Source organism: Tamandua tetradactyla, chromosome 17 (genome assembly GCF_023851605.1).
Source record: "Tamandua tetradactyla isolate mTamTet1 chromosome 17, mTamTet1.pri, whole genome shotgun sequence".
Lineage (NCBI taxonomy): Eukaryota > Metazoa > Chordata > Mammalia > Pilosa > Myrmecophagidae > Tamandua > Tamandua tetradactyla.
This window is the reverse complement of record NC_135343.1, coordinates 37,976,495-38,048,039: the sequence shown is the minus strand read 5'-3', so window position 1 is coordinate 38,048,039 and position 71,545 is coordinate 37,976,495. Positions and strand designations below refer to the sequence as shown.

At 45.9% G+C, this 71,545-nt stretch overlaps 3 long non-coding RNA genes, 1 other non-coding gene and 1 pseudogene across 4 annotated transcripts; 2 read left to right on the top strand and 3 right to left on the bottom strand.

The window, feature by feature from the left end:
* The first annotated feature begins 10,871 nt into the window (after nt 1-10,871).
* On the top strand, nt 10,872-11,714 carry LOC143661133 (small ribosomal subunit protein uS5 pseudogene; annotated as a pseudogene).
* A 17,327-nt stretch (nt 11,715-29,041) lies between these two features.
* LOC143661576 (uncharacterized) lies at nt 29,042-29,578 on the top strand. The gene is made up of 2 exons (XR_013164700.1): nt 29,042-29,131; nt 29,253-29,578. It is a non-coding gene; the product is annotated as an uncharacterized LOC143661576 (long non-coding RNA).
* A 1,466-nt stretch (nt 29,579-31,044) lies between these two features.
* On the bottom strand, nt 31,045-35,566 carry LOC143661575 (uncharacterized). Its single transcript, XR_013164699.1, has 3 exons — nt 35,326-35,566; nt 34,886-35,047; nt 31,045-31,545 (listed from the first exon to the last, which is right to left on the bottom strand). It is a non-coding gene; the product is annotated as an uncharacterized LOC143661575 (long non-coding RNA).
* A 16,055-nt stretch (nt 35,567-51,621) lies between these two features.
* LOC143661574 (uncharacterized) lies at nt 51,622-65,736 on the bottom strand. Its single transcript, XR_013164698.1, has 3 exons — nt 65,555-65,736; nt 61,968-62,103; nt 51,622-51,818 (listed from the first exon to the last, which is right to left on the bottom strand). It is a non-coding gene; the product is annotated as an uncharacterized LOC143661574 (long non-coding RNA).
* On the bottom strand, nt 58,287-58,417 carry LOC143661818 (small nucleolar RNA SNORA25). The gene has a single exon (XR_013164863.1). It is a non-coding gene; the product is annotated as a small nucleolar RNA SNORA25 (small nucleolar RNA).
* Nucleotides 65,737-71,545: the final 5,809 nt, after the last annotated feature.

The window sequence follows — 71,545 nt, the reverse complement described above, 5'->3', positions numbered from 1 at the left end:
CACCACCCATTACCAGAACTTTCCCTTCACCCAAACAGAAATCTTAAACTCATTTTGCATCCACTCCCCATTGCCCCATCCCCCAACCCCCGGTAGCCTGTACCCTAATTTCTGTCTCTGTGAGTTTCCATATTCTGATATTTTCTTTGCAGTTACCATGGGGCTTAAATTTAACATCCTAAATCTGTAACAAGCTCATCTGCTCTCTCTCTCTCTCACACACACACTCACACACTCACACACACATACTCACACTCTTGGCCAGCAAAGGGCAGTGGCTTGAATCAGTGGGATGAGAAGCCCAAGTGATTCCAAAACTGATTCACAAAATCACGAGGCTTCCCTCCCCCGCAGCTTTCCAACAGGAGCCCTTGCCCACGCGGCGCTCACACAGCCCTTATTCAACCCTCTGTGAGACCCTTACTTTTGCATTCCAACCGAGTACAAAGCTCAGGGTTGTTTTCCCATTCTCCGTCGGATGAATGCTTGGACTGGAGTCGGAGCCGACCGGCAGTGGTTGGTAATCCGGAATCGAGACGCTGGAAATCTCAGGGCAGCTTCTGGGTTCCCGGGAGGAAGCCAGCTGGAAACTGCGTGGAGAGGAGAGAACGCTGGTGGCAGGGCGCCACCCTGTGGCACCGAGAGGAAGAGAAACTCTTGCCTGGCTGGGGCTTTGAATCTCAGAATTTGGGATTGGCAAGGACCTCATCAAAACCAAAAATGACAAAACTACCATGAAAAGAACGTTTCCTGTGCGTTATACACTATCATCGTTGCTGTATAGTATTTTAGCCTCGGGTATTCCTATGAGGTGGATACAAGGTTGACGATAAGGAAACTGAAGCCCAGAGACGTTAATGAACTTTCCCAAGGTCACTCAGCTAATAAGAGACAGAGCTAGGCTATGAGTCCACTGAGTCTGATAACAAGAGACCAAACAATTAACCACCACTCTGTCCTTCCAGCCACCCACAAAGTGAGAACGTGCCTTAGAACTGTGCTTCCCAAACTCACATCTACAGAAAGCACCTGGGATCTTGTTAAAATGCAGAATCGGGTTCAGCAAATCTTGGGTGGGGCCCAAGATTCTGCATTTCTAAGGACCCCAGAGGATGCCAGATCTGCTGTCCACAGATCACACTTTGAGAGGCATGTGTCCCACGGAACTCCACACTGTCCAATAGGTTAGCCCTTCACTCCATGCAGCTATTGAGCACACTTGAAACATAGCTTATGCAACTAAGAAACTCAATTTTTTATTTTATTTTATTTTGATTAGTTTAAATTTAAATAGTCACATGCATACTAGTGTCCCCTTACTGGACAGCCTGGTGACCCTGATGAGAGGAGCTCATGAGATAGCTGGTCATTGAAAATTCAAAATTCCACAGCAGGTTAAAGCAGGGCTATGGGCTCACAGACTTTTAGAGTCATTAGAAATAAGAACTCCAACCCTGCCATTTTACACATGGGACCAGGGAGGTGAGGTCACTTGCCCAGGTCACCGGAGCTGTTACTACTGGAGATCAGAAGGCTTCAGGCTCTCGGGGACAGTGCACTTTCCAAGCTTCTACTTTTCCTTCTAAGGCTGATCTGCCTGCTTTTGTTCAACTTTAGAAACTTCTCTATAAATATACCGTGGAGCTAATATATTGGAATAAAATATTAATAAATAGTAATATAGTAATAACTTTTGAAGCAATTGACCAAACTTACAAGCTATCCAGATTCCCGCAGAAATTAACTGAGTTTTAGCTATATTTGCAAGACCTCGATCATAAGAAACAAATCATTCCCTTCTATGGGACCAAAATTAAGGACGGTCTTGTTCAGACCCCCTGGCATAATTGCTACCTTCTCACAGGTGTGGTAGCCTTACGCTGGGAGAGGTGTGCCAGGCCTTGGCAGTAACGAGGTAACCCAACAGCTTCTCCCGTACCACTGGAAGGACATCTTTATTTGTTCGATCATTAAAAATTGGGGGGGGGCGGGGGGGGGTAATGGGTGTTATAAAGCAACACATGTACATTATGCAGAATTTGAAAACTGCAGGAAAAAAATATTTTATTCATGCTCCATAGCAGATTAGTCCCAAAACCTAACGGTTTGAAACAACAAACATCTGTAATCTCACGGTTACTGTGGGTCAGGAATCCGAGAGCAGCCTGGCTGGGTGGTTCTGATTCAGGGGCTCTGGCCAGGATTTGGCCAGGCTGAACGATCACTTCCAGGCTTACTCAGGTGGCTGCTGGCAGGAGGTCTGGGGGACCTCTCCACAAGACAGCTTCCCCCTGGAGTGAATGGCCCAAAGGGGAGAGAGAACATGCAAAGGGGGCAGTCCTTCGGCAGGTGGACTCACTGTTCTCCCCGCCCCCCCATATGGGACATGAGACCCAAGGGTGCAACACTCCCTGGCAACATGGGACAGAACTCCTGGGGATGACCTGGGACCCAGCATCATGGGATTGAGAAAGCTGTCTCGACCAAAAGGGGGATGAGAGAAATGAGACAAAATAGTCTCAGTGGCTGAGAGATTTCAGAGTCGAGAGGTTATCCTGGAGGTTATTCTTACACATTAGATAGATATTCCTTTTTAGTTTATGGTGTATTGGAGTGGCTAGACGGAAGCACTTCAAACTGTTGAGCTGTGTTCCAGTAGCTTGATTCTTGAAGAAGATTGTATAATGATATAGCTTTTACAATGTGACTGCGTGATTGTGAAAACCTTGTGTCTGATGCTCCTTTTATCCAGGGTATGGACAGATGGGTAAAAAAAATAAAGGACAATAAATAAATAATAAGGTGGGGTTAAGGGGTAAAAAAGTTGAGTAAATTGAAATACTAGTGGTCAGTGAGAGGGATGGGCAAGGGATATAGGATGTATGAGTTTTTACTTCTTTTTTTGAAGTGATGCAAATGTTCTAAAAATGATCATGGTGATTAATTTTTAAAAAGTCACAATCAAACCAAAAAAAGGGGGGAGGGCAGCCTTTTATAACCTCATTTCAGAGCAACATACTGTGGGGCCCCGAAAGGAGAGACCCAAGTCCTAACCCCAGTACCTGTGAAGGTGACCTTATTTGAACCTAGGGTTTTGCAGATCTGATTAAGTAAAGGCTCTCTAGATGAAACCATCCTCGGTTTAGGGTGGACCCTAAATCCAAGGATGAATGTCCTTTTAAGAAACGGAAAAAGAGAAGACATAGAGACACCGAGAAGAAGTCGAGTTGATAGAAGCAGAGGCTGGAGTGAGGTGTCTGCAAGCTAAGGAGCTCCCAGATTGCCAGCAAGCACCAGAATCCAGGAGAGAAGCATGGAATGGCCTGTCCCTCAGAGCTTTCAGAGGGAGCCGACTCTGCCGACACCTTGATTTCAGATGTCCAGCCTCCTGGACAGTGAAGGAATATGTTTGTGTTATTTAAGCATTTTTAAGTTGGTGGTAATTTGTTACAACAGTCCTAGAAAACAAATACACATATCATCACTTCTGTATTTTCTGGGTCACACTGATGAACCCTAAGAAATAAAAATCACCAGGAACTCGACAACTTACTTTTCAAAAATAGGAAAACCAATAAACAAATTTATCTGGAAGGGCAGGGTGCCCCGAACAGCTAAAAGTATCCTGAGAAAAAAAAATGAAGTCGGAGGTCTCACACTGCCTGACTTTAAGGCATATTATGAAGCTACAGTGGTCAAAACAGCATGGTACTGGCATAAAGATAGATATACTGACCAATGGAATTGAATAGAATGTTCAGATATAGACCCTCTCATCTATGGACAACTGATCTTTGATAAGGCAGTCAAGACAACTCACCTGGGTCAGAACAGTCTCTTCAGTAAATGGTGCCTAGAGAACTGGATATCCACATGCAAAAGAATGAAAGAGGACCCATATCTCACACCCTATACAAAAGTTAACTCAAAATGGATCAAAAATCTAAACATTAGATGTAAGACCATAAAACTGTTAGAAGAAAACGTAGAGAAATATCTTATAAATCTTATACTTGAAGGCAGTTTTATATACCTTACACCCAAAGCAAGAGCACTGAAGAAAGAAAGAAAGAAATGGGAACGCCTCAAAATTAAACACTTTTGGGCATCAAACAACTTCACCAATAAAGTGAAAAGACAGCCTACATGATGGGAGACAATATTTGGAAACGACATATCAGATAAAGGTCTAGTATCCAGAATTTATAAAGAGATTGTTCAACTCAACAAGAGAAAGACAGCCAACCCAATTACAAAATGGGAAAAAGACTTGAAAAGACACTTCTCAGAAGAGGAAATACAAATGGCCAAAAGGCACATGAAGAGATGCTCAACTTCCCTGGCCATTAGAGAAATGCAAATCAAAACCACAATGAGATATCATCTCACACCCACCAGAATGGCCATTATCAATAAAACAGAAAATGACAAGTGCTGGAGAGGATGTGGAGAAAGAGGCACACTTACCCACTGTTGGTGGGAATGTCAAATGATACAACCACTGTGGAAGGCTGCTTGGCAGTTCCTCAAAAAGCTAAATATAGAATTACCATATGACCCGGCAATACCATTGCTAGGTATCTACTCAAAGGACATGAGGGCAAGGACACAAATGGACATTTGCACACCAATGTTTATAGCAGCATTATTTACAATTGCGAAGAGATGGAAACAGCCAAAATGTCCATCAACAGACGAGTAGCTAAACAACTGTGGTATATACATACGATGGAATATTAGGCAGCTGTAAGACAGAATAAAGTTATGAAGTATGTAACAACATGGATGGACCTTAAAGACATTATGCTGAGTGAAATTAGCCAGAAACAAAAGGACAAATACTGCATGGTCTCACTGGTATGAACTGACATTAGTGAATAAACTTGGAATATTTCGTTGGAAACAGAAACCATCAGGAGATAGAAATAGGGTAAGATATTGGGTAATTGGAGCTGAAGGGATACAGACTGTGCAACAGGACTGAATATAAAAACTCAAAAATGGACAGCACAATACTACCTAACTGTAATACAATTATGTTAAAACACTGAATGAAGCTGAATGTGAGAATGACAGAGGGAGGAGGGCTGGGGGCACAAATGAAATCAGAACGAAAGATAGACGATAAAGATTGAGATGGTATAATCTAGGAATGCCTAGAGTGTATAATGATAGTGACTAAGTGTACAAATTTTAAAAATGTTTTTCCATGAAGAAGAACAAAGGAATGTCATTACTGCAGGGTGCCGAAAATAGATGGTAATTAATATTTTAAAATGTCACCTTATGTGTGAGACTAAAGCAAAAAATGTTTATTTGGTACAAAATTTATATTTGACTAGTGCATTTCCTAGTATAACTTATGTAGATGGCTTAATTGAACACCATAAGTACATAGAACCTTGAGTAGGATGTGAGATTTTGTTGGTTTGTCCAGAGTGATGCCCCGATGAATCCCAGAATGATTTGATCAGTGAATAAAAAAGTATTTGCAAAGTACCCGTCGGGGAATGATGAGAATGGGGGAAAATTCAAGCTCTCCAAGTTGAATTCTTGATATTCTCACAGGCAGTGGGGACAACCAAAGCTATAGGCTGAGCTCCCAGTCTTGGGGTTTGTTCATATGAAACTTAACCCCACAAAGGATAGGTCAAGTCTACTTAAAATTTAGGCCTAAGAGTCACCCCCAAGAGAGCCTCTTTTGTTGCTCAGATGTGGCCTCTCTCTCTCCAGACAACACAAGAAGCAAACTCACTGCCCTCCCCCTGTCTACACGGGACATGACTCCCAGGGGTGTGGACCTTCCTGGCAACGTGGGACAGAAATCCTAGAATGAGCTGAGACTCAGCATCAAGGGATTGAGAAAAAACCTAGAATGAGCTGAGACTCAGCATCAGGGAATTGAGAAAACCTTCTCAACCAAAAGGGGAAGAGTGAAATGAGACAAAATAACGTGTCAATGGCTGAGAGATTCCAAATGGAGTCGAGAGGTTATCCTGGAGGTTATTCCTACGCATTAAGTAGATATCACCTTGTTAGTCAAGATGTAATGGAGAGGCTGAAGGGAACGGCCTGAAAATGTAGAGCTGTGTTCCAGTAGCCATGTTTCTTGAAGATGATTGTATAATGATATAGCTCTCACAATGTGACTGCGTGATTGTGAAAACCTTGTGTCTGATGCTCCTTTTATCTACCTTGTCAACAGACGAGTAGAACATACGGAATAAAGATAAATAATAGGGGGAACAAATGTTAAAATAAATTTAGTTTGAAATGCTAGTGATCAATGAAAGGGAGGGGTAAGGGGTATGGTATGTATAATTTTTTTTGTCTGTTTTCGTTTTATTTCTTTTTCTGTTGTCTTTTTATTCTGTTTTCTGAATTGATGCAAATGTTCTAAGAAATGAGCATGATGATGAATATGCAACTATGTGATGCTGTTGTGAATTCCTGATTATATATGTAGATCGGAATGATCATATGTTAAGAATGCTTGTGTTTCTTTCTTGTCATATTTATTTAATTTAAAAATTAATAAAAAATGATCACCTGGCACATCATTAGCCATAAATATTGTGACATTGGCAGGTAGCGCTTTTATGTCTTTTCTCTATATATGTGTGGCATTGTTTTGTTCCAGCTCTTGTAATTCATGTGCTGTTCTCTGTATTTTTCCTTTGTCTTGTTTTTTCAGCTGGAAAACCAGACTTTAGGTTCCTTCCCCTGTGGAAAGATGTTACTTGATTTCTATTATTTTTAAGGAATCCCCTAAATTTTGAACATGTATTTTATGGCACCAAACATAAAGTTAGTCAGTATCTTTATTTCCCCTCCTAAATAATTCAGGGACAATAAACATTAAATAAACCATCACTCTCCCATGTTATATCTTATTGTTCTCTAGTACTAATGTTCCATCTCATTTTTATGTTAATTTTATAAATAAATTTTGTTTTTTGAGATTTACCCACTGGTTTACTATTTTTTTTGCTCACCATTGCCTCTCGCATCCCAAAGCAAGATGCAGTCTTGCCTCCAGGCTTGATATCTGGCAGTTTCTTTTTCTTTTTTTTTTTTTTTCTTGAAAAGTTCAGCATTTCTAGGAATTTGTAAGAGACGAATTTTCACATCATCTAGTTTCCATCTTGACGGCAGTCCCTTTATGCAAGTATTTTAGCAGGCTTTTTAAAACTTAAATCTATTGAAGAGATTATGTGTGCTAAAGAGGCAGGAGGGTGGAGAGGTCTCAAGGAGGCAGAGAGAGAGAGAGTTAGGGATAAAGGGAGAAAGGAGAGGCAAGTATAAGTGTTGAGGTTTGCTAAAGCTGATGGAATGCAATATACCAGAAATGGATCGGCTTTTACAAGGGAATTTATTAGGGTACAAATTGACAGTTGTAAGGCATCAACAAGGGGATACCTTCACTGAAGAAAGGCCAATCACATCCGGGGTTTCTCTGTCAGCTGGGAAGGCATGTTACTAGCACCTCCTCCCCCTTTGCTCCTGGGTTGCATTGCTTTCAGCTACTGATCCCAGTGGCTTTCCATGTCGGCTCTCCAAGCCTCTCCAAATGTCCGTGTCTAGGCATCTGCTCTCTGTAACAGCTCTCTTAAGGACTCCAGTAAACTAACCGACCCACCTTGAATGGGTGGGGTCGCATTTCCTTGGAAACAACCTAATCAAAAGATTCCACCCACAATAGGTCTGTCCCCACAAGATTGAACTAGCAGTAAATGAACACGGCTTTTCTGGGGTACACGACAGTCTCAGACAGGCACACAGAGAAAAGCAAGTATAAGGGAAAGTATCGGAATTGATGGCTTCAGAGGGTGCCTGTAAGTGAGGCTTTAGCCTCACCCAGTTTCCTATGCCCCAACCAGGCCCTAAAGCTCGCAGGGACTGTGTGGACAGAGAAGGCTGTAGCGATTGAACCTGCGTTTATATATGATCGAAAATCCCAGGAGCGCCCCGATGCATTGCAGCTGTGAAAGACCAGGGCTTTTGGCACACCTGTGGTGGTGGGGCGTCCTAAGAATGACTGAGAGTGAGTCTCCCACCAGAGAGGGCTGGGACAGAATCAAATCAATTAAAAGGAAATAAATGAACTGAATATTTCTTGCTTATCTAGTCTGCAGAATAAGACTCCTAACCGCTCTACACATACATGCACATTCTTTTAAAAAAGGTGATCATGCTTTTTTTCTATCTTGCTTGCTTATTCACTTAGCTGATATTATAAATATGCTGCTATATCATTATTTATATTCAAAGCCAGGTCAGTAGAATAAAGTTATGAAGTATGTAACAACATGGATGGACCTCAAGGACATTATGCTGAGTGAGATTAGCCAGAAACAAAAGGACAAATACTGTATGGTCTCACTGATATGAACTGACATTAGTGAATGAACTTGGAGAATTTCAGCTGGAAACAGAGACCATCAGGAAATAGAAATAGGTAAGATATTGGGTAATTGGAACTGAAGGTATGCAGATTGTGCAACAGGACTGATTGTAAAAATTCAGAAACAGATGGCACAATACTACCTAACTGTAATACAATTATGTTAGAACACTGAATGAAGCTGAATGTGAGAATGATAGAGGGAGGAGGGCTGACGGCACAAGTGAAATCAGAAAGAAAGACAAATGATAAAGATTGAGATGGTATAATCTAGGAATGCCTAGAGTGTATAATGATAGTGACTAAATGTACAAATTTTAAAAAGTTTTTGCATGAAGAAGAACAAAGAAATGTCATTACTGCAGGGTGTTGAAAATAGATGGTACTATTTTAAAATTTTAACTTACGTATGCAACTAAAGCAAAAAATGTGTGTTTGGTACAAAATTTATATTTTTACTAGTGCAGTTCCTAATATAACTTATGTGGACAGCTTAATTGAACACCATAAGTGCATGGAACCTTGAGTAGGGCATAAAATTTTGTACGTTTGTCCAGAGTAATGCCCCCAATAAATCCCAGAGTGATTTGAACAGTGAGTTAAAAAGTATTTGCAAAATCCCCTTGGGGGAATGGTGAGAAAGGGGGAAAATTCAACTTCCCCAAGTTGAATTCTTGATATTCTCACAAGCAGTGGGGACAGCCAAAGCAATAGGCTTAGTCCCCAATCTTGGGGTTTGTTCATATGAAACTTAACCCCACGAAGGATAGGTCAAGCCTACTTAAAATTAGGCCTAAGAGTCACCCCCAAGAGAACCTCTTCTGTTGCTCAGATGTGGCCTCTCTCTCCAGCCTACACAACAAGAAAACTCACTGCCCTTCCCCTGTCTACATGAGACATGACTCCCAGGGGTGTGGCCCTTCCTGGCAATGTGGGACAGAAATCTTACAATGAGCTGGGACTCAGCATCAAGGAATTGAGAAAACCTTCTTGACCAAAAGGAGAAAGAGTGAAATGAGACAAAATAAAATGTCAATGGCTGAGAGATTCCAAACAGAGTTGAGAGGTTATCCTGGAGGTTATTCTTATGCATTAAGTAGATATCACCTTGTTAGTCAAGACGTAATGGAGAGGCTGGAGGGAACTGCCTGAAAATGTAGAGCTGTGTTCCAGTAGCCATGTTTCTTGATGATGATTGTATAATGATATAGCTTTCACAATGTGACTGTGTGATTGTGAAAACCTTGTGTCTGATCTCCTTTTATCTACCTTATCAACAGACAAGTAAAACATACTGCATAAAAATAATTAATAGGGGGAACAAATGTTAAAATAAATTTAGTAGATTGAAATGCTAGTGACCACTGAAAGGGAAGGAAAAGGGGTATGGTGTATATGAATTTTTTTGTTGTCTTTTTATTTCTTTTTCTGAATTGATGCAAATGTTCTAAGAAATGATCATGATGATGAAAATGCAACTATGTGATGATATTGTGAATTACTGATTATATATGCAGAATGGAATATGTTAAGAATGTTTGTTTGCTGTTACTTTTTTTTTAATTTAAAAATTAATTAAAAAAAAAAGCCAGGTCAACATAGGATTCCATCATATAGGTTTTCACACATTACTGAAACGTCCTGCTTCACTGGCTGGGAATATAAAGTGAGGACACCTCCCTTTATAGCTCAGAGACCGCAAGCCATCTGGGGGCAGCCTCTTAGAGTCAGCTCAACCTCCAGCCGGTTCTGGGAGCTCCCACCTGGAACAGCGACACCTGTACCTCCCCCAGGAACCTGGGACTTCTTGGCTGCCACCAGCTGCCACCAGCTGCCACCCACAATTTAGCAGGTGGGTGCCTGTCATGGGCTCTGTGATGGCAGGGACCCAGGCTGTTTCTTCAGCCCAAAAATAGAATTGTTAGTTTTCACGTACAGTTTTTGTAAGAATTAAATGAAGAAAAATAAAGGTTGTTTTTTTAAAATTTGTTATGGTAATTGTTAAGGATGTTCACCTAAACTGTCAAGAAGGGACCTCGGTAGGAATGCTCTTCCTAGGTGCTCACTGAAGCTGTGGGACCAGAGAAATGTGCGTGGCAGTGCCAGGGTCACTTCCAGGCAGAAGCAAAGAGCCGGTTCACAATTGTCATGTTTCCCCTCTTCCTGCCGCAGCCACCGTCACAGTGCCAGGTGGCGGCGACGCCCTGCTTGGGTCCTGGGTGAGGACAGAGTGAAGGAAAGCCCCGGGCACCTCATGGTGGAAATGAATGAATGGAAAATAAACCTTTGTCTTAAGTGCTGAAATTTGGGCTTCATTTGTTACCACGACTTACCCCTACTTACCCGGACTAAACTTTTGGTAGAAAGGATGAACGTATTGATGGTTATAGGGGCTTAATATTAAAACAGAACAGCGATTTCCTTTTCCATTATGAAAAAACGGGCTTCCTCTTGAAGAACACCCCAAATGGCGGACGACGCCGGTGCTGCGGAGGCTCCCGGGGACGCGAGCCCGCGGTGGCTTCCGCGGAGGCTTTGGCCGTGGGGCTCGCGGAGGCGAGGCCGAGGACGAGGAGTGGCTCCCGGTGACCCAGCCGCGCCGCTTGGTCAAGGACATGGAGGTCAGGTCCCTGGAGGAGATCTATTTGTTCTCGCGGCCCATTAAGGAGCCAGAGATCATCGACTTTTTCCTGGAGACATCCCTCAAGGATGAGGTTTCGAAAATTATGCCTGTGCAAAAGCAGACCGTGCTGGCCCGCGGACCAGATTCAGGGCTTCCGTTGCCAGCCGACACCACAACGGGCACGTGGGTCTGGGCGTGAAGTGCTCCAAGGAGGGAGCCACTGCCCCCTGCGGGGCATCATCCCGGCCAGGCTCTGCGTCGTCCCTGTGCACCAAGCCTACTGGGGGAACGAGATCCGCAAGCCCCACACTGTCCCTTGCAAGGTGACAGAACGCGGTGCTCTGCGCTGATCCGCCTCATCCCCGCTCCCAGGGGCACTGGCATTGTCTCATCAGCCCCTGTGCCCAAGAAGCTGTTGATGATAGCCGGTATCGATGACTGCTACACTTCGGCGAGGGGCTGTACTGCCACCCTGGGCAACTTTGCCAAGGCCACCCTCGATGCCATTTCTAAGACCTACAGCTGTCTCACTCCTGACCTCTGGGAAGAGACTGTGTTCGTCAAGTCTCCTTATCAGGAGTTCACCGACCATCTCGGGAAGAACCACACTAGGATCTCTCTGCAGAGGACCCAGGCCCTGCTGTGGCCACCACAGAGGCTGTCATAAGAATAAATATTGGACTTTGATTTAAAAAAAAAAAAAAGGAAAAGAAGTTCTGGGAAAGAGGCAGAGAAATGGGCCCATCCTTCATTGTTAGTAAAATGGTGCAGCTGCTGTGGAAAACAGTCTGGTGGCACCTCAGAAAATCAACATATGACCCAGCAATCCCCTTTCTATTATATAGGCAAAGGAACTGAAAACAGGGACTCAATATTTGCACACTAATGTTTATAGCAGTATTCGTCACAATAGCCAAAAGGTGGAAGTAACCCAAAGTGTCCATCAGGAGATGAGTGGGTAGACAAAATGTGGTGTATCTCCACAATGGAATATTGTGCCATAGAAAGAAATGAAGTTCTGATACCTGCTACAACAGGGATGGACCTTAAATACATCATGTTGAGTGAATGAAGGCAGACACAAAAGGACAGAGAGTATATGATTTCACTTACATGAAATAACTAGAATATGCAAATTCATAGAGAGCAAAGTAAATTGCAGAATAGCAGGAGGGGGTTGGGGTGGAGTACATGGGGAGTTAATGCTCAGTGGCGTCTGCTTGGAGTGATGGAAGAGTTTGGTCATGGACGATGGTGCTAGTGATACAACATTATGAAAGTAATGAATGGCACTGAACTGTATGCCTGACAGGTGGCTAAAATGGGAAACTTTATGTTATACATATGTTAACAGAATTTAGGGAACCAAGCCAGCTTTTAGGGGTGTGTGCAAACAATGAGGACCCTTTCCACACTCCTGCCCGCTCCTCATTCAATGACAGGTTTACGATTGTCTTAGGATAGAACAGCTCCCGTGCCTGGGCACAGCACAGAACATTTTCCTTTGTTCCTTTGGTGAGCTGGGCTAATTATTTTAGAACATGTTTGCCAGGTCTCAATATCCATCTTGCTTGTGACGTCTTATGACCCTGATTCCCATACTGCCATGAAACATCGGATAACTCGGGGATTTCCAAAACAAGATGGCAGTCGTGGTTCCAGAAAGGCTAAGATGATCAGAAAATACCATGAGCAGCCCAAAGAAGATAAAACATGAATATCAAAACCTTTTTTCCTGCTGTACAGTGGGGAGAAAGACAGGGCCAACTTATCTACCAGGCACAATAGGTGCAGGGCCCAAGGACCCTGATACTTTTAGGCACCCATAGAAATATTTTAATTTCCTCTTTAAATTAGAAGGAAAAAAATGAACTTTTAAGTTGAAGAATATATTTTAATGTATAATATCAACACAGCGAACTTTACACCAACTCAGTAAAGATATATATAATTTTAAATATATATATATATTTTTTTGTTTTGTTTTGTTTTTGCACAGGCAGGCACCAGGAATTGAACTCAGGTCTCTGGCATGGCAGGAGAGAACTCTGCCTGCTGAGCAAAGTATATATTTTTATGGAGGAAAGGGCCTGGAAGGCAAAAGCACCTAGCACCTACGAAAGTTACCATGTGGCCCTACAGAAAGCTCTGTACAACCAGCACAAATCTGGGTTACAATGTAATTCTTTGAGATGAGTGTAGACACAGCATTGTTCTCTCCTGTGATGTCTTCTTCCTTTAGAGTATGTTAAAAATTTTCCCAATTATTAAAAGCTGGCTGTCTTTGCCTTTAGAAGGTAATCTCAGGACACCCAGAAGGCCATAACTGCCTATGGGGAAAGGTCCTAGATGAGAACAAAACAGACATGTAACGGACTCCTCTAGCTTGCTTCCCGTTCCTGAACTTTTGCTTCTTTCAATCCAATATGGAGTCACACTGCCTGGGATCAAATCTTGGTTCCTCTGCTAATCAGTTCTGTGGTTTTAAACAAGTGGCCTAACCCCTCTGTTTCTAATCTGTGAAGAGAGGATGGTAATAGTACATTTAGTATCAGTGGGGTGGATTGAAAGTAGTAAAAAATCCACCCCAAACTGGTATAAAGAAGAGTGATTCGATCAGTGAGTGGAAAAGTATTTGCAAAGTCCCCTTCAGGGAATGGTGAGAATGGGGAGAAATTCAACTTCCCCAGGTTGAATTCCTGATATTCTCACAAGCAGTGTGGACAACCAAAGCTATAGGCTGAGCCCCCGGTCTTGGGGTTTGTTCATATGAAACTTAACCCCACAAAGGATAGATCAAGTCTACTTAAAATTAGGCCTAAGGGTCACCCCCAAGAGAGCCTCTTTTGTGGCTCAGATGTGGCTTCTCTCTCCAGCCAACACAGCAAGCAAACTCACCACCCTCCCCCTGTCTACGTGGGACATGACTCCCAGGGGTGTGGACCCTCCTGGCAACGTGGGACAGAGATCGTGGAATGAGCTGAGACTCAGCATCAAGGGACTGAGAAAAACCCTCGAATGAGCTGAGAATTAACATCAAGGGATTGAGAGAACCTTCTCGACCAAAAGGGGAAAGAGTGAAATGAGACAAAGTGTCAATGGCTGAGAGATTCCAAACAGAGTGGAGAGGTTATCCTGGAGGTTATTCTTACGCATTAAGTAGATATCACCTTGTTAGTCAAGATGTGATGGGGAGGCTGGGGGGATCTGCCTGAAAATGTAGAGCTGTGTTACAGTAGCCTTGTTTCTTGAAGATGATTGTATGAGGATATAGCTTTCGCAATGTGACTGTGTGATTGTGAAAACCTTGTGTCTGATGCGCCTTTTGTCTACCTTGTCAACAGACAAGTAGAATATATGGAATAAAAATAAATAATAGGGGGAACAAATGTTTAAAAAAATTTAGTTTGAAATGCTAGTGATCAATGAAAGCGAGGGGTAAGGGGTATGGTATGTATAATCTTTTTTTTTCTGTTTTCATTTTAATTCTTTTTCTGTTGTCCTTTTATTCCTTTTTCTGAATTGATGCAAATGTTCTAAGAAATGATGAATATGCAACTATGTGATGATATTGTGACCTACTGATTATATATGTAGAACGGAATGATCGTGTGCTAATGGTTTAGTTCATTTGTTGTTAAATTTTTTAAATTAATAAATAAAAATTTTTTAAAACTGGTGTAAAGAATAAAAGGAAATTATAGGCTTACATAACATGCAAGTAAATCTAGTTGTGGGCTCAGGTATGGTTTGATCAAGGCTTTGGCTCAGGTTCTCCATGATTTCCTTTGGCTTTGATCATGGAGGCAAATTAGGCAGGAATTCAGATTCTGCACCCCACATCTCCCAGAGTCAGACTCATGGAGGCTGGCCTGGAGTGGGCTCTTCCTCCAGACCGTCACTGCGCCCAGGGCTGGTCGACTCCACTTTGGTCCTGGGTTCCACCCCCGGAGTCAGATAACAAATGAGCTCCCCTGGAGCCTCCTGGATTCTTCAGAAATCAGAGGCTGCTAGGGAGAGGGGGAGGAATGTGCTGGAAGGCCCACTATCTGCTGGGATGAGGTGACCTCCAGCAGCCGCATTCACCATCCTGTCCTGGGTACCAGGGTGACACGTCTGCTCTCAAGGACAGGGCCGGGCCATCCCCTACCACACAACCCTCTCTCAAAGATGTAGAAAATGCTAGAGACATGATGGGTGATCGAGATAGATCAGACAGATAGATAGAGACAAAGATACAGATAGATAGATTATATAGATGATAAATAGATACATGGACAGAAACAGAGGATAAATTAGATTAGATAAACAGAATAATACAATGAATGTGGCAACATGTTAAAATTTGGTAAATCCAAGTATCTGCATGAAGACATATCGGAGCTCTCTGTATTGGTATTTTCTTTTTGCATGGGCAGGCACCCGGAACCGGGTCTTTGGCATGGCAGGCGAGAACTCTGCTACTGAGCCGCCGTGGCCCACCTGGTTTTGTATTTTTTACAACTGTCCTGTAAACTTGAAATTATTTTAAAATAAGAACCCTCTATTTCCAAATGCAGAAAGTATCAGCAGACCAGGAATTTGAAAGGCCCATACTTACTACTTCCTGTCTGGCTCCCAGAACCCTTCTCTCGCCCACTTTTGTGGTAAATATGTATATATATATATATGCACACACATACATATATAACAGAAATCATTATAACTCCGTCTTAGTGGAGAATTCTGTGGCATTAAACACTTCACCAATTTTGTGTAATGTCACTACAATTTCCAGAACATTTTCATCATTCCAAACCAAAACTCAGGCCCATGAACCAATCATTACCCATTACTCCCCCTCTCAAATTTTGTATGATTTCACATACATGAAATAACTAGAATATGCAAATTCACAGAGACAAAGTATATTACAAGTTACCAGGGATGAGGGTGGGGCGGGAATGGAGTGTCAAGGCTTAATGGTGCCAAGTCTCTGTGCGGGCTGATGAAAAGGTTTTGGTAATGGATGGTGGTGATGGTAGCAGAGCATTGTGACTGTAGTAAATATCACTGAATTGTACACTTGAAGGTAAAGTGGGAAAATTTATATTGCATATATGTTACCACAATAAAAAAAGATTTTTTTCAAAAAAACACATTTACTCCTCCAGTTGCACTCCTGTGGGAAAATGTAACTGGTTCCCCGTCACCTGGAAAACACCAATGTGGCCTGAACCTGCCAGCCCGGGAAGAAACAGAGGCTGAGCTTTTAAAATTCACATTCCGTGTAATCTACGATGACCTCATGAAAGTGGTGTTTGTTTCCATTTCTTTTCCCCCAGTCACTTGCCATATTTTGAAAATGCTCCTAAATTACAGGACCCAGAACTGGTCTTTAATTACAGCATGAATTAATAGGGCTTGCCGGCAAATACCGTAGAATTAAGGGAGCCACTAATGAAATGCAGCACTGTCTTACCTGTTCTCAGGTGGCAGCTTTTGAAACGCAGCTAATATCATGCAAGATATTTATTTAGGATTTTATCTCCTTTATTCGTTCCATCTCCAAACGAGTGTTGTAGTTTCAGCTACTGTTGATGCCTCCGGTTTTACTTCTCATTTTCTATCCACTATTTTCTTCCCCTAAGACTCCAGGTTGCCAGGTTGTCAGAGGCCTGGGGGGCTGGCTAAGGGAGGTAAACATAGGAAAGATTTTCATCCCCCCCCCCACCTGGGGGGGCAGAGGGAGAAACTGGCACGAGGCATCACGTCACCCCCAAGCTAAAACCCTTGCTGAGTGCCCAGCTATTACCTGCAGGAAAAGAGCCCCGACTCCTCGACAGAGCACAACAAGCCCTCCACGGTCTGCTCCTGCCCTCCCATCCCCAGCTCCGAGCTGGCTTTCCGTGCCAGCCACTCCCGCTCCTGGCCAGGGGCAGACACTTCCACACTTTCCCTCCACTTTAACCTCAAAAGTGCATTTGAGTGTTATGTGCTCTGAGAAGCTCTTCCTTAACCTCTTCATTACCCAACCAGCCTTCCTACCCCATAGGCCTTCTAGGGTCAGCGATGCCCCCCAGATCTGTCGCCTGGGCATCTGCAGTACCAGTGTCTTCCCCTCCACTGTGGGATCCTGGAGGAAACAGTGATGATTTCGTCTTTGTACCAGCACTGCACCCAGCACGCGGCACACAGTGCATGCTCAACAGATATTTGTTTAATGATATCATCTCAAAGTAATTTTAAGTCTTTCCTATGCAAAAGATGCATCCATGAATCAGTACCTCTAAGCCTCTCCTTCTGCCTGAGGACACTTTGGAATTCTCTGACTCCTGATGTGGCTGTTTCTGAACAAGCCAGGGTTTCATAGTTGAATGAGGTGCCCACGTGTGGCAAGCACTGCATGAGGCACAGGGGGGCCTTATGGAGAACGAAATCACACAGTCCCTGCCGAGGCGGGGTTCATTATGGAGTGGCGGGAGATAGGACAAGTGTTGACATACCCAGCACAAGATAGTAAGGGGGGACAGCTGGCCCTTACAACCCACCTGACTCCTAGGAAGAGGAGACGGTCCCTATGGAGGTCCCTGGTTCTTCTGAACTCCTCCATGGAACCAGATGCGCAGGTTTGGGGAAGGAATTGGGAAAGCTGAATTTTTCTCCACCATGAAAGGAAAAAGATGTGGGACTCCTCAGGTAGTCCGGAAGGGAAGGCAACAAGTTCAGAGTTGAAAACAGAAGGGGAAGCAAAAAGACACGGTGGCAGAAGCCTCTGCCGCATGGCCCTGCCCCTTGAAACCAATGAAAACTGAGTTCATATCTGGCATGACTTAGCAGAAAAAGCAAAATGACTCTTAAAAGTTGTGGGCAAAGAGGCAGAACGGGCCAGGAGAAATGAAAACCACTTCCCTGTCCCCAGCAATTAGTAGAAATAGGGTGGTGTGGGGGAGGGCTCCTGGGTTTCCATGGATTGGGGAATTAATGTGTGTGTGTGTGTGTGTGTGTGTGTGTGTGTGCAGGGGGGATACGAAGGCGATTTCTTTGAGATTGCAAGGGAGAAGCCCCATCCTAGTAACAATATAAAACAGAGCCAGGTAAGCGTGCATCACCTTGCTTGGTTTACTCAGTAAATCAAAATGCGACGATGATGGCAATGAGAAAGTAGGTGGTGGTGGTTCTAGTTCGCTAGCTGCTGGAATGCAATATACCAGAAATGGAATGGTCTTTAAAAGGGGGAATTTAATAAGTTGCTAGTTTATAGTTCTAAGGCCAAGAAAATGTCCAATTAAAACAAGTCTATAGAAATGTCCAATCAAAAGCATCCAGGGAAAGATACCTTGGTTCAAGAAGGCTGATGAAGAAAGGGTTTCTCTCTCCAGTGAGAAGGCACATGGTGAACACAGTCAGGGCTTCTCTCTCAGCTGGAAGGGCACGTGGTGAACACGGCGTCATCTGCTAGCTTTCTCTCCTGGCTTCCAATTTCATGAAGCTCCCCAGGAGGCATTTTCCTTCTTCATCTCCAAAGGTCGCTGGCTCGTGGACTCTCTGCTTTGTGGTGCTGCAGAGTTCTCTGCTCTCTCCAAATCTCCCGTTCTCCAAAATGTTTCCTCTTTTATAGGACTCCAGTAAGCCAATCAAGACCCACCCAAATGGGTGGAGACATGTCGTTACCTAATCCAGTTTAACAACCACTCTTGACTAAATCACATCATCCAGGGAGATGATCTGATTACAGTTTCAAACATACAGTATTGAATAGGGATTATTCTACCTTTATGAAATGGGATTTTGATTAAAACCTGGCTTTTCTAGGGGGAATACTTCCTTTCAAACCAGTACAGTGGTGGTGATGATGATAAAGATACACAGAGTGATCTGGGTCCCTGTTTTTCCTCCTCCTTCCACCCTATAGCCTAGTGCTGACTCGACCCTTGCGGAGGAAGGCTGTAGGATAGTGCTCTGGGGAAGTCCTCTTTGGATCTACTGGAAGGATGTTGCTGAGGGTAATGGTCAGCGTCATCTGTCAATGGGCAGAGTCACCACAAAGAATCAAATTCCTGGATGTGACCATGAGAACTGACCTGGCTCTAGGTCACAGACTGGATCACATTTTCCAGCAGTGACGTTTTCCAAGAAGGCAGAACATATAAAGCGGGTGCTCTCATCTCTCTCCTCTTTCCACAGCACAAGCTGACCATCTGAACAGACTCATCCATTCCTTCCTGCCTGGGTGAATGTCCTCTCTTCCTTCATCCTGGCAGCAGGCTGGATCTGCAGTCCCTGCTGAGGCCTAGGCCAGAGAGGTCCACAGCACTGGAGAAGACACACAGCCTCTGCCCGTGGCCCTGCTGGGATCCACTAGATCAGGTTTTCCTGATCATAGCAGGAAAATCAGAGTCAAGTTGAAGTGGCGGGGCTGCAAAATCAAGCACAGTTCACAGGCTGCTTAGAGAAGAAACTGGGACTGAACTGACTTAGGAAAGGGGGGCTGTGCCAGGAATCAAAAACCAGCTTCCTAGAGTTCTCTGCATTAGAGTTTAGGCCCCAAACCCCGAATGACTGCTACATTCTCTCTCATTTGCTCGTAAGAGCCTTCTTGGCACATTTATTCTTTGGGAACCTCGTGGGGACAAACTGCTTGGGCTCAAATCCCATTTATTAGCTGGTTATGTGGGCTTGGGTAAATTACTTCACCTCTCAGTGCCTCAGTTTCCTCATCTGTAAAATGGGAATAATGTCACTGTACTAAAGAGTTAATACAGGTAAAGCACTTTAAAGCACACTTGGTTCATGGCTGGTGCTCAGTGAACATTAACCGATGTTTCTCCCACCCAAGGCCAGTCCCTCCAGGACCTCTTCCCCTCACCAGCTGCCCTATACTGGAGGGCAACACCCTTTTCCATTCAGCCGAGCAGGCCAAACCTGGAGGTCATCCTTGATACCTCCCTTTCCCTCCATCAAACAAACAAGCTTGTTACCCTTACCTCTTCAGCATCTCTCAGCCTTGCTCCCCTCTCCTTCTCCAGAACCTCTCTCCAGAACTAGCGAAGTATCCCCCTCACTGCAGCCACCAGCACGCCCCGCCTCCCCCCCCCACACACATCCCACTAACTCATTCTCCACTTTGCAGGCCAAGTGATGCTTTGAAATGCAAATCTGATCTTGTCACCCTGTTCCTCGACTCTCCCTGCTGAAACCTTAATTACATCCCACACCAGGCCTGGTTGAATCCATTGGGATGCTTTGGGACAAGAGGATCAGAAAAATCCTACCAAAATGGACTTAAAATATAAAGCAATTTCTCTTTAACAGGTGGAATGGAGTTGGGCAGGCTTCAGGCAGTGCAAGATCAGGATGCTAGCATCATTTTCTGCTATTCCCTCAACTCTTCCTGCCTTCCTAAGCATCAGCTTTATCCACAGTTCAGCTTTCTTTTTTTTATTTTAAGCTTTTTACTTTGAAGTAATTTCCAACTTACAGGACAGTTGCAAAAATAATTCAAAATCAAAATGGAAAACTCCAATATACCCACAACCCAGATATTCATTTCCATCAGCATTAAATCGAACACTTTCAGAGAGAAGAAAAAACAGCACTATGAAATAAAATGCCTTCCCTTCAACCTGAATGGGCCAACTGAGAATATATTTTGGCTCATTTCTGACCAAAACAACTCTTAATAACATACCGTTCACTGAGTCCTTCCATTCCCTGCCCCTGGTGAGAAATGGGTCCCTTACTACAACACAATGGAATTATGCAAAAAACAAACAACAAACAAAAAACCAGAAACCCACTATAGAATCATGCAAAAAATAATGCAATTCATATTAAAACCAGAAAGTTTTGCCTTAGAGATGCTCAAAACTGAAGAATACGAAAGAACTAAACTTTAACCTTAAAACTCCCCACTGTTGGGTGGTGCAACGGCGGCCCAGTGGCAGAATTCTCGCCTGTCATATAGGAGACCCAGTTTGATTCCTGGTGCCCGCCCATGCCAAAAAACAAAGAACAAAAAAACCCAGCACTAACTCCCCACTGTCTTTGAGGATGGATCTAGGACCCGAGGTCAGGGGCTGCTGTTGCATCTGCAACCCTGCAACCCTGGATGAGTTCTCAGTTTGTTAATTAATTGCTGCCTTTCTGAAAAAAGGGCTTAACCAGCTCACCCTTCCAGGCACCGAGGGCACCACAGAGGGGCGACAGGAGATTCTCAAAGAATGAGTGTTGATTGCTTGGGCTCTTGGAATTAGACACCCATTTTAGCGCTATGCTAAAGCTGGTCCCACGAGGAGAAGATCTCGGCGCTGGTGATGAGAAGCAGGAGGCTCGCTCCAGCCTCCCGTGGGGGAGCACAGAGAGCGCGAGAGGGAGCACCTCTCTGCCCATGCACTGACTAATCCCCAGTGACCCCCCTCCCTCTGCTTCTCAGCCAGGCTCTTTGTGAGCTGGGCTCCTTTCCTACTTCTGTTCTCCGCTGGGAGGAGGCGAGAGAGTGACGGGAGGGAAGAGAGCTGGAGCCGGGACTCTGCTCGGGCCAGGCAGGAGGAGAGTGGGAGGGAACCGAGCGGTCCCTGCCCTTGGAATGGAAAACGTCTCCTGGTTTTTTGAAAGTTGTCCACTCCCTACCTCGTGTCACCGGAGGGACGATGGAACAGCTGTCACCAGTTGGGTCTGACTCACTCGTTTATCATCTCTCCCCACCCCTATCCGCAATGCCCTCCCTCCAAACCCACCCACCCCCGAAAATGCCTGAGCACAGGCTACTATTTTAAGAAATAAATTCCCTGTCGGCATGGCAACTTCCACAGTACCTCGTGTCAGTTGCCGCCTGTATGGATGAAAAGCCAACTTTCACCAGTCACTCCAGCCAGCTTCATGGAAAGGCGGGTCGCGGATGAGTCCACCTCGAGTCACGGACATGCCCACGTCTGTCATATATTCTTTTGTGTGTGTCTGCTTGTTTTACAATCCTTAAAAAATGTAAACGCCTTTCTTAGCTTGTTGGCCATTCAGAAACAGGTCACAGGGCTGGAGGGGGGACGAGGAGATGTCCAGATTTGGCCCAAGGGCCACAATCCATGCAGCCCCTGCTGGAAGGCAGAGCAGCAGGTTCCCCTGGTTGGAAGTTTGCAAGAAGGTTGGGGAGTCGGAGGACGCTGTTAGGGGAAAAGATGGGAAGGGAATTGTGGAGAGAGGCCACTGTGATTGCTGGTCTTATTTTTTATATTCTCCCAAATACATGCATTTATTAGACTTAAGAGGTTTGTGTATATTCTTCATGGATTTCAAAATTAAAGTCTGAGGATATGCCATCCCCAGCAGCCCCCACATAAGGATCGAGACTTACAGTCTATGACTTCCATTTATAGAAAATGGTATTGATTTGATAACCTCTCATCATTCTGGGCAGAGATCCGATTTTCTTCAGAAATATTGAAAGAAGACTATGCTTCGAATGTTTCTTTTACATTTTTCTTTTGACTTTTTTTAACACGGAAAATTTTATGCATACACCAAAGTAAAAGAATAATAAGATGAACCCCCTGTGTACGTGTACCTGTTATAATTGACTTATTTTTAAAGGGCATTTCTGTGTAAACTGAAGAAAAGATTTGTGTTTTCTTAAACATGAATTAAGGGGGGGAGGACAGTACATTTGCAAATGATATTTGTACAAAATCAAGTTCTAGGTCATACCTGAGGGTGGGGGGAGGGAATATGGGTGAACATGGGTAGGAAAGAAAGGGGACCCCTCTTGGCTGGTTGCCATGGAAACCACCAGGTTAAAATGGTTGGGTTGGCTTATAAGGGCAACCAGGTTCCTGCTAATGGATTCTGGGTCAGAACGGCAGGAGATTCCCGCAGGCTGGCCCCCACAGAGACGCTTCTCCTTGCTGTCTCTGAAATTCCCTCCCCTCTCCCACACACTTTTCACTTGGAGGAGATGCTCATTCTGGATTTCTAGTGTTCCATTAAAAGAGAGGCACGCTGGCGTTATGTTCCTCCGTTTTAGGACTGACTTCATTGGTAGGCCAGCGTCAAAGTGCTCATCTACATATTCACTTTAGGAATTCTGGGAGTTTATCGTAGATCACTGCAGTCCTGTTGATAACTTGAGGACCCCTAACTCCCTGATAGGAAGCCCTAGGAGGGCTTGTTGAGGTCTTGGGGTGCTGGTGCCTGCATTAGAATGCTGAAAGTAGTTACGGTATAACCAGTGACCTGCACTTCAGAAGACAAGTGGGTCTGGCCTAAATCAAGGACTCAGGCTCCCTCCTCCCCGCCCCCGCCCGCCCCCCACGAAGGAATTGGAGCCCGACACAGAACATCCATCAATCCCCAGTGTCCAAGGCTTGCAGAATGCATCCGATTATTCGCTCCAGCGCAAATTGGGAAGAAGCAGACCTTCGGCACGGCGCTCCCTGGATTTAGGTCCAATCCTCATTGCATCCTGTTTCTACTCTGCGAACTTTCTGTATCACCTACCAATTGGGCTGGGCGGTGGAAAGAACAACCAAAAGGCCCAGCACCTACAGAGGGCAGGCACAGGGGCGGGGGCGGAGCTGGCCTTAGTCCCCCGAGGCTAAGCGTGCGCAGAGGAGCGGGCACAAGGCAGCGGAGGACAGAGCCAGGGCTTCCCGGTGATGGGCCCCCCATCCCGCGCCGGGGGCGTGGAGGTGGGGGGTGTGTGTCTTCCCTTGGCGCGTCCTGCAGCTCCGGAGGAAGACGACTGCGCAGGCAGGATCGGCCAGCAGGGGGCGCGAGCGGCCGGACTCGGGGGAAATCTGCGGCGGTGGGAGCGAGAGGCAGGAGGACAGGCTAAATGCCTGCAGGACGTAGCTCCAGCCCTTCAACCAGCAGCTTTAGGTGTCTCGTGAGCAGCTGCTTAAGTGTCCGTATCTCTTACGTCTCTTGGAGGACTCTGACTACGTTTTAGTCCCCTCTACTTCCCTGATGCACTAGGCAGCTTTGCCTCTTAGCTTAGCTTTGTTGAACTGAGTCAAATGAACCCGTTCTCACTCTGAAAGGCAGGAAGAGACAACCGGGAGGAGGGATGTTAGGGGAGCCTGAGGCAGCGGCCCTGGGAAGGGGTGGGAGACTCAGATCCTCACCAGGTTGGGACCCAAGTGTTATTTGGAGGGGGGCAGGGGTGTGGGGTGCTATGCGACAGGCACTTAAAGACTTCAGCTTGGAGCCTAAGGGACAAGGTATGATTTGAAGAAATAAGGCAGCAGTTCTCAGACTTCTTGGTTTGATATCAGACTGAGTTTCCCCAAGGCGTGTAGCTTTGCACACTCCTGAGAGAATGAGAGTGAAAAGGGCAAATGACGTTGCAGTTTTATTATGAAAGGAGTTTTAACTTTGCAGACCCCCTGCCTATCGTGATAATGAGTAGAGTATAAGTTGTATAGAGTGTTAGTTTTGGATAAGAATTGGGATACTTTTTGTAAAAGGAAGGCTGCTCTTGGATGCTGGGTGAGGGCTGGAGGCCAGGCTGCCGGTGGTGCCAGGAAGCAGGGCTCAACGGGTGTAGACGCGGGCATCTACACCCGTTGAGACGTGGGAGTTAGACCTGTATTCAGCTGATTTCTCACTGTTTGCCGTCCTAGCGTCTCTCTCTCTCTCTCGGGGCCAGAAGCATATGAGAAGGTTGATTTTCCCTTTTCTGAGCGTCTTGTTTTTCTGATTCAGACACTCTGTTGAGTTTAAACCCATTTCAGTGGGCTTTTATCAATCTAAAAAATAGTTCTAAAGAAAGTCCCCATCACCCCCCCCCCCAGTCCTCCCCTCCTCCCCCCGCATGGAGACTGCAGGAGGCAACTGGGGAATCCCAGAGTTAAGAGTCCCAGGACAGGGGAGTTTCTTCCCAATTAATTCCCTCTGAGAGCACCAAACCTGGGTGATGATGAGTGATTATCACAATCATCTCAGGCGCTGCCCAAGGATGCTGATTCCTGGGCCAATCTCAGAGGAGCAGGAGCACAGCTCCTGAGCGGTTCCATTCCCCCAGGTCTGGGAGCAGCTGGCTCCTCCATCTCCCCTCTAGCAGGTCTACACAGGCCCCCCATCCTTGGACACTAGAACCACCTGGTCGTCTGTTTTAAAATGCTAATTCCCCAGGGTAGGTCTGGACCCAGGAATGTGTTTTTAACAGCCCAGGTGATTCTGATAGAAATGATGAGGCACATCTTTTGCAAGGGAGGTTGCCTTAGCTTGGGTTATTGCAATCTCTGTGTTACTACTTAGGCCACAAAGGGACTTTATGACCTTGTGCTTAATCGGGACAGCCTTAGCCTTACCTGCCTTATCCTTTGAACAACCCAACCCCAGAACCATGCCCTCCAAAAAGATCCCCTGCCTCTCAGGCTCCAGTGTGTGTGTGTGGACTGCCTGAGCCCTTCTGAGGCCCACATTTGCCCCCTTGCCTTCTCCTCATTTTCCTATCTTCCTTCTGATATAGGCATAGGCCAGAATGACTGTGGATGGATTCACAACCATCTTTCAAAAGAGCTAGGCTTTTCTTCATGGTGGCAGTGGAAAAAAGCAGACATGTGAGCCTGGCTTTCTTCACACCAGGAGCCCCACACCCACCTTTACCTCCTCATTTTGTGCGAGTTCAGTGGCATCATCACAAGAGAAGGTGCTCCACCCACAGTTCACTGTTCTCAATAGCCTCCCCTGATGGCGCCCAGATTTTTCTAACAGGATCCTGGAGCCATGGGTCCTAAGGGAACAGTCCAGTGGGGAGCCCCGAAAGTCTGCTCTGCAGGCTGCCAACTGCTGGCCCTGCTTCTCCCTCTGGCTTCCCATTTACTCTGCGTGGCATACTTGTTAGTGCCTATTAACTCATCTCATGAATCTCTTAAAGTATCAAGTGGTGTTGAGTGGTGCTTTGCAACTGTGTTCAGGCACACACAAACATACTACCACACACACTCTACCCAGCGACTCTGGGTTTGTGAGTCCTTTCCAATCCCTACCCAGCCCCATTCATTTTCAGCTTGTGGTCTGAACCCCATGGGAGCCATCAGGAGAACCTGGGTTCTTCATGGCCAGCTTTGGCAGACTCGATTTGGAGAGAGATGCAATGGAGATGATTGAACACGCACAAATCATGGATATCTCTCAGTTCTGGGCACCTGGGCTGCTCCCCAGACCAATTCCATCAGAATTTCTGGGGGTGACTGCAGTTGGAGTTGGCAGCAAGGTCAGTGCGCAGGTCCTGTTCCCAGCTCTCAGGAAAAACTTCCCTTCAGTCCTAGTGGGTTGACTTGACCTGGAAGTACCAGAAGAAGTGGGTCTCACCCAAGGAAAAGAAACACTACTGGCACCAAGTATTCATCCATTTATTGGTTCACTCATCAAGCATTTATTGGAGCACCTTCCATGCCAGGTCCTCTGGTATTAGAGTAGACTGAAAATAAAACACAGGTACAGGCCTCAGGAAGTGTAGTGGAGGACAGTCATGTAAACTCATAACTGCAGGGAGAGTTCAGCTTGATCTCCAGGGCTCAGGCCCATCATGGTGGAGGGGGAGGGAGGGAAGGCTTTAGAAGTGACTGGGGACATTTTGGGGGAAAAGGATTCATCCAAAGCAATTTCTCAGTAACTATAGGAGGAACAATTTCATGTACAGGATGCGTTGTCTTGTGCATGTTTTATAAGAACAAGCTCTTGGGTGCTTCCCTTTGTGCTTTATATATTCAGTGTGAGGCACTCCTTGTTATTCCTTCCAGGTTACAGATTAGGATATGGGCATGGAGAGATTATTTAACTTGTTTCCCTTAGAAGAAGAGCTGGAAGCAAACTTCTGGCCTTTCTGACTTCAGAGCTCTTTTTCTAAGGGCTACCCTGTCCCAGTACTAGCGTTGGGCTTTGATGAAGATATTGGTAAAAACAGAAGGCACCAATATCACTGGCATCTCAGTGGTACAAATGCTAGGGGCCACCAGCAGAGTGGGCAGCTTGGGGCTGGGAGTGGCAGCAGTGGTGGGTGGTGGCTTTGGCACTTGTAGCATGTGGTGCTGGTGGTCCCAGCAGCCATGGTGGGCCGCCAGGCATCACCTCATGGGCATGACAGCTAGTGTTAATTGGGCACTTACTATGTGCCAGACTCTGTCTCAGCACCTGATATGGACGAGCTTATTTCATATTCACAACCACTCTCCTATTTGTAGATTAGGAAACTGAGGCACAGGTGGGTAAGAGAACTTTTCTCTGGACACCTACCTGGCATACGTGGAGCCAGCATTTCAACCCCAGGCACTTTGATGATTGAGCTTGTGGGCTTAAGCACTGTTCTATACTGCCCATCTTTGGTGGCTTTAGGAGGTGTCTTATTTTTAAATGTGTTTTTACTTTATTGGGATTGTTGCCCAGAAAAGAAGAGAACAAGTGTGGTCGATTGCCGAAACAATGGCCACAATGCTTAGCTACTCCTTCCATCTTGAAGTGGAGTCCCCTCCCTTTGAGTCTGGCCTTGTCTTGTGACTTGCTACACCCAATCGCAGGCAGAGGAAATGAGGCGTGCCAGTTCCAAACCCAGGCTTTGGGAGGCCTTGTAGACTCTGCTCTCCCGTCCTTGGAAGCCTGCTACTACCATGGGAAGGAGCCCAGCTGGGCTAAGCCTCCTAGATGAGAGACACATGGCCCATCAGCCCTTCACCCCAGCTGACAGCCTGCCAACCACCTGATGTGAATAAGGCCATCCTAGACCACCTGCCAACCCACTACAGACACATAAGCCAGCCCAGAAAGGATCAGCGAAGATGGGCCAGGCCAGAAAAACCTCCCAGCTGACCCACAGAGTCATGAACAAATAAACGTTTATTGTTTTAAACCACTAAATTTGGGGACGGCTCATTACATCGCAATAGATCCTTGTTATAGCAGAAACACCTCAAAGAGAGGCAAGCTATGAAGCTGGAGGAACTCCTACCAGATGGTACAAATAAGTAGAAATCTTTCTGTCAGAGAAAAGGGGGATTCAGAGGAAAAGGGAATGGGGAGAGCACGGGCAAGGATCTGCCTGGTTTCCTCAGAAACCCAGCAACCCCATCACTTCCAGCTCTGGCAAGTTGGAGAAGTGGCAAAAGGAGAAAAACTCCAGCTAGGTATAGAGGAAGCTGAAAGCAGGGGTAATCTGCTGGCTTCTCATGGGGCACTTGGGGAGGAGAGTACTGGAACAACACGGGGTGGCTACCTCCGCAGATACGCTGATTTTGAATGTTGGGCAAAGAGAGGAGGGTGCTCCCTTGACTCTCCCTGGGATCCTGTGTGCCAGAGAAGGATCTAGAACTTCCCAGTAGTCTACTGCACTGATTCAAGCAGATGTGTGAGCCTACACTCAAGTAGCAGCAGTGGGAATGAGAAGTGGGAAGACTGGAGAAACGTTTATGTACAAAGGACAAAAACGTAGAAAACCAGTTAAATGGAGGGAATGGGCGCTGGGGGTGGGGCATACTAAAAGAACACTGCTATTCAGAGTGCAAAACAGCAGTGGGGAACTAACAGTAGAGGAAAAAGACCAGACACTACTTATTAAATGCCATTGTCATAAAAAGTACCTATTATGGTATAATGGTGGCTTTGGGTGATGAGATTGGCGATTTGTTTTTTAATGCAGTTGGCTATCTACCCTCGTTTTAAAGGGTTATCCTTCTCTCAGACATTTGAATCTTTAAAAGATTCAAAGCTTCCAGGTAAAGGTATGATACTTCTTTGGTAGGATTTTTCTTTTATACTGACCCTTTCCCTGGGTTCTTGGCCTCGGCGCCAGCCACAAAAAACCACAGGAATCATTTCCCAGGACCTCGGCGTCCGACATCCTTGATTCCCTTGCCCCGGCGCGACTTGGGGGAGCGAGTGTCCCGCTGTCTCTCCCCCTTCCCTCCCCCACCCCTTCCCCCGGCCCGAGAGTTGAAGCGGTGGGGGGTGGGGAGCGGTGGAGCCCCGCGCGGCCGCCAGAGGGCGCTGCGCCGTCGCTGGGCACTCCGCGGCCGCACGGGCGGGTGGCCCGGCGTGGGCATGTCTCTGTTGTCTAAAGGCCAGCGTTTGCGGCTCACTCCTGTCCTGAACATGTTTCTCATTTGCCCAGTTATCTCTTCTACGTGAAAAACGTAAGAAAGAAAGAAAAAAAGCAGCCAGAAGTAGAGTGTGAATTCCACCCACATGCCTGCTTTCCTTTAGCTCCAGGGTGGGCAAAGAGGGTTTCTGACGCCGCATGCGGTTCTGTTGCAGGAGCCTGGCTCCCAGGTCTTGCTGCAGTGAAGTCCGGAGCCCAGACCCTGCTCGCTGCTTAGGACAGACGCGCGTCCAAGCAGACACGCGAACAGGGCCGCCTCGGGCTTTCCTCTCCAGAAAAAGGGTTTCGTTTCCGGCCACCAGGTTCAGCAGCGGGTCCCCGGGAAGCAGGAAATGGAGAATGCGAAAGGGCCGAGACCCCGAGCCCTCGGCCGCGCGCGCCCCCCGGGGACCGAGACGCACGGATGGGGGCCTCCCGAGGGCGACCCGGGCGGGGGCAAAGTCTCGGCGCGCCGGGGTGGCAGCGCGCGGTAAAGAGCGAGGTGGGCGAGGCACGGGGCAGGAGGAGGGGGGGGTGGTCTCATCCGATGGGGCGGGGGGCTTCTCGTGCTTGGGTGGGGGCTGATGAGCCTGACAGCCACGAATCCGGGAAAAGACCTATTTGGTTGCCGGGGAGGTCTGTGTGTGTTGGGGGGGGGGGGGTGCGGGAAGCTCCTGAGAACTGGGGCTGGGGCGGTGGTGGGGTCCTGGTTTGGTGTCTGATTGGCCACTGGGTTTCTTTTTTTTTTTTTTCCAGACGAGAGAAAAAAAAAAATCTCGCTGTCGCCTGGGGTGATTTCTCAGTCACTTCTCTTCTTCAGGAAACTGCTTCTTGTTGGAGCCTCCTGGGATTGGCAGAGTTAAAATCCTTTAACCCAGGATGCCTTGGGCCTTTTGTTCTGCCCTGACAATGGAATAGGGTGGAGGGGGTTGGGAAGGCAAGTAGCTGGGTCCCCGGTGTATCCAGGGGGTGGGGGTTTGGTGAAGCCTGTGTGTTTAGTCACTGAGTGAATAAAAGCAATTTAGTCTCGGGGAGGGTGGGGTGGGAGAAAAGAGCCCAAGGGCAAAGGGCACCAGCTCATTAACACATGTGTGTGAGTGTCTGCTGTGTGCTCAGCAAATCCTTAATTACCCGGGGACACTTCCAAAACTAGGAACTTTATATTGGTCCCTAAAAGGTTGGGTAATGGGTTTTTCTGGCATCTGGAATCCAAAGGGACCAGTCTCAGATTCCCCCTGGGTTCCCAGATTCTTCTAGATGTCTTTGTCTTCTAAAATTCTGGGCTCCCATGGGAGGGCGCTTGGTTAAGGACATTCAGAAATGCAAACCCTTCCACCATATTAATCATCCAAACACTTTTGTTTTGAACTATCGTAGCCTTGATCCGTAATCCTCAGCAGCACCCCAGTAACTCGTAGGTCGTGGTGTGGCATTGGGGCCCTCCCACTCTGCACGATTTCCACCCCCACTCCCCGCATAAGTTCTCCGCTCTGGCCAGCCTGGCCCCACTCAGGCCCTTGCATGGTATCTTGAGCTTTCTAACCTCTGTGATGCTCAGGTGGGGTCCGTATCCCCCCCATCTTCCCATCTAGCCCCTCATATCTTTTCTCTGTTCAGTTCTGGCATCGCTTGATTAGCCAACATGCATTTACTGAGGGCCTACCACGGGCAAGGGGCTCTGAGGATGTAGCAAAGACCAAGTCAAATACCTACCCTTAAGGATTTTATGTTCTAAGGGGAAACAGAATAGACACAAAGCCAAACAATTTCACATGCTGTAGTGCTACCAAGAAGCTAAGCTAGAGTCATGTGATAAAGTTGGTGTGTGTGTGGTGGGCTGGTGGGTGCTGCTTTATTTAGCATGGAGGCCAGCATGGCTGGAGCAGTGCTCAGAGAATCGAGGGGCTTTGTGGGCATGGGCAGACCAGATCAATTAAGTCCTCAGAGGCTGAGGGAAAGAGTCTGGGTTTTATTTGGTTGGCAATAGGAAGCCTTCAGAGGTTTCATGCTTTAGTAAGCCTTCAAAGGACCTCACACTTTAGAAAGTTCACTCGGGCTATTGTGCAGAGCAGGGACTAGGAGCCAAGGAGAGCAGTTAAGATGTTTTTGCCGTAGTCCTGGCAAGAAGAGATAAAAACCTGGCTGTGGAGCTGGTGAGATGTGGTGCTGGCTTCTGGATCTATTTTAGAGACGAAGACAGGATTTACTGGCAATATGACTTACGACGGAATTGAGGATGGTGTTTGTTTTTAGGCTAACAAAGTGGCTGGGATGCCCATGTTGTGGGGCCGGACAGGGGGCAGATTAGGATGGGTAGTTCTGTTTTGGCTGTGCCGAGATGAATCAGACATCTGGTAGAGATGTGCAGACAGGTTTGATTCTGGAGTTCAGTTGTGTCGCACCTTCAAATTTAAATTTGAGAACCAGCATGTAGATAGTAGTCAGTGCTTTGGGTCTTGTTACTTTTACCTAGGGAGAGTGAGGATAGAAGAAAGCAGAGAGCTGAAGCTGAAGCCAGTTCATCAGTTAGAGATCTCTTGGAGGAAGAAAAGCCAGCAAAGAAGACTGAGAAAAAGTGACCTGTGAAGTTAGAGGAAAACCAAAAGATTGTGATTAAAAGGAAACTGAGCAAAAATGTATCTTGAGAAGGAGGATGTATCTGTCTGCTATTGCTGGCTAACAACTAGCCACAAAAAATCTCAATGGCATACAAGAATAATTATTTCTTTTACATATGCATTTGTGGGTCAGCTGGAGATCAGCTAGATAAGCTGGCTTTGGCAGGACAATTCTAATCTAAATTTGAGTCTGAGTCTGCCTCTGCATTCACACCCCTCATTCTCCTTGGGCCAGTACGCCAGTTAGATCCCATTTCTCCATGGCACAAGTAGGCAAATGAAAACACGCAGTGTCTCCTACGGCTCAGACTCGGAACTGGTGCAATGGCACTTCCTCCCAAATTCTACTGGCAAACACAAATCATACAGACAATCCCAAAGTCAAGGGCCAAGGAACTACCAAGTCACATGGAAAGGGATAGGGGGTCAGGGAGGAGTGACAAGAGTTGGACCAATAATTCAACCTACTACAGAGGGAGTGGTCCAATATGTTCAGTTCATTGGGAGGTCAGGCGAAATGCAGACAGTGAACTGGCCACTAATCTAATCAAACCGTGGGTCATTGGTGTCCTTGGTAAGAGTGATTATAACAGAATGGGGGGGCAGGTAATAAAAGCCCAATTGGAGTGGGCAGAGGTGAGAGCAGGAGGCAAGGAAGTTAAGTTGTCATTATATGGCTAACTCTCATAACATTTGCTTTGAAGAGGAGCAGAAAAAGTTTACAGGAGCCAAAAGGGGATATTAAGTCCTATTTTACTTCATTTGGTAGGATCTAGTAGACAAGGAGAAACTGATGATGTAGGAAAGAAATGGAATACTTGTGCAGGTGAGAGGAGATGGGAGCCATGGCACAGCTGGGGGAGGGGGAGCTGCAGGATTCCGGGGGCTTTGGCAGTAGGAAGGTGAGACAGTTGGTCTGACTGTTCCTATTTTCTCTATAAGGAATAGTCTGAGATCAGACAGAGAAGGAAAGTGGAAAGGGTGTTGAAAATATGTGGTGAGTGGAGAAAATGTGAAATTACTGCACAGTGGAATAGGATAAGGAATTTTCTAAGGAACTGTAGTTCAAATGCCCATGTGAAATTTATGGGTGCAGGTATGAGGTAAGCAGTTTGATTTAACCCCAGTTACATTTTTGCCAAGTGAACACCACAGAGAGAGGCCTGTATAAGGGAGGTAAGAGTGTTTGCAAGGGCAGTCTCACCCACTGGATTAAGGAATCTAAACTGGCTGAGAAGTGAAGAAATCATAGAGTAATGGATGGAGGTCTCAGGTGGGGAACTGCTGGCTACAAAGTACTAAAGTAAGCAAGCCCAGGGCTGGCAGGTGATGGGAATCTTCGGATCTGAGATTTTAGAGAAGGTGTAGACATTGATGTTTCCGAGGTCTGGGACCAATTGGCTGAGGGGCCGCAGGGAGACTATATTGCTAGAGTTTAGGGACCAGGGTGTTAGGTGTATCATCAGCACAGAGGCTGAGGTCACAGGAGGGATGACAGTGGAAGAGAAGGAGCGCAGGGGATGGAGGCAGGGGGAGAATTTGCAGGAAGATGTTCAGTGACACTAACTAGCAGTGGTGATTGGAAAGCCCTGATGGCATGCCTTCCAGAGGCACTGCGGGTGTGAAGGTGGAAGAGTAAACAGTTTGGAAATGTCAAGGGTGAGTGAAAAGGCCGTCTCCAGCCCCAGAGGTGCATGTCTTGGGGGAGAAAACAGCCTCCATTCAGGAGGGCGATGGGACAGGCAGTATCAGGAAGAAGAAAGTAAGAGGTCTAGTCTTGGAGGAGACGGAGAAGAGAGGCAGGAGGTAAGGTTTTAGAGGGTGGGGAGGCAGGCGACAGCGCTGGTTAGGGGCCGTTCCAGGTGTGGGGTAGGCGATGGCATGACGGGACTGCTCTCCCTGGCTCGGGGAGGCCTGGGGGAGGTGGCAGGTCCCCAAGATGTCAGGTTGTCACCCTGGCCCCTTTGACTGAGGGGGGACCGACTTTTTCTAGGACCCCCTGTAATTCTGATTGGTCACGTCTCACTGATGATGGGCATCGTCTATTTCCTGTCGTCTCATATTTCCTCCATTAGATGGAAGTTCCAGATGGGAACCCCAGATAGCCCACAGGGCACCCCCTCCAGTCCGACACAGCACCTGACGCATAACTGGTGCCTCACAAATGTTTGTTGATGGAGGCGGATAGAAACGCGGTTCAGGTTTCCCTTCGCAGCCAAGAGCGAGGCCCGCGTGCCGGGCGTGGGGAGGGAGCCTTCTGCCCGCGGTCCCCGCCCAGCCCGACGCGGCGCGGCGCCCGCCCTCCCCCGGCTCTCCGCGGTCAAGTGGGAGTAACCCGATCCCCGCGCTCCCTCCCCTTCCCTCCCAGCCCCGGGCTCTGGGCTGCCAATGGCCGCGGGCCTCGCCGGGAGCGTGGGGCCCTCCCGCTCCCCTCCCGCCCGGCCGGAGTGGGGGCACCCGGCCGCCCGGGGCCTGCCCGCCTCGGCTCCCCGCCCTCCCCGCCTCGGCTCCTCGCCCCTTACGTGCAGTGCTGTTCCCGGCCCGGGTCCAGCCCAGATACCTCCCTGCTGTCTGCCTCCAGCTACTCTAGAGCCATCAACACAGATTGCGGCTTTCGGAGTGCCGAGTCCGGGACGTCCCCCAGAGTCCAGGGGGCGCCCAGGACACCTACTGGATTCTGGCCTGGCTGAGAGACCCTGGGCAGTCATGCAGTCTCCCAGCCAGTTCCTCATCCGTGTCTGAGGCTTGTGCCTGCCGGGATGGCTGCGGAGACGTGAGAACCCAAGGAAGCGACGGGGGTGGAGGGCCACGTGTGCAGCCCAGACACGCGGGGCAAAGGCCAGACTGGCCGCCCTGGTCCCTCAGCATCCGCCGTGCAGCGGATGAGAACTGAAGCCCCTCACACCCACAGACCCACCCAAAGCACACACACACACACACACACACACACACACACACACACACACACACACACACACACACACACACACACACACACACACACACACACCGTGCAGGGCCCTCGCCCAAGGGAAGCACCTAACTGTACTCTTCTTTCCTTATCGCCTCCAATGCCTGGCCTCTCCTGTAGTCCCCTACTCCCAGGGCAGAAATCAGCTGCCGGGCTTCAGTAGCACTGGAGGTGGGAGGCTGGAAATACAGCCCAGCTGGCAGTGTGCCTTTTCACCTACCTGTGTATCTCCTGTGTGGTTGATGCAGTGTGAGTGTAAAGAGGAAGTGCTCGCGGCCATGTCCTTTTCCTCCTCGAGTGGTTCCAACGACACCCTCTTGATATGGGCACCCTCCAGAGCCTACAAATACTGCCATATTAATCCATATCTTCTACCTTTGGTCTTAAAAGAAAACGAAGGAGCATTTAGGAAGTGAATTATAATCCAAAAGAGGCGGGAAGAGGGGAAGTCTATCACTGATGCTTTAACATTCACAACTCCTGTAGCCCCACTTCACCCACCCCACGATGGCGGGGCACAGGCCGCCTAGGGGGATGAGGACACATCTAGGGGTCCCCCAGCCCTTCACATCCAAGGCCATGACCTGAAGAGGCTCCCATGTTGGCTTCTGTAACCTGCAGCCACGGCTCACACTCACACTCACACTCACACTCTGGCACCTTAAACTGGGGCATAATGTCACAAAGGTGGACTTGTCTGTCTTCCCTGGGGCTTGGCCTCCAGGTCCTGGATACCCCATCAGGTGAACCAGCCCAGATGGATCCAAAGGCAGGAAGTGACTGTTGAGTTCACAAAGGGACTGTCTAAGCAGGGAGAGCGAGAAGCACCCTCTAGCCAACCCAGGCCTGATGTTTTGCAGGTCTCCTGAATTCTTTTGGTTCCAGACCTTTTCCGCCTTGCCAAGTCCTGTGGGAAAGATCAGAACAGCTGGAGATTTCTTGCAGACAATCACCAGGTGCTGAGCAGGTCCTAGTCCAACTTAGAAACAGGCCTGGGCTGCTTGGCTTTGGCATTCTTGTTTTCACTCGGCCTAGCAGACAGGCAGGAATCGTTTGCCCTTGGAAGGCAGTGCCATCCCTGGCAGTAAGCTGGGGATGAAGTAAATCCAGGACACAGGGCTGGGGATGGAAACTTAGGAGTCTCCCTCTTTCCCTTCCAAGCCCCCGGACAACACAAAGGGCCTCCTCTGCTGGCCAAGCAGGAGGGGATGGGCTGACCAGGGAGGGCCGGGACCGTCACCCAGTACAGAGCCAGGCAGCTGCAAATAAAACTCAGGCTCAGAAGGCTCAGACAGGCATTCAATCTTCCCCAGAGCCAAGAAATCCTGGCTAGAAACTTGACTACGGAGTGGAGTGAGGAAAGGCACGGGAAAATACTTGAAGCCAGGCAAGACCCCTGACAAAAGGGAGCAAAGCCAGAGGCTTTTTTCCCGCCTGGCCCAAGCCCAAAAACTGAGCTAGCCAGAGAAGACCCAAGAGATGTGGCAGAGGATCCTGGGAGGGACCCAGCAGTAGGAGGAGGCAGTGGGGTAGAATTTTTACCCTGCTCAGACCCCAGGGCGCTCACACAGCAGGTCTGCAGAGGGATGGGCCTTTGGCTTCACTTTGCACACAACCAAGGCACTCAGAGCTGCTGGAAGCTGCATACAAGGGGATTTATGGAAACTCCAACGTGGCAGGGTGGATCTGGCCGCAGCCTGTGGCCAGACCGCCAGGGCCAGCTTCCATTCGAGGATGGGGAGTTTGCAGGGAAGCTGTTGAGGGCAAGCAGCGCCCCCCCCCCACCCCAACTCCGTCCTCCCCAGGCCCCATCCCAGCCTTTGAAGGAACTAACCTTGGCTCCCACAAAGAGCTCAGAGCTTGCATGCTAGCTCAGCCTGCTTTATTTTAGATGAATTTGCACAGTAGCAGGTTACATGTAAAATTCTTAGACCTACAGAAGGATATTCTTTTATTCATATTACTTATAATGTGTGAAGGGATGTTACTTTTTAAAAGTTCTGAAATTAAAGAAAAAAGAAAATCACTCTGTTTTGAGGAAAGGTTTAATGTTTCAATTCTCTTTATCTTTTGCTGGATCTTGGTTGGGGCGGGGTGGGGGGGAATGAAAAGAAATATGCCACAGTATGATGACTTCTTCTTTAAAAAAAAAAAAGCTTTTTTTTCTTTCCTGAATATGAAAGTAGAACATGTTCTATAAAAAGGAATTCAGACAGATGATATAAAGGTAGCAAAAATCACCTATAATCCTACTACCCACTGATAGCTGATATCATTTTTGGTGTATTTTTTCTATAGTATTTCCTACACATACAGATATATGTCTTTACATGAGACAAAACTATTGACATAAAAGTACCCTTAGCCTTCTTCCTTTCCCCTGTCCACTGAAGAAAATCCTGAATTTGCCTGTTAGGTCTTTCCTCGCTTCTTTCTTTTAGAGAGAGGAAAGAATTATTACTTGTTGAGAGAAAGCTAAGATGATCTACATAATAAGTAACTGGGATGGGTCAAGGAAGGCGTCCAGAGTGGGGAAAAGCCTTATGGACTGGGGCCTAGCAGAGTTTTCCCATTTGGCACCTCTGGGGCTCTGGAGCAGCAGCAGGGGCTGGGGAACCAGGCGTGGAGGGAGAGGTTCTGAGATGTGCTAATGGGGGTTATGACCTGGAGACTCTATAATGTTTTTCCAGAGATGTAATTAAATAATGGAATTTATTTCATATTAATTTTGGCCATTAAGCTACACTTTAAGACTGTACAGAGACCGAACCCCGTGGTCTCCCCCTCTGCTTGAGAAGGGCTAATTTTTTTTTAATGGGGTCATTTTCTATTTGCTCTGTTTTCAATGAAATTTCATAGCCAAGTAACTGCAGATATATATTATTCTCTTAACCGCCCACGCGGAGGCACTTCATTCATCTTTACCCTTATTTATTTAACCTCTCTGCTGTTGGGGCTCATTTGTGTTGTTCCCATTTTCCCTATTATAAACAATGATGGAGAGGTTTCCTTATGTGTGTACATCTTTATACTCTTGCCGAATTTTTCCTTAGAATATATTCCTAAGCAAATACCTGCACGATCAAAGGATAAGGACGTTCAAAATTCGGTACGTGGTGCCGACTTGCTCTCTGTAAAGACTGAACAACTGAGCACCACCACGCTGTGGCTTCGCTCTGGAGTGTACTGGCTCCCAAGGTGGAGAGCGGCTTGATGGAGGGCTGCTTGGTGGAGGAGCTGGGCCTTGGCACGGGAGGAGGGAAGCAGGAGGGTCTCCAAGGCCAGGGCGAGACAGCCAAGTGAAAGCCCCACGGGAGATTGATTTTTTGCTGCACAGTAAGTATCCTTTCCTTGGGGGAGCCCACTTCTCCCATTCCATGGTAACCCTGGTAATCTCTTGTGGGGTGACCACAGACTGGAGCCAGGTCAGTCAGAGGAGTCCGCACCCCTGGCCAGGGCGATTGACTCAAAGATAGCCCTTGGCTCAAGCCAGGAAGATGTCTCCTGGCTTGCTTGCTAAGCAAGCACCACGTGTGGCCAGAACCGGTAGTGGCCAAATCCTCCCAGTGGGGAAGGCAGCAGAGGTGGAGGTGGAGCCGAGAGACACAGAGAAGTGGAGACAACACTGCCCCGGGGTCCAGCCATGTCTCAGGCCAGCGGGATTCCTCCCAGACTTTTCAGTTTCATGGATCCCGCACCTTCCTTTTTTTTCAATCTTTTTTTTCCGAATTTTCATTTTAGATTTTATTTTTCAAAGCACTGTGGGTTTTTTTCTTTCTTTTTTTAACCGAGGTAAAATTCAGGTAACATAAAATTACTGACCACTTTAAAGTGTACAGTTCAGTGGTGTTTATTACATGTGCAATGTTGTGCAACCATCACTTCTATCTAATTCCAAGACATTTTCATCAGCCCTGAAAAAGACCATACCCATTAAGCTGTCACTCCCCCCAGCCCCTGGCAACCACTGATCTACTTTCTATCTCTATGGATATGCCTATTCTGGATGTTTCACATAAATGGGATCATACAATATATGTTTTTGTGTGTGTGTCTGGTTCCTGTCACTTAGCATAATGCTTTTGAGAATCTTCCGTGATGCAGCACGTATCAGAACTCCATTCCTTTTTTTTCCCCCATTCCATTTTATGGTGGAAAAATAATCCGCTTTATGTATATACCACATCTTATTCATCCGTGCGTCTGCTAATGGACATTTGGGCTGGTTCCACCTTTGGCAATTCTGAAGAGTGTTGCTATGAATATCCGTGGACAAGTAGTTGAGTCCTTGTTTTTAATTCTCTTGGATACACACGAGTGGAATTGCTGGGTCACATGGTAATTCTGTGTCCCTACATTCCTTTTTCTAGCTTCAGCTTGTGTCAAATGGGTGCCTGTTGTGGGCAACGAAGGAGTCCTGACTCACTCGGGCCCTGGGAGCCGCGCTGCATGGCCGGAGCGCGGAGAGCGAGCCGCTTGCTGCACCCGGGCAGACCCGGACCCCGCAAGTGGAGATGTGGGAAACCAGGCGGGAGGAAGTCCATTTGCGAGCGGGACTCCATTCCATCACCGGGTGTTTTCTGGACAAGTAGCAGAGATCCAGGGGCGGGGGACGTGGGAAGAGGAATCTTAGAGCAGCTGCTTTAACAATCCAGTCTGTGAGCGGAAATACCCCTTTCCTTCCTCTTTTTTGTCTTCATCCCCTGGCTTCCAGTGCCTACGCAGAGATGGGTTGTGACACGTAATTCGGGTGGGGAAGAGCACACCTTTTTAAATGAGAAGGGTTTTTTGTTTGTTTGTTTCATTCTGTGCCTCCAAGCTCTGCTGGGGATTGATTTCTCCCTTCTGATAAGCCACAGCTCAGAGCTCGGGCCACGGTGGACCTGCTGCACTGCCCAGGGCTCCAGACAGACGGAGTTAGGGCTCTGCCCAGGGTTGAAAAGAATCCTTGGGGCCTTTGCTCCTCTGTCTTTTTGTCCCCCTGTCCACCCCACCCTGCACCCCTGATGTTATCAGTCTTTTTGTTTTTTTTTAAATCCAAGCATGACAATTGAAATCCATATTTCTGTTCACTCTAATTGAACATGGATTGAGAGTCTCCCCAGGGTCAAAATCACGTTCCTACTGTAGAATGTATCATGGACCGAAAGCAACTCCACTCAATTCTGTTCATGTTTACTGAGCACCTTCTGGGTGGGCCATGCTGGGCAAGGGGAGGAGAGGAGAGGGGCAGGGAGATGGGGTCGGAGGCGGCTAGAAAATGAATAAAACAAGGCTCCTGGTCGCGAGGTGCACACACCGGTGGGAGATAGCTGTGTGCTGGGAGGGGTGGGTGGGAACATGGAAAAGAGCCAGACAAAATTACAAAGGCAGAGGAATTTGGTTTGGGATGACTCCCATTTCTCCTTTTATTGCCTCCTTCCCCCTACGTTTTTTCCTTTCTAGAGCTCTAGCCCATTCCCCAACATTTGCTCCCAACTAGCTCCCCTTCTCCAGAAATAATCGCATTAAATTTTTTTTTTACTTATTTTAATTTATATTCAAAAGTTTAAAACTTTTATCAAAGTAATGCCTTCACATCGTTTAAAAAGCCATGTAACTAAACAAGGGCAGATCCACACCCCACTCCTTCCAGCTTTGCCCTCCGATAGCAACTTTCAACTCTTGTAGCTGTTTCTTCTGATATTTACACTCATTTTTCTGAATAATATGTATATGTTGCTATTTCTTGATTTTACCTATCAATTGATTTCTTATCATGATCAGTGATAATTTCTTTCCTATACCTCCCCCTCTCATCATCTTAATGACTATTTCATAATTTGGGGTTCAACCAAATATTCTATTTCCATTATCATTATTCTGTAAATATTATTCACTGATGAGCCAAATAGTGTACTCTGATTGATCTCCTTTTTGTATAATTCTGTTTTTCCTGGAATGAATGACTGCCTTGTTTCTCATTTGCTTAGTTTCTATGTACCCATCACTAATTCTATCCAAGCAATCCAATGGATCTGTAAAACCCCTCTCAATACTATTGCCACATGGTCAAATACACCAGATAATACATGACTGCCCTTTTAGCCATCTAGAGATTTCCTGTGCAGCATCCTTTGCTCTCCTGCCCCACCTGGGTATGTGCTTCCAGGGCCTGTGGCCTTGCTGTGTCTTACAAGAGGTTCCGTTCGCTGCTCCGCAGCTTAAATCCTCTGTTTCTGAGCTCTCTGTGCTCCTTCTTCTTATTTTGCTCTCTTGTGTTATCAGAGCACACCTTGCAATAACTTTCTAAAAACAAGCTTCTCAATCTTTGAAAATGTCTGTATTACAAACTCACACTGGAGCCGGCTGGCTGTAAAATTCTATGTTGAAAATCATATTTCCTCAGCATTTTGAAGGCATTGCTTCATTGTCTTTTAGTTGGCAGTGCTTCCATATGGCTATTTGTGGTGAGGTGAATTATATACCCCAGAGAAAGACAGGTTCTTTTTTTTTTTTTTTTGGTGTTTTTTTTTAAATTTTTTTATTAATTGAAAAAATTACAAGAAACACAAACATTCCCAACACATACACTCAGCAATTCACAATATCACATAGTTGCATATTCATCATCATGATCATTTCCCAGAACATTAGCATCAATTCAGAAAAAGAAATAAAAAGACAAAAGAAAAATATAGCAAACAGAAAAAAAAAATTTTACATGCCATACCCCTTACTGATCCCTTTCATTGATCACTAGCATTTCAAACAAAATCTATTTTAACATTTGTTCCCGCTATTATTTATTTTTATTCCTCTCATCTGTTGACAAGGTAGATAAAAGGAGCATCAGACACAAGGTTTTCACAATCACACAGTCACATTGTGAAAGCTATATCATTATACAATCATCATCAAGAAACATGGCTACTGAACACAGCTCTACATTTTCAGGCAGTTCCCTCCAGCCTCTCCATTACATCTTGGATAACAAGGTGATATCTACTTAATGCGTAAGAATAACCTCCAGGATAGCCTCTCGACTGTGTTTGGAATCTCTCAGCCATTGACACTTTGTCTCATTTCACTCTTCCCTCTTTTGGTCGAGAAGGTTTTCTCAATCCCTTGATGCTGGGTCTCAGCTCATTCTAGGATATCTGTCCTACGCTGCCAGGAAGATCCACACCCCTGGTAGTCATGTCCCACGTAGACAGGGGGAAGGTGGTAAGTCTGCTTGCTGTGTTGGCTGGAGAGAGAGGCCACATCTGAGCAACAAAAGAGGTTCTCTTGGGGGTGACTCTTAGGCTTAATTTTAAGTAGGCTTGACCTATCCCCTGTGGGGTTAAGTTTCATATGAACAAACCCCAAGACTAGGGGCTCAGCCTATAGCTTTGGTTGTCCACACTGCTTGTGAGAATATCAAGAATTCAACTTGGGGAAGTTGAGTTTTCCCCTGTTCTCACCATTCCCCAAAGGGGACTTTGCAAATACTTTTCCACTCACTGATCAAATCACTCTGGGATTCATCAGGGCATCACCTGGACAAACCAACAAAATCTCATGTCCTATACAAAGTTCCATGTACTTAAGGTGTTCAATCAACTATCTACATAAGTTATATTAGGAGATGCACTAGTCAAAGTATAGATTTCTACCAAATAAACATTTTTTGCTTTAGTCTCACACATTAGTTGAAATTTTAAAACATTAAGTACCATCTATTTTCAGCACACTGCAGTAATGACATTGTTTTGTTCTTCCTCATGCAAAAATATTTTTTAAATTTGTACATTTAGTCACTGTCATTATACATTCTAGGCATTCCTAGATTACACCATCTCAATCTTTATCGTCTATCTTTCTTTGTGATTTCATTTATGCCCCAGCCCTCCTCCCTCTATCATTCTCATATGCAGCTTCATTCAGTGTTTTAACATAATTGAATTACAGTTAGGTAATATTGTGTTGTCCATTTCTGAGTTTTTATATTCAGTCCTGTTGCACAATCTGTATCCCTTCAGCTCCAATTACCCAATATCTTACCCTATTTCTATCTCCTGATGGTCTCTGTTACCAAGGAAATATTCCAAGTTTATTCACTAATGTCAGTTCATATCAGTGAGACCATACAGTATTTATCCTTTTGGTTTTGGCTAATCACACTCAACATAATGTCCTTAAGGTCCATTCATGTTGTTACATACTTCATAACTTTATTCTGTTTTACAGCTGCATAATATTCCATCTTGTGTAAATGTCACAGTTTGTTTAGCCAACTGTCTGTTGATGGGCATTTTGGCTGTTTCCATCTCTTGATAATTGTTAATACTGCTGCTATATAAACATTGGTGTGTAAATGTCCATTTGTGTCCTTGGCCTCGTGTCCTTTGAGTAGAGACAGCATATAGGTGGGTTCTGTTTTTTAATCCATTCTGCCAGACTATGTCTTTCGATTGGAGAGTTTAATCCATTAACATTCAGTGTTATTACTGCATGGGTAGTACTTTCTTCTACTATTTTGCCTTCGGATTTTGTATGTCATATCTAATTTTCCTTCTTTTTACCTTTACTCATAGTCTTCCTTTCTACACTCTTCTCCACACCTCTCTCTTCTGTCTTCGTATCTGTCTCTAGTGTTCCCTTTAGTATTTCTTGCAGAGCTGGTCTCTTGGTCACAAATTCTCTCAGTGATTTTTTTTGTCTGAAAATGTTTTAATTTCTCCCTCATTTTTGAAGGACAATTTTGTTGGATATAGAATTCTTGTTTGGCAGTTTTTCTCTTTTAATAATTTAAATATATTATCCCACTGTCTTCTCACCTCCATGGTTTCTGCTGAGAGATCTGCGCATAGTCTTATTGGGCTTCCCTTGTATGTGATGGATTGCTTTTCTCTTGCTGCTTTCAAGATCCTCTCTTTCTCTTTGACCTCTGACATTCTGATTATTAAATGTCTTGGAGTATGTCTATTTGGATCTATTCTCTTTGGGGTACGCTGCACTTCTTGGATCTGTAATTTTAAGTCTTTCATAAGAGTTGGGAAATTTTCAGTGATAATTTCCTCCATTAGTTTTTCTCCTCCTTTTCCCTTCTCTTCTCCTTCTGGGACACCCACAACACGTATATTCGTGCGCTTCATATTGTCTTTCAATTCCCTGAGTCCCTGCTCATAATTTTCCATTTTTTTTCCTATAGTTTCTGTTTCTTGTCGGATTTCAGATGTTCCGTCCTCCAGTTTTGAAATCCTATGTTCTGTCTCTCGAAATCTACCATTGTAGGTTTCCATTGTTTTTTTCATCTCTTCTACTGTGTCTTTCATTCCCATAAGTTCTGTGATTTGTTTTTTCAGACTTTCAGTTTCTTGTTTTTGTTCATTCCTTGCCTTCTTCATGTCCTCCCTCAATTCATTGATTTGGTTTTTGATGAGGTTTTCCATGTCTGTTCGTACATTCTGAATTAATTGTTTCAGCTCCTGTATGTCATTTGAATTGCTGGTTTGTTCCTTTGACTGGGCCATATCTTCAATTTTCCTAGTGTGATTTGTTATTTTTTGCTGGTGTCTAGGCATTTAATTACCTTAATTAGTTTATTCTGGAGATTGCTTTCACTTCTTTTATCTAGGGTTTTCTTGCTGGATGAATTTGTTGTCTATCTGTTCTTTTTTTTTTTTTTTTTTTTTTAAAGGAAAGACAGAGAGAAGGAAGGAAGGAAGGAAGAAAGGGAAACATTTTTAAACATTTTCTTGTTTTATTGTATTCTGTTTCTCCGTTTTTGTTACATGGGCTGGGGCCGGGAATCGAACCGAGGTCCTCCGGCATAGCAGGCAAGCACTTTGCCCGCTGAGCCACCGCGGCCTGCCCCTCTATCTGTTCTTTGACATTCCGTTCAGCTTTATCCGGACCTTTAGCTTAAGTTTTGTTTAACAGAGGAGAAGTTTTCAGTTCTTGTTTTCTTGTTTCTTGCCCTGTTTGTGTGGTGCCTTTCCCACACACACACACTTAGGAGGGTGTACTTAGATATTATAGACCCCAGTCAGATTTTCCCAGACCAAACTGGCCTCCTATCAGGAGGAAAGAATCATCTGTGTCGGTTTTCCCTGAGGGTGAGACCCAGCAGGTTGAAAGACTTTCCTGTGAAGTCTCTGGATTCTGTTTTTCTTATGCTGCCCAGTATGTGGCATTTGTCTGACTGCAGGTCCCACCAGCATAAGATGATGCGGTACCTTTAACTTTGGCAGACTCTCCCTGCTGGTGGTGTGGTGGAGACAGAGGAGAGGTTGTAGGCTGGTTTTTTTTTTTTTTTTTTTAAAGGAAAGACAGAGAGAAGGAAGGAAGGATAGAAGGAAGGAAGGAAGGAAGAAAGGGAAACATTTTGAAACATTTTCTTGTTTTATTGTATTCTGTTTCTCCGTTTTTGTTACATGGGCTGGGGCCGGGAATCGAACCGAGGTCCTCCGGCATAGCAGGCAAGCACTTTGCCCGCTGAGCCACCGCGGCCCACCCCTGTAGGCTGGTTTTAATGGCTTCAAATTACCAAGCCCTGGTGTCTGAATTCCTTGATGGAGGGATTCCACCTGGGTGGGGCTTCACCCCTCCCCTGGGGAAGGCACAGGCTCCAGATACGCCCCCAAAAGAGCTCACTTCTGCCTATGCCTGGGGTAGTTGCAGCCTGAAAAGTCCTGCCACTGTATCCAGAGGCAGTCAAGCCTTTGTAGAAACACAGCCACGAAAACCTCTGTTTCCTTCTTTTTTTTCCCCCCTTTTTCTGTCAGTCCTGCTCCTTTGGCGCCGGGGCAAAACTGAGCAACCTCCGCTTTGATCAGGTTCACCTAAACTGGGGGCCTATTTTCAGTAGTTAGAATTTGTTAATTAGTTCCACAATTGGCATTTGATTGTGCCCAGTCCCTGCTGCTGGTAAAGTCCTTTCCTTTCCCCTCTGGGAAGCGGCCTGTGGGGGAGGGGCACTGGCTGGTGCAGCTTCAGGAACTCACGTTTCTGGGGGTGCTCGCAGCTGGTCCAGCTGGTCCAGACTGGGGTATGCTGTGTGTCTAGTCACTGACGTGGCTCGGGAACTGTTCTGTACTGTTTCTGGTTATTTAGTAGTTGTTCTGGAGGACGAACTAAAATGCGCACGTTGTTAAGCTGCCATCTTGACCCGGAAAACTGAAAGACAGGTTCTTAATCTTAACACAGTCCTGTGAGCATGAACCCACTGTAAATAGGACCTTTTGAAGATGTCATTTTTAGTTAAGGTGGGGCCCAACTGGACAGCCTTAATCCTGTTACTTGAAGCTTTATTAAGAGAAAGCCTCATAGAGAAGTAGAAGCTGGAAGTCAGTAGAACCCAGAAGAGCAAGGGACAGACATTTGCATGTGTATTGTCATGTAACAGAAAAGCCAAAGGCCGAGGATCACCAGCAGCCAGCCCCAGAATGCCACAGGCTCCTGGGAGAAAGTCAACTTGCTGACACCACCTCGATTTTGAGCTCATGGGTATGAACCAATAAATTCCAGTTGTTTGGCATTTTGTTTTAGCATCTGGGAAACTAAGACACTATTCTTATTGCTACTCCTTAAATTGTCATCTACTCCCTTCTCCCTCGAACTTTTTGTGATCTCTCCATCCTTCTCATGGTCTACGTTAGGTCGGGTTTCCCCATCCAGTATGTTGAGCACTCAGTGAGACTTTTCTCTATGTGGCTCATTGTCTTCTCACTTGAGAATTGTTATTTCTTCGATATTTCTTCTCTGCTCATTTTTTTTTCTTAGTTCTTTTGGATTTTTTTTCTCTAATATTCCTTTATTTTCTTATTGTCCCCCCATTTTTGGTTTTGTTTTACCTTTTTATTGTTGTTGTTCTGTTTTTGGAGACTTCCTCAAATTTATCTTCTAGACCGTCTGTGGAATGTTTCAATTTTGCCCTATTTTTGTTTTCTAAGAGCTCTTTTTTGATTCTCCAGTTGTTTCTATATATAAAAATATCAAAAAAAAACCAAAAACAAAAACGCATCCTAATCATATATCAAGGCTGCAATACTTTCTTCAATCTCCCTGAGCAGTCATAGATATTCTTCTTATTCCTAGTCTTATGACTTTTAGTAATCATATATTTCCTGCATTGTTCCTGCTTCTCTGCTTCTTCCAAGTGTCTCTTGATGTTTCGGTTGGTTGACTTGGCTGCCGTATTTCCTGTCTTCACTTTGGAGATTTTCCTTTCATGTCTTGGATCTTTGCTGTCTTTTCAGTTGTCAGATGAGACACTAAAATCTAATTTGTAATGCTGTAGAAATGGGGAGAATGCTTGTTGTCTGGTAGACTTAACCAGAGGGTGATAGTGCAATTAACTGTCTTTTTTCTTCAATGTAATGTGACCAAGGAATAAGTTTTTGTTGTGTTAATCCCCTGACTGAAATTCTGAGGGTTTACTTATTTATTTATTGTAGCATACCAATAGGAAATTATAGAGATTATGGTATGTGACATCCAAGGTGTGCTTGTTTGAATCTGTGGCGGACCCCAGTAAAGCCATGCTTTTTAATCTTTATTCAATATTGCTGTCTGGGAGTATTTTTATTGTTCCCATGGAGATGTGACCCACCCAATTGCGTGTGGTAGGTTTTGATTAGATGGTTTCCATGGAGTTGTGACTCCACTCATTCCAGGTGGGTGTTGATTAGTTTACAGAAATCCTTTAAAAGAGGAAGCGTTTTTGGAGAAAGCCTCAGAATGATGAATACCACAATAGCCCATGTAGCCAGAGACCTTTGGAAATGAAAAAGGAATATGCCTCTGGGGGAGCTTCATGAAACAAGAAACCTGGAGAGAAAGCAAGCAGAAGTCGCTGTGTTTGCCATGTGCCTTTCCAGTTGAGAGAGAAACCCTGAACATCATTGGTCTTCCTTGAGTGAAGGTAACCTCTTCTTGGTGCCTTAATTTGGACATTTTTATAGCCTTGCTTTAATTTGAACATTTTCATGGGTTCAGAACTATAAACTAGCAACTTAATAAATTCCCCTTTTTAAAAGCTGCTCTGTTTCTGGTATTTGCATTCTGGCAGCTAGCAAACTAGAACATGAAGGCTAGGTAAAACAAACAAAAAAAAAACACTTGTGACTTTTAACTTACTCTCTCTTTCGGATCACTGTCTGAGAGAGACCAGCTGACATGTTGTGAAGTTTCTCCAGTAATACTATGGAGGGTCCACGTGACAAGGAATTGAGGCTTCCTGCCAATGGCACACCAACTTGCCCGCCATGAGAGGGTGCCATCTTGGAAACAGATCCTCTAGCCCCAGTTAAGCTTTCAGGTGACTGAAGATTTGGCTGACATCTTGATTACAACCTCATGAGGGTCCCTGAGTCAAAACCACCCAGCTAGGCTACTCCTGAATACCTAAGCCATAAAAATGGCATGGGGTGATAAATGTTTATTGTTGCTTTAAGCAGCTAAGTTTTGGAGCAAATTATTACACAGCAATAGAGAATAAATTAGTTTCTTAAGGCTGCTGTAACAATGTACCACAAGCTGGGTGGCTTAAAACAACAGAAATTACACAGGCTCTTTGAACATCCATAAGAATGAGCAAAAATATTTTTCTCAAAGTTTCTGTAAACAAAGGACTGTAGTAACAAGAAAAGCTGAAGCAAGAAAAATATCTACTTAAAAGCAGTAATTTCCAGTGGTGCCCTGGCCAGCCCTTCCCCTACCCCTCACCAGCTCAGTGCAGACTCAGCCTTGCTCCCACTGTGGATGCTTGGCCCCAGTTTCAGAGGGAGCAGAGTACCCTGGTGCATATACTGGGAGCATGTATATCTGGCCCAGTCTTGCTGGTGGCATCCTGAGGGACTTGCTGTCCCAGAACTTGTCCTGTGTATAGCAGGCAGTTCACTGAGTTCTCTTACAGAACGTGGTGGAAAAGCAGTCACGTCATGCTGCTTGGGACAAGGCATTGCTGTCTGTGGGACATAAGTACAGTGCCCAAAGCCATAAGGAAAGTATTTCCTAGGGAATAGAGGACATCCATATAACCGGGAATTTCTAGGGGAACATGCACATGTCCAGAACAACACTTGCGCAGAAAAGATCAGGGGTTCCCCCATGCTTTGGCCTCACACTATTCTCTAAACCTATTATAGGGATAAGCTCTGAAGGACAGTGCTGCAAAGACTGGGAAGAGCATCTTCTCCTGTTTCTTCTTCTTGTCCTTCTCCTTCTCCTTCTCCTCCTCTTCTTCCTCTTCCTCCTTCTTCTTTGTCAGCTCTTTCAGGGAAAGCTCTGTCATAACCCAGGCTGGATAAAAGCCTAAGGAACAGACACCTCAGGATCTAAATGCCAACAATAACACATTAAAATATCAAAATGTCCAGATTGCAACAAAAGGCAACGAAGCATACAAAGAAACAGTAGGCAATGGCCCAGGCAAGGGAGAAGATTCAAGCATTACAAACCATCCAGGATGAGAATCAGATCTGGGACATTCCAGACAAAAACTTAAAAAAAAAAATCTTTGCCATGTGACAGAAAAGACTTTTTTTTTTTTTATACTATATGGTGGGATCAATTTCAATGTTTTTCCATGTGAGTATCCTGTTATTGTACCACCACTTGTTGAATTTTTGTGTGCTTGCTTGTTTTTAGTTTGTTTTGCTTGTTTGTTTGTTGTCTGGGAAGTGCGTAGGTGGGGAGTTGAACCTTGACCTTCTGCACGGCCGGTGAGAATTCTACCCACTGAGTGGTAGGCTCTGGAATGGTGGATATGGGGAAATTTCTGCTGTATATATGTTTCCACAGTTTCAAAAAAAAGAAGAAGAAACGATTAGAGACAATAATAATAATATGCGATCCTGGATAGGATCTAATAATGAAGGAGAAAAAGCCCCAAAGCTTATTTTTGGAACCTATGAAAAATTGGAATATGGATGGTAAACTTCATATCCGTGTTAAGTTTCTTGAAGTTGATAATTCCACTTAAGGTGATTACATAAGTGAGTATCTTGTTCTTAGGAAAAATACATAGTATATTAAATGTTCAAGGAGCATGAGGTATACAACCCACACTCAAGTGTTCATAAGGCGACCTGACACATAGAAAGATGGATAGGCAGACAGCTAGGTGGAGGGAATGATAGACTGATGGATGGATAGAACGGTAACAGCAAATGTTTTAAAATGGTGGATTTGGGTTTCTGGGGGCTTGGGGGTATGTCGGAACTCTTTGACTGGGGTTTGCATTATTTTTATAATTGTCCTGCAAGTTTGAAAGAATTTCAAAATAAAAAGCTTAAACAATTAAAAAAAAACCAAAACAGACATTTATGCTCAGAATTCAAGAGACAAGAAATCTGAGATCAAGATGTAGGCAGAGCCATGCTCTCCCTGAAGGCTCTGGGAAAGGGTCTGTCCATTGCGTCTCCCCTAGCCCTTGGTGTTCCATTCCTGGGTGTCCCCTGGCTTGTAGCTGCTTCACTCCAATCTCTGCCTCCTTGGTCACATGGCCTTCTTCACTGGAGTCTCTCCCCAAATCTCCCTCACCTTTCTCTTATAAAGGCACTGGTCATTGGATTTAGGGCGCACCTTAATCAGTACAACCTCATCTTAACTGGATGACATATGCAAAGGTCCTATTTCCAGATGAAGTCACATTCACAGGTACCAGGGGTTAGGACTTCAACATATATTCTTAGAGGGATACAATTCACCCCACAACAGAGAATGAATGCACAATGCTTGCTATTATTTTCTTGAGCAAAGAAGTTGGGGAAGGAGAAGTTGCCCTAGCTATGGGGCTGTGGACAGTGCAATCACTGTAAATGCCACCTTGCTCCTAGGCTGTGTATAATGTGATAGGCTAAGGACCATCTGGCTGAATGACATAGCTTCCTTTGAAATTGTACATTTCACACCCATCTCAAGTGTGCTTCAGAGGTCCTTGGTTTCAGGGAAGAGAAGGTGTCTAGGCTGGCAGACCTCATTCACAGATGAGCTCAAGGGCTCATGTGACAAACATCAGAATAAGAGTTATGGGGTTATTGATCTAAGGCAGTTCCCATGGTTAGGAATTGATTGAGCACTTTTGATAGAGAAAGCAGATCCCAACCACAGTTCATCTGGCTTGGCCTCTGCTGTGAACAGGTGGAAGCTCAGCCCTTCCCCAAGAAAACACAGTAAGGACCCCTGCAGTATTTCCCAGCAAAACTGGCTTCCTGCTCTGTCACCAGGAACAGGCTGTTGCTGGAAGCACGTGGCAACTGCATGGGAGTTCCTGTCCAAGAAGTTCGCAGTCTTCTCTGCTCACAGTACCTGAGATTCTGGGAAATCAGCTCTAGTTTCAGCCTCTGGGTTTTCCTTGTCATGAAATGACTGAGTTCCTCAGAAACAGGTGGCTACAGGGGAACTAAAAAAGAATATGAAGCAAGACCCACACAGCCCTAAAGAGACGGTTCTCAACTCTGCAAACTTTGATGACAAATCCTGTCAGTCCTCACACCTTGGAGATAATGACTGTCTTTGGGGAATATCTTCGCAGGTATTCTCAGCAACTGGTTATCCAACCTGCACCTCCTTCCTTGGAGGAAGGCTTAGCATAAAACCATTCAAAAGAGTGTTTTAACCCTCCAGTACTTTTTTTCCTTTCTTTTCTTGTTCCAGTGCTTACTTGTTCTTTTTGACAGATCTTCAATTCAATAATATCTACCTCGGCGTGGATATAAGGGGAAGAGCTTGAGTAGTGACCACGTTCTAATCATCTCACATCCCCTTGGGAAGAAAGGACACAGCACTGGACTCTGAACCTTTAAAGGGCCAAGGTGTTTACAAGCCTTGCCCCCTCTAGAAGAGACCCACGCGTAGTAGCAAAGGAAACAACCCCAACCAGTTGGTTATTTACAAGCCTTCTTTGCCCATTTGATGAAGGAAGGCTTTTGGATTAAACATTAAAACTGATTTTCAATTCCCAGAGGAAACTGAACATTCCCACTCACTGCCCAGAGGGTGAATGAAGAAACCGATGTTGAGAAAGTTGAATCTGGGTTTCTTGGAAACAACTGGTTTGTGTGCATGGGAGGGCTCCTTCCCCTTCTCCTTCTCAGCTCCCACTCTTGTCCTCCTTGAGTGGATAGTACCATCGCCACAGCTGCAGGGTGAATGGTGTGTGCAGACAGGCTCCCCAGCAGCACCTCCAGACAAGGTTGGCAATGAAAGAAAAGCAAAAATGAAGTCAAAGTAAAATACTGCCAATGCTTTTATTGCAGTTGGCTTCACATTACCCCTAATGATTTGTAGTTTTACATTTAAAGCGATTATCTTTTGGCAGCTACCCTGCCTTTAAATAAGTGTCTGTTACCCCAAGGGCCTGTGGTAAACCCAAAGGATCCCACAACAGGACCCAGAGTGAGGACGTGCACACACGTGCAGCTACAAGCAGGGCAGCCCCACCAGCCTGGGGTCCTGCATGAGGCGGCCTGAGGCTGGCACCCATCGTGGTCACTACTTTGGTGACCATCATCCTGCTGAATGCTTTAGCTTCCACCTGCCATCTATTCCCATCCTTAATGCATAGAACAAATCTGGTAACCTTTGCTTCCTAGGAGTATTCAGTGTGTGCACTAAAGGATCATTCCTCATCCCTGCATCTTGGAACATGCATAGGCTTTAAAACAGCTAGAAAGCTCTCCAGAGAACTGATTGCAGAATGCAAGGTTAGATGTATTTCAGCAGGAACGCTCAGCACCTCCTCCCTCACATCACACACCTTAAAGTGATAGGAGAGTGAGGAGTGTTAGGGGGTTAGCACAGAATATTCTGGTCCTCTTACCAGAGACTGAAAGCTCTTTGGAGCAACTGACCAGATAGAAATTCAATCAAAATGGGGGAACAGGAAGAAGTAAACTAAGGGGTGGCTTGGGAAACTATTTCTCCCCCAAATACAGATGTCCTCAGATAAGGGAAAAGAAATAATGCAATTACATCAAGTCCCTAGTCAGCGTCTGGCACACAGTAGGTATACCAGTTAGCTTTTTCTATGTGACAAATCACCCCAAAACTTAGTGATTTAAAACAACCATTCTTGCGGCTCATGGTTCTGCAGTTTGGCAATTTTGGCTGGGTGGGCTAAGCCAGGCTTGCCTTCTGCCTTACTAGTGCTCTGGGGTTGACTGGGGACTGGCTGATTGAGAATAGCCTTGGCTGGGGCACCCCTCTCTGCTCCACATGGTCCCTCATCCTGCAGCAGGCTGACTCAGGCCTGCTTATGTGAGTTCTGAAAGAGAGCAGAGGTTGGCAATTTCTCTTGAGGCCTAGCTCAGGGCTGTACAAATGACTTAACCTTATTCAATGCAAGTTGCTAGAGAAGTCCAAATTCAAGGAGTAGAGAAAAGGCTTGCATCTCTTGACGGGAGAAATGCAAAATCATTTTGCAAAGGAGTATGCATAAGGGAACAGAAGGAGCATGGCCGTTCTTCTATCTACTGCTGTAAGTACAAATAAATTCTTTGAGTATATAGGAATTATATCGTCATGTCAGTCAACAAGCCTAGAAGGAAAGGGTATGTGGGAAGACAAACCCATCAGACAGGCAGAGAAGGCAGTCGAGGTGGCATGTTTGTTAATGCTTGCTCCAGCCCCGTGCCCCGAGCCCCCACCACCAGCCAAGCCCACCAAGGACCCCGGGTCCACCCCACTCCCCCACCCTTGACACAAGGATCTAACTGGGCCCTAGTCCTGCCCCCAAGGCACTAGCATCTGGCTAGAGACTTTCTTGCCTTCTGTCTCCCAGTCTAGCTCTCCCGTTTCCTTATGAACCATTTGTCTTCTCAATGGAGTCATCTCACTTTCTCTAGGACTTGAAGCTCTGCTCCAAGAGTGAGGGGTTCACTTGGGATGTTTATTTCCCTGTTATTTGGATGTCACTAAATGGTTAGTAACATAACACAAATGGCCAGAATCCATTTTGTTCCTCGAATTGGCTAGATGTTTTAGAAGCAAGTGTGAAGGAGCACAGACTTTGTCTCAAGGTGGCAGATCTGTTTAGCCAATTCCCTTCAGGAGTAGAAACTGTATCTCCTTTTCCTTCTGATTCCTACCTCATTGCCATTACACATATACTCCAAAAACACTCACAAGACCTGTGGTGTTGTATTTCTTCAGTAGAGCAGATACTGTTGGCTTCTCCTCTCCATCCACTCGATAGCCAGTTTCCAGCTAAGGGTGAGCAAGTAATACTACACTGCCCTATTAGATGTAGGGAAAGCCAACCAAGTGACTTAAAAAAAATAATAATAATAAGCTTTACATCTAAATAAATAATGAAATGCAAAACAAAACACTGGCATGCTTTTTGCCTTCCTCCTTCTTCCTGACTGGAATGTGGACACGAGGAGGTACAGCAGCCACCTTGTGACCATGAGGACTAAGGGCATGAGCTGAGGATGGTAGAGCAAATCAACAGAAGCTTGGGTACTTGCTGACTTATTTGAGCACCTGCACCAGCTCGAAGGTTGTGTAATTTAGTGTAAATCACGGTTGGTCAGGTTTTCTCTTATTTGTAGCCGATTTCCTTACTGATGCGGGTAGGATGCTTATTGGTTTCAAAGGATTCCCAGAAAAATAGCTGAGAGAACCGAGTATTTCTGAAGAAGCCCCAGGACCAGATCACTCATAGAAATCATTGTCTACTTCAGGCTAGGGGTTTCTACTGCAGCTTGATTGCAAGGAAAATAAATCAGGATCAAGGAGGCCAGGTACCATCGGTTGTAAGGTAAAGCATTATTTTATGTATCACTAAGAAAAAAATGCTCTCAAGTCATGCCACTGATTGTAAGATGCATCCATCCCAATTTCAGAGATGTTAAAATGTGAGAGGAAACAAAATCAATAAAGTATGACATATATTTGTTTGCTTTCTTGATTATTGCCTGCCTTCCCCATTAGGTCAGAGATTTCTGCCTGTCTTGTTCTCCACTTGTCTTCCATAACTAGAATTGGTTCAGGAACAGCCTCCAAAAATATGTTAACAAATGAATAAAGGTTCTAGTCTTAGCTTTTCAAAAACTTCCTGAACCACCTCGGCTGGCCAAAGCATTTCCCCTTCTCTGTGCCTCATCTCCCCATAATGCAGTTGAACTGAACCTCTCTGGAACAGAAGAAATAAAAGCCTCACATAGATGCGAAACAGATCCGTCCTCTACACCACCATGGCGATGCCTCGCAGGACCTTAGCTGGATGCAGGGAGGCCTTATTCTCCACCTTGGAAATCCTTCTTTCCCAAGAGCCCAATTCCTTCTAAAGCCCTGGGCTTAACCCTTTCTCCACCAAGCCTTTCCCAACATTCGTCTGGATTACTAAACGCCCTCCCTGCTAGTGGACTGGGGAGGAGGAGAGATGCAAGATGCCTCAAGCAAAGAAACAGTGTTTTGTAACTTCCCTTTTCAGTGGAAATCAAGAGCTTCTCTGTGAGGAGGACGTGCCAGTGTGTCACCGGTTCCAATTGTTTTTAAGTAATTATCAACCTGTGTCTTTCAGAGTCTTGCTTAACCCAAATCATACAACTGGTGAGGAGCAGGGCTTGTGCCTCCTCCTGCTGCAGTTGCCCATTATCCAGAAATAGTCAAGATAAGATCAATAGCTCACACACGTAGCCCTTTGCTTATGTTCCCTCATTTGACTTTCACCAGAACCACCCCATGGAGTAGAAAGTACTGTTAATCTCCATTATCTCCTTTTTGTGTGAGTGAGGAAACTGAGGCACAGAAGTATTAAGTCACAGTAGGTAGCACAGACTGGCTTTGAACCCACATGGTGGCACTAGAGCCTATGCTCTTAACTATTATGCTCAACTGCGTTGAATACCTCATTTGTTCCAGGGTCTGTGCTTGGCCTGATAAAATAAAGCCCAGTTCCTACACTGAAATTGCTGATGCTCTAGTTGAGAAGACAGAGTTGGGGGCAGATGGGTACACAAAGTATCACAGGAACACACAAGAAAGAAAAAGGCCTGTGCCTGTGGGCAATCAAGGAAGACTTCTTAGAGGAGGTGATGGTTTTGAAAAGGGCACTGAAGGGAAAGTGAGAATTTGCTAAGTTGGTATAAACCCTAAAATCAGTCAGGATTCTCCAGAGAAACAGAAGCAACAGGATATGTATATGTGTGTGTGTATATATATTTATATGTGTGTGTGTATTAAAAGATTTTTTTATAAAGAATTGGCTCACACAATTGTGGAGGCTGTCAAGTCCAGAGTCCATAAATTCCAGTAAGAATGATGTTGAAGTCTTAAGTCTGAATTCCTGGAAACTCAGGAAGGAACGGAGGGTATAATCTTGAGGAAGAATTCCTCCTGATCCCTGGAACCCTCAGTTCTTGCTCTAAGACCCCCAATTGATTGGACAAGGCTCACCCACAAGATAAAAAGTACTCTCCTTTACTTAGCCAACTGATTATAGGTGCTAATCCCATTTACAAAACACCTCCACAGCAGCAACTAGGCCAGTGTTTGGCCAAACAACTGGGAACCATAACCTAGCCAAGTTGACACCTAAAACTATCCATCATTATAGACAAAGGGGGCGGGGCATCCCGGGGAGCAGAAGCTGGAGGCTGGAGGTGGGGAAGGGAAGGAAGCAGAGGAGATGGCAGAAGGTGGGGCTGGAAACAAGGCAAGGCGCCCCATGGGAAGGGAGTTTGCCAGCCTTGGTCAGGGATCCTAAAATGGATTTATACCACCAAGAGACAGACTCACTTTGCATTTTGGAAAGAGCTCTCAGGTAATTAGTTGCAGGGAGAGGGACAGGCATGGGGGTTGCAGTGGGGAGTAAAAGAGAACTGTATTTGGAGCAGACTGAGTTTCACATACCTTATTAAGCCAATTTAGCACTACCCTGAGTGACACTGTAACATTGGTAAGTGCAGACCAGCCTTAGCCTCAAGTATTGGAAAGAAAGGCCATCCCTGTCTGCAAAACTTGCACAAACGTTTGAGCCTTCCATGTCTTCAAGTGGGATGGCTTGACTTTTGCAGGCTTTGTTCCGACATCTAAAGCAACCCTCTCTGATGTCTAAAATTCCATCTCCAGAAATCATTCCTTTGGATTAAGCACTGAGCTCTCTTTTCCGGAGTTTCTCTCTTTTTTTTTGTTTGTTTTCCTGAAGTAGTTCTTTCTTTCTTTATTTTTAATTTCCAAAGTGCCACACCCTTTTTACAGAAAAAGAAATCATATAAACATACTAAAGATGTTTTTATTTCCTTCCCAGCTGTGGTAGAGATTCTATAAGTCCTTCATTACCCATTTTCCCTTGTCTTTTGGCTGTAGAACCCTAATCTATTCTGGTTGGCAAAGTGTCTCACTAGCAAACTCCACTTCCAAGCCTTTCTTGCAGCAATGTATGACTACGTGACTAGATTTTGGAAATGATAAGAAGTGAAAGCTTTGTGTAGGATTTCTGGTTAAGCTGTTTCAAAGGACCTGACTCACTGGTGGCGGAGATAGAGGAAAGCTTTAGTCTTTCTCCCAGCCTGTAACCCAATGTGATATGATGTCTGGAGCTTCAGCAGCCATCTTGGGTCAGGAGGTCACCTTAAGGATAGATGCCACATATAGGATCGTGATCAAGAAGCTCCCATACCAGTCCTGGACTGCTCCCCTCTTATATGAGAAGGAAATAAACTTCTATTTAGTTAAGCTGCTATTATCTTGGGTATTCTGCCATATGTGAATGAACCAAAACATGACTGATGCACCAACCATCCCCATCTTTTTAGAGAAATGGGCTGGCCCAGAAGTGGCAGCACCCTATACCCTCGACACCTATGTCCCTGGGCATGGCTGACTGAATTCTGCAGAGGCAGTTATCTGACCTAAATAGAATTCATCCATAGGTTGCCTGAAGCCAGAACCCCCCTCTCAAGAATTAGGGACCAGGTCATAAGGACTCTCGTCAGTTAGTGTCAGGGCTTGAAACAGGAAGTCACATTGTCATGAGGTGCCAAGGCACCATGATGGGGCCATGTGCAAGCTGATAATTGAGTTAAGAAAGACTCCTGCTGAGTGAAAAGACTGCGGTGGACACAGATAGGGGAGATCATGGAAACTGAGAGTGAGAAAGAGCTGAAGAAAGTAGCTGCTCGGAGACATTTCATTTCCCATGAGGCCACAGCGTGCTGTCTACAGTTGAGTTTCATGGAAATTCCAGTTTTCTACAAGCCTTCTTTTTTTTAACTTAAGCCAGTTTGAGTGAGTTTCTGTTTCTTGATATTAACAGTTCCTTAACACAGCCTTGCATACTGTCTCATAATTGCCTTTTCCACTTCCTAGTTTCCCTTCTATGCCTTTTTCACTACCTAGTTTCCCTTTTAAAATGCAAATGCTCCCCAGGAATGTAATTCATAAGACGTCAATACTTTAGGATGAATTACTTTTGTTATCCTCCTGAATGGAAGCTGGGAAGAAAGAGGCAGGCAGGGAATATGAGCTTCAGGGTATGCTGAAGGGATGGAAAGTGGTTATGAAAAGGGGAGTGAAACAAAGTCAGAACCAGATCTGGTCGACCTCACAATTTTTTTTTTTTTTTTTTTTTAAAACTTTGAGCCATTTATTTGGTTATTCACATCGTCATCATCATGGACTATGTTTACAATGAAATGACTTCACCTTGTATCTCCCTTAGGAAAAAAACAAGACACTTTAGAGTGACAATGTCATCCTATGGAGAAGTTCACTGTTTGGTCATAGCGTTAAGAGCTCCTGGTTTCAATCCCACAAACCCTCTTTGAAATGACCTATCGACCTCACAATTTTATAGAGGCCCAGCCAGCTTACAGAACCTTCTCATTGTCTTTGGGTCTACTGGGGGCGCAGATTACAAAACTGCTGGAGATAATTGTTCCAGAGGACAGAGCTACAAAACAGAAGATAAAGAATAGCTGGATATCTGGTATATTCAGACCAGGATCTGTGGTTCATACCTAATCCTACAAAATTCAAGGTTCTTCTATTTTGCTCTATGCAAGAGAATGGTGTTTATCCTGTGGCACCAAAAACATGACGTCCAAATTCAGAATATGGGGTAAGGAAGATATTGTCTGTATTTTAAAACCTCCTCTACTCTTTGAGATCAAGGGAAAAAGGTTTATTTTGTCCAGAACCTAAATTTTCTATACCATACAATCTAACTCAACTGTCTGAATAGATCATTTGCACAATCCAAACACAAGGAGCCCAGAATAAGAATGAGGGCCTTTAATCCTGTATAGTTTAATGTAATGCATGGATACATCCCAGAGTATATTAGCCAGATAATGAAAAAGTATTGGCAAAGCTCCTTGAGGGATAAGAGAAAAAAAATGAAACTATTAAACTTTACCAAGGGGGAAACCCCTGATACTATGTCAAACATTAAGGACACCCAAATCAGTAGGCTAAGTCCTTGATCTTGAAACTTGCTCTTGTGAAGCTTATGTATGTAGTGGACAGCTTATCCTACCTATAGGCATGCCTAAGAATTACTTCCAGAGGACCACTTGTGTTCCTCAGATGTGGCTCTCTCTCGAAGCCCAACTCTGCAAGTGAAACCATTGCCCTCTTCCCTACGTAGGATATGACATCCAGCAGTGAAAATCTCCCTGGCAATGTGGGAGATGACACCCAGAAATGAACCTGGCCTTGGCACCATGAGATCAACAATGCCATCCTGACAAAAAGGGGGAAAAGAAGTGTAACATAGATAAGGTGTCAATGGCTGAGAGAGTTCAAATAGAGTTGAGAAGCTACTCTGGAGGTCACTCTTACACAAGCTTCAGTTAGACATTGCTACCTATCATAACTTGCCAATCTCCACCAAAACCCTTTCCAGCCAATCCTAAAGAATACCTAGGGCAATATACAAAATTCTACAAAGATTCCATGCACTAGGGTAACTTTCCAGAAACCTAAAACCTCCAGATGGATCCCTGGGCCAGATAAGTACTGAAACACAGAGGAAAAGGAATAAAAATCAGCATTCCCAGTTACACACCCAAACAAGTGTCTTTTTCAATGGTAACTTTCAGGAAGGGCATCTGAAACATCTCCACCCTCAGAGCCTCCAATAGCAAGTGCCAAAGCCACATTTTTATTTACTTGTTCTTATTTATACATCTTCTCATTCCACAGAGGATCCGCGAGGGCTGCCAACTTTATGTGTCATCAGCATCATTACTCCAAACACCTACTGAACACTGGCTTCGCATGAGGCCAGAAATAGAACAATGTCTAACACAAACTGAACACTAGCTGTAGGCCAGCCATTGTGCTAAGTGATTTACATGAATTAGCAGTCTGAGGAGGTGCTATTGTGTTCCATGGAATACCATCAGTTGTAAGTCCCACTACTATTTTACTTTCTGCCAAAAAAGAAAGGAAAAGTTCTGTCAATGAACTGAAAGCTGCAGGACCATTCTGAATATGCTACATTGCAGCTGTCAAAACAAATGACCCTGAATCTCAAGGCTGAAAGAAGAGAGGTTTACCCCTCTCCCCTTAAATGTCCTTTGGCCACAACTCAGCACCACGTTGCCTTCACTCAGCCTTCACGAGGTTGGCAAAACAATCTTCATACGAACTTTGCTGATGATTGCTGGGCGCGGATGAGGAAGGGCACAGGGTGAACAACCACAAGCTATTTTTTAAAACTTCAGTCCGAAAGTGACATCATTTCCTCTCTCACCCTATTGGTCAGGGCAAGTCACATGGCCACCCCTGAACTCAGCTCCCGGGAGTTGTCTCCTCCTACAGGGTAACAGTGATACAACCTCCCGCCCCCAGGTTGATTGGAAGTCATGTTATGATTCCAGAGATATTAAAATGGAAGAACCTGTGCATCCTGGAATTGATGACATATGAAACTGTCACCCCAGTACGCAGGTGATGATCAGAGCCTAAGGTCAATCACATCTGACTTCCGAGTTCTTGGAGTGCAGAGCTGCGGCCTCCACTCAGATGTCACTGAACCCTGGACCTCTAACCATTCTCCTTCCCCAGTGTGCCTGGAATGAGCCCTTTTGGGGTGCTTTGACCTGTCAGGTGCTGGGAAAGCACAGGAATCCCCTAAAAGTGCTCTCCATTTATTAATTCTTTTCTTTTTTACCCTCCCTTTTATTCAAACATGTATTGGGCCAACTCTGTCCCGGACACAACACTGAGGAATAAGACTCTAGTTTCCATCAACAAAATGTCCCAGGGGTCAAAACAAAAGTTTCGGAGAGGTCAGTTATTAGCTGTGCTTTAGCAGGGAAATGTGGGGAGAAAGGCATGCACTCAGAGGGCAAGATACACGTGACCCCTTCCGATCCTGGGCTGGCCCTTGTCGTAAATTGCTCCATAAAGAGATGACTATTTACTCCAGGCAGGGGCCTGGTGATTGTGGCTCGAGCGAGCGCCGAGACGCCAGTGAGCTGGCCGGTGGAATGTGAGTGTGGGTGGAAGCGGCCACCAGCTCACACCGAGTCACGGAGGCTGAGAAGGGAGGGCATCGCCTCTGCCTTGGTGCCACAGGAAGGAGTGAGGTCGGCAGGTCAGAGGTTGGGTGGGGCAGAGGAGGGCTGTCTCAGGGCCGCAGCTGATCCCTGCCTTGGCAAACAGGCCCTGAAGGCAAATATTGCCCAATACAACCAACCAGGATCAAGTTGGCGTTCCAGAATGCTCTGTCAGGATGTAAATCAGATTTGTCCTGAGAACACCCAGGAAGCCTTCTGTTGACTGGTTTGAAATTCAGAAGCTGCTGGCTGGGGTGTCAAGTGGGGCTTCTGAAAAGTAAAGATTGGGGATCCCATAGCTGCCCCCTCTCCTTCCCAGAGCAAGGGTCTCAGTAGTGAGCAAGTTTCCAGACAGTTTAAAACTGGGCAATAAGTGATGCTGAGGGGTGGGGGGAAGGAAGTAGAAAGAATAGAATGAGTCGGAGGGGGATGTGGACAAAATTAAAGTATCTTAAAAGCCAGCTACAGGATGGCATCCCTGGTTAGTCACGGTGTAATCTGAGCTCACAGTCCAAGCTCTGCTTTATAAAGTGCAAAGGGATTATCCTTTGGAGAGGAGGTGTGCCTGAGGCCCCGTGTAGGTCAGACAGCTGCTGGGCTCCCGCCTGAGCTCCAGCTCCAGGCTGGAGGCCCCTGAGCCTGGGGGCCTGGCTCCCATCAGCAGATGCCCAGGGACCCCTGGAGAAAGGGCTCACTCGGGGCACCTTGCCCAGCTGGCCCCCATCTCCACATTCAGCCACCCACACCCACCCTCAGGACCTGGGTGGCCACTGGCACTGCTCGTGTCTAACGAGAGCCTTGTTCATGTCCCCTACTCACTGAGGATGCCCCCTCTCCTCTCCCTGACCAGCTTCAAGACCGCCCTTCAGAACCACTCCAACGCTGGCTGTCCACATGCTGTATGTTCACTCCTTGCATGTCTCCCTCAAAGACATGAATGCGAAGCCAAGCTGGACTAGCGAAAAGAAAAAAAGAGGGCGTTTATTGACCCGTGGAACCCATCTGAGGAAAGTGCCAGCTAGTGTTGGCCCTGGCAGACCAGGGATTTACAGTCCATCTGTCTGTCTCTGTGGGGTTCTCTCAAGAATGTTTTTCTCTTTGATAGTTTCATTCTTGGGAGCTGGCTGCTACCCCAAGGCTGGAACATGGCCCCAGACCCCTGCAGGTTTCTTTCCTTACAACCTTGTAACCAAGGAGAAGATGCCCCTCTTCCTCTCTAGCTCTAGAAGGCAAATCTCCGGGAAGGACTCCATGCTTTGTGTGCGTGTGTGTGTGTGTGTGTGTGTGTGTGTGTGTGTGTGTGTGTGTTTAGTCTGAGCAGACTTTGGAGGCAGGTGGTGCTGGGAAGACCAGAGCAGTCACATAGATGTTTATTGCAGGTGTAAACCTTGGAGCCTCAACTACATGGCAAATTCCTTAAAAGCAGGGATTCTCTCTGATGTTTTTCTGGTGTCTTCCAACAAGCTGACTGGTTGATTAACTCAAGATAAGCAGGCCTGGGCAGGACCACTGATCATGAAGAAGAAACGAGCCATTAGTGAGGCTTAGAGTGGATCTAGAATCCTCAGAATCTTTCAGGTTCTCTGGAAATCCAAAGTGATTAGGGAAATTCCAGACCTCTGACACTGCTGCTGCTACTAAGAGTAAAACTCCCTGTCCCCCACCCCCATCCCAGTCCTCCCAGGACTGAGGAAGGCAGCGTTTGCAGGGAGGCTGCACTGTTCCAAGGATCTCTGTTCATCTCTCTCCCCATCAAAGATCCTGACCTTAGGGGCTGACATAAAAATTGCCAATGACGGGGGTGGCAGCAGCAGCACTCACTTTAGCAGAAATTATACCAAAAGTGTATCTTAGAAGACAGCCAAAGGGTTATAATTTGTCATTTAACGTGTCCTTTCAAGGGGTGCTAATTTCAGTGCCTTTCAGCTTTGTACGTGCTCTCCTTTCCACCCTGAGGCGACCCCAGGGTGCCCAGCAGTTACCTCCTGGTTTGGAGCCAGCCCCTCCTCCTAGCGTTCCTTTGGGCTCACTCTCCAAATAAGCCTGTCTGCAGAGTCAAAGCAGGGTGGGTTGAGCTCACTCCTCTGTTTGTGGACATTTATTGATTAATCCATCGGTCGATAAGTACTTAGTGAGCATCTGTTGTATAAGTCATTGTGCCGGGGCTGAGAGGCCCCCTGAGGAGTGTAAATCTGGACCCATGTTCAAGGAGCTTATGTCTGTGTAGTGAGACCCCTGAAGAGAGATGAGGCTGGACTGGATGGTCTTGAAGACTCTTTTGGGGGACGTCAATACCGTATGGTTATAGGCTAAGCAATCGGGTTTGGGCCAGAGCCTGAAGGATGGGTGGGGTCTGAGTCCCCGTTAGAAGTGGGGTGACATTCCAAGGAGAGGAAAAGGTGAGGAAGCGGGAAAACACAAGTTGTGTTCTAGGGACAAGGGTTTGACATGCTTGGCCAGAGCAGAGTATTTTAATGAAGAAATGGTAGAAGGTTTACTGTCATGTTGGTTAAAGCTAACGAATCCATAACGTATCCCAGAGGCAAAAAAGAGCCAGGGAAAAATTGGAGCAGGCAACAAAACAAAGTTGACTAGTTTTCACGATAGTGACACCACCTCTGTGGGACACTATTGGTTGTGCTCAGGGCAACCATTCTCCACTTCTTTTTTCATAGCAGAACCCCAGCTTTGCTCAAGATCCATCCTCCCCCAAGCAGCCATGAGCCCCAAAGAAGCCCGCACCCCGAGTTCTAGAGTAGGTCTGACTGGTTCCAGAATGAGTATGTGACCCAGTTCCGGCCAACGACAGGCGAAGGGACGTCCACTAGGGGAATCTAAGAAAAACGTCCTTGCTTCTAAAAGAAACCCCCCAAAGAAATGGTCTCTGTTCTTACTGTGGGTGTGGCCATGTGTATTTTCCCACCAATCTGAGAGTGAAGGCAGCACTGAAGGTGGTAGAACAGAGTGAGGAAAAGAACTTAATTCTTGATGACATTGTTGAGCTACTGAATCAACCACCCTGAAACCTGCCCTTCCTGTTTCGTGACAAAAATATATTTTCCTGTGGCTTAAGCTAGTTTGAGTTATTTTTCTGTTACTTGCAGCCCAAACTACCCTCACTGTTTTACCTCAAGCTTTTTTTTTTTAACTTTTTTTATACTATACTATTGTATAATATAACATGTACACAAAGCAAAGAAATAAAAAAAGCAATAGTTTCAAAGCACTCTTCAAAAAAAAAAAGCAGTTACAGAATAGATCCCAGAGTTTGTCATGGGCTACCATACGATCCTCTCAGATTTGTCCTTCTAGCTGCTCTTGGCTATTGATATCTTAGTTCTTCCATACCCAATTATTGAAAAGACTATTTTGTTCCAGTTCAGAGGATTTGGGGGCCTTGTCAAAAATCAGTTGACCAAAAAAAAAGGGTGGGCCATGGTGGCTCAGCTGGCAGAGTTCTCTCCTGCCATGCTGGAGACCCAGGTTTGATTCCCGGGGCCTGCCCATGCAAAAAAAAAAAAAATCAGTTGACCATAGATTTGGCCGTCTATTTCTGCATTCTCAATGCTTCTGTCTTTGTGCCAGTACCATGCTGTTTTGACCATTGTGGCTTTATAATAGGCTTTAAAGTCAGGGAGTGTTAATCCTCCCACTTCGTTCTTCTTTTTTTAGGATGCTTTTAGCTATTCCGGGTCTCTTTCTCTTCCACATGAATTTGGTAGTTAGCTTTTCCAGATCTTCAAAATAAGTTGTTGGAATTTTGATAGGTACTATGTTGAATCTGTAGATCAATTTGGGGAGAACTGACACCTTAATTATATTTAGCTTTCCTATCCATGAGCAGGAAATGTTTTTCCACCTATTTAGATCTCCTCTGATTTCTTTTAGCAATGTTATGTAGTTTTTGTGTACAATTCCTTTATGTCCCTAGTTAAGTTCATTCCTAAGTATTTGAATCTTTTTGTTGCCATTTTGAATGGATTTTTTTCCTTAACTGACTCCTCAGCTAGGGTCATTGCTTGTGTATTAAAATGTTACTGATTTTTGCACATTAACTTTATATCCTACCACCTTGCTGAATTTGTTTATTAGCTCAAGTAACTTTGCTGTAGATTTCTCAGGATCTTTCAAGTATAGTATCATATCATCTGCAAATAATAAGAGTTTTACTTCTTCCTTTCCAATTTGGATCCCTATTTCTTTGTTCCTCCAAGCTTTTTAAATCTTTTTTCCCATTAAGCTTATCCTACACCCTCACAGGGCACTCCTGCTCTAGGACCCTCCCTGTTTCTTGGGTTCTATTGACCACGTTCTGTTATTACTATATTTCATGTCATCCCAGAATCATTGCATCATAGTTTACTTTCACCCCTCTCTTGCCAGCTCCTTCCAGTCCCCACACTCACCCCCTCAATCCCCAACCACAGATCAACCCAACTCTGTCTTTGCTGCTCCAACTTCTGAGCTTGGGTAACAAGCTATTTCCATTTGCCTGAGACTAAGGGGGCTCCTGGGTCTTGGGACTTAGGGTGCTAAAACTAGGACAGTCCTGGGTAAACCTGGATGGTGGGTCACCCTAACTTGGGCTGATGAGACTGCTAGGGAAAATCACCCAACCATGCACTTGTCATTACCAATGACTAACCTGTAGTCCATTGTGACTTGCCCCAGCTTAGCAGTCCCATTGTTCACCGCTGGTTAGCCTGACACCATTAGCCCCCTTCACCTCAGTGGTGGTGACAAGTCTTCACCATGGCCCTCAAACTGCCTACCCACCTCCCACACAACCCTTTTGCAGTTGATGTCTCTAATTTTATAGGAAAGATACAAGTTTGAGGCCACAAACTCTGTCACCCTCCAGTGTTCTTGCTCAAAATGTATCTCCTTTCCTGTTACTTGGAGAAGGCCTTTCTCTACCCCATGACATTCATCAGAATTCCAGACCCCTTCACCTCCTTTCCTCTGCTTCCACCTCCAGCTGTCACCCTCTCCTTCTCTCAACAGATAAGCTACATGAAAGACAAATTTTTGATGCCTGTACCTAGCTCTTCCTTCAACCTGGCCTCTGTCTGCACCTCTGTTCCTGTCAGGATCTCCAAGGACCCTGGAATGGACTCTTCTCTGACCACCAGCTGGCTGCTCAGTGTGGTCCTGTTGACCAACCCTCACTCTTTGAAGCTTGCTCTCCTCCCTTGACATAACTCTCCCTGCTTGGTCCTTCCTGCTCAGCCTTCTTTTAGGGCTCCTCTTCCACTGTCCTCCTCTTCTCAATTATACTCACTCCTTTTGAATGATTTCATTCATAATTATGGTTTCATCTATTATCAAATCTTGATGACTCTTTTATAGTTCTAGCCTAAACTTTCCTTCTACACTCGGGACTCTATTTGCTGTGAAGCCATCCATGTGATTGCTAAAATCCGGGGTCTTGGAGCCAGACAGACCTAGGTTTGAACCCGGCTCTATCACATATGAGTCATGTGACTTTGATCAGGTGTCTTAAACTCTCTGTGTTCAGTTTCCTCAATTGTAAACTGGAGATCATAGTATACTTAGCTTATGGGGTTATTAAGAAGATTAAATAAGATTATGTAGAGTGTTTAGTAAAGTACCTGGCTCATAGTAACATTTAATCAATGCAGTTATTTTTTTACCATTCAGTTCCTTATTATTCATCTTTTTCCCCCCAGCTTTTATTTTCTGAATTGTCAAGCACTGAGTGATTTCTGTCATTAAATCCTAAAACATAAAGTCAAATAAAAGCCATAAGGTAGGTGTTGAAACCTCTCTCTCTTTACAGATGAAGAAACTGAGGCTCAGAGAGATGAAACATCTTGTGTAAAGTCTCACAGCCTTTTAGTAGCCAGGCCTAGCTTTGAATAGATTCGGGGCCAAAATCCTTCTTCTCACTCACTTCTATTAACATTAACTATCTCTCAATATATCCAAATCAAAATTCATTATCTTTTCTGTGTCCCAGACCTGCTCTTCCACTTATAGTTCTATTCCATCTTGTCGGAAGGGCATCAGCATTTACTTAAGCCAGCAAAAGTTGACCAGGTAGGTGTGAAGGGGAGGTCCTGCCATGGCCCTAGCCTCCATCCAGCCCATCACCAGGGCCCTCCCCAGATACCCTCCTGCGGGCATCCTCTTCTCTCCCATCCATTGCTCTTACCTCCTACTGCCCCTCCAAATCTTTCAATTGGGTTACTGCATCACCCTACTAAATTAGTCTTCAGCCAGCTCCTAGAACAGAGCCTGGCACCTCCTAGGTGATCGATGAATAACTATTAAGGACCCCTGACCCATCCTGGCCTTGCCCTGACCCCACCCCCACCCCCCAAATCTATCCTTTTCTTTGGGTTTGGGGTGACACATATTTACTTCATTTTCTTATAACTCCTCAGTGGATCCCCATTCCTGCAGAACAAAATGTTAGGGGGATTCAGGCAAAAGAGAAGTACTGTGTGAAAGGGTTTGGGGCCGCTCGGAGGAAAGCGAATCCCACAGATTTGATCCCCTAAATCTGTGGCCTGGGGGTTAGGTAGAATCCATCCTCCAACAGAGGTTGGGTTTAAGAAGCCAAACGTCGCGCCCAGGTTTGGTTTCATTCTCTCCGCCGCCTCCCTGCTCCGGCTAGGTGCCCCTATCACCCCAGTAGGGGTCAGTAGCGAGCAAAACATGTCGCCGTAGGACGGGGCCCGTGACCTCTCTTCTGCACCTTTAGTATCCAGATCCCCGGGCAGAGGTCTGGAGAAAAGTCTCCGGCCACACAACTGGCCTTTCACTAGCATCTTTTCTGGCAGCCTCGGGGAGAATTTAGGACTGAAATGACTGGAAACTGGATTCCTTCTCCCCCCCGCCCCCTCTTCCTTGGCTCTTCCTAATTCTGGGGCCCGGGGACAGCTGGGGAGCGCAGGAGCGGGGCGTGGACGAAGCTCCCCCGTGGAGGGCCCTGGTCGCCCGCGGTGCACCCCCCGCCCCGCCAGCCCCAGCCCGCGGTGCCGCCCCCTCGCTCCAGGCGGGCGGGGCAGTTGTCCTGTGAATTGCTCCCGAGGCGCCGCGCCGTCCGCCACCCCTGAGACTCCCCCGCAGCGCGGCCGGGACGCCCCTGAAGTGGCACGTGCCCTGGTAAGCCCCAGAGCAGGGCGGGGCCCGCCCGGGTGCGCCAGCCCCAACCGCCCTCCCAGCCTCCCTGCGCCCTGTTGGCGCTCACCCTCCGTCGGCCCGCAGCCGGGAGAAGCCACAGAAGTGCAGAGCTCTGGACTGGGAAGAGACATCAGCCCCAAGAGCTCCTCTCACTCTCCAGCCACTTCCTGGAAAACCACGTGGTCAAGGAAAGAGGGTCTTCACGGGGGTCAGGGGCCCCAGAGAGTTCAGGAGGTGAAGGATGGGGGTGTGAGATTGCCCAGCAAACAAAGAAGCCCTAAGGGTGGCAATGCACTTGCCCCTTCCCCCAGGGCAGCAGTTGACAAGTTGGGGCCCAGGAATCATAAATCCTTGGGCTAGTTTAATTTTTTTTAAACATCAGTGTCTTGCGCCCTGAAATTCTAGATCTCTCAGAGCTAGAGGAGCCTAGAGAGCACCTATGGTTCCTGGCCCTCATTTTAATGAAGAGACTCAGAGGGGTAGGTGGCCTGACGGTGGTGACACCTGGGTCCTCTCCTCACACCTGTTGTGTGCCATCAAAGGAGCTCGGGAAGCATTAATCAAATGAGTAGGGTCTCCCTGGGTTAAGAATTGGCATGATTCCCTGGAAATCTATGCTTTATTTATGGCACACCCTTCAGAGTGAAGAGATGACTAGCCTACTTCATTGTCTTTAAGCTATTTTGCAACTATCTGGAAGTTGTAGACAATCAGTAAATGTGCCAATTTTGTCCTGTCTGGTAAATATTTGATTTCCTTCCCCTCTCTGCTGGAGCAACAACCATGTTTGTCTCCATTTACTGTTCCTCTCAACACAACTTTAACATCTGCCTGGTTCTCTTACGTCGTTTAAGTAAAATAAATCCTTTAACATATCCTGATTTTTATGCTTTTACAGGAGTCATGATTTTACCTTTTTCTAGAAACTATCTTTTAACAATGTCGTACTCAGCCACCAGGCCCCGCGCTGTGGGGTCTGGTGAGCAGCATCCGGATCGGTCTATTTCCATGCCCACGTGAGCCCAACCGGGGCTTGTCCTGCCTGGGCTTTGCCTGGGGAACTGGAGTGGGTCGCGTTCCTGGGAGTGGCAACTGAGGTGGGCCACCCCGTGGTGTTCCTCCTTTGACAGGAGCCAAAACTAAGTCAGGAAAGAGTTCCTCTCCCCTTTTGAGGGCCAAAGGTGGGCGTGGAGGAAGGCAGACAGCCCACCTGCCAGTGGAAGCAAGGCAGAAAAAGGGCAGGAGAGAGGCTGGCTAGATACCTTATTTGGGTGCTGTTTCCTATGTTTAATTTTTTTTTTCTTTTCCTTTTCCTCATGTGTGGTTAGTACATCAAAGATAAAAAAGTGTTTGTCTACTGGAGTAAAAAAAAAGAAGGAAAAAGGAAGAGATGAGGAGAAGTGAAGGAATTGGTAGAAATGGAAGGAATGAGAGAAAGAGAAAAGAAAGAAGAAGCAAGAGTAGCTTTCCCATCATTCTTCCTTGTCATTGAAAAAATGATCAAAGCACACAGCATCCGATAACACAACGATAAGCCTACCTCCTTGTCACTTTTAGAGATGTGAAGGAGAAAGCCTGAGTTTGGCGTGAGTCTGTCTTCAGCACCTCTTAACAAAGACCATCTCCTTTCCTGACTAGGCCTCAGAGCCTTCTGCCAGCAACCAAATTTAGCTAGACGTAAATACTATTGCTGTGTTTTCACTGCATATATTTTACTGTTTTATAATTTCCTCCTATTTTATAGCAAGCACTAACAGTTTTCAATGGATATAAAATTTCCTTTTTAAATACTTTCATCTAGGCATTCAAAAGGGAATCAAAAGAAAAAATCATCCAGTATTTTAAAAAATTAAGTAAATATCAGGATATGCAAAAATCACAATGATGGCGCAGCAGTGAAGGGATTTGGAACCAAAATGGAGAAGGAAAAGGAAAGAAGACAACAAAGAAAGAAAAAAAGGGAGAGGGGGGAGAAAAGCTGGTGACACGAGGCCAGAGAATTGAGGGACATTGAAAGACCAAAAGTAGAGTGAAGAGAGGGATGGGACGAGGGTCTGGCTTTGATATTTGGGATCTGAGACGAAGAATGGTTGGTTCGACAGCAGTGTGGATGGTGTCTCAAAATCTGGCTGCTTAACAGACTTCGGGGCGCTGGGGAGACTAGAGGTGTTCCAGTGGGGGTCAGCCCTATAGGAAAGGGCCCGGGTATGAGGCCCCCTGTGGACAAAATGTCCACTCTCTTTCTACCCTCAAACAGCTACTTGGGTAGACATCACTTAATTCTTTTCTTCCTTCATTGGCATTCATTAGATATTTTTAAATGTCTAATTGCTAGAACTCGTTCTGAGAAGCCTGAATTTTCATGCCGAGGCATGAATTAGTGTCCAGTAACTCAGAGCCCGTCTGCTTCACTACTTAATTTAAAGATACGCCGGTTGGCGCAAGGCTTCTGGTGCCAAAAAATCTTTCATTTCTGAAGCCTCCTTGCCAAGCTCAGTGAAAAATATGGCCATAAATACTCATTCCAACGACTCCCCAGGCCGTAGTCACGAAGCTTTTACACTGCATTTACTCAGAGCTCCCCAGCCAGAGTCTTCTCGCTCATTCTTCTCTGGTGTCTTTGTTAACGCTGTGTCTGCACACACAGGCCTGGCTGTGGACCTGTTCCTTGCACCCCTGGGCCCACAGTTCTGTGTCGAGATGCCAGGCTGACCTCCTGGCTGCTTGGCTCACTCTAGGGTGCTTTGGCCAGAGACAGTGGGGCTGGCGCCTGAGGCTGTAGAACTTTAATTCTGGGGACACTTCAGCAGGAGGGCCCTGCTACTGGGGCTCAGATGCCTAGCAGTGGGGGTGTGCAAGGCAGATTTGCAAAATTGATATATGAAGGGGTGGGGTTGTCTTAGGAGGATATAGGGGTATGGGTCGGGGTTCACAAATTACAATGCTTCTCTCTCCCACCACACAAATTTCCCTATTCCTTTATTCGCTTGGTCCACAGAGGCTTCCAAAGAGCTTAGACCAGTCACTAGCCGGCGCCTACACGGATATGCCGCAAGCCCCTGCTTGAGTTTCTCCACTTGGGTCACATATTAACAACACTAGCCAGGGAGCTTTAAAAAAATACTGGTGTCACTCCAGATCCAGATTTAAACCTAGACTCTCTGGGGGCTAAGCTTGATCTTTGGTATGTTTTTATTACGGTATAACTTAGATACAGTGAAGTGTACAAATCTTAGGTACACAGCTTG